The sequence below is a fragment of the Lissotriton vulgaris genome, chromosome 9 (assembly GCF_964263255.1).
Source record: "Lissotriton vulgaris chromosome 9, aLisVul1.2, whole genome shotgun sequence".
In the NCBI taxonomy this organism is placed as follows: domain Eukaryota; kingdom Metazoa; phylum Chordata; class Amphibia; order Caudata; family Salamandridae; genus Lissotriton; species Lissotriton vulgaris.
In genome coordinates this window covers 969691992-969764080 of record NC_141697.1, presented here as the reverse complement: position 1 = coordinate 969764080, position 72089 = coordinate 969691992, and positions in this window count along the sequence as shown.

Sequence of the window (72089 nt, the reverse complement as noted above, 5' to 3'; positions counted from 1 at the left end):
GGAGACCGGGTCAGGGAGTAAGAGAGGGAAGGAGGGAAAGGGAGGGAGGAGGGGAAAGGGAGGGTGAGGGTGAGGGTGAGGGAGGGAAAGGGAGTGACAGTGAGGGAGTGAGGGAGGGAAAGGGGGACCAGGTGAGGGAGTGAGAGAGGGAAAGGACAGGAGGGAAAGGGAGGGAGGAAGGGAGGGGGAGGGAGGGAAAGGGAGTGACAGTGAGGGAGGGAAAGGGGGAAAGGGAGAAAGAGTGAGGGAGTGAGAGAGGCAAAGGGAGACAGAGGGAGGGAGTGAGGGAGGGAAAGGGAGATAGAGGGAGGGAAATGGAGACAGAGCGAGTGAGGGAAAGGGAGGGAGAGAAAGGGAGTGACAGAGTGAGGGATGGAAAGGGAGACAGAGTGAGGAAGTGAGAGAGGGAAAGGGAGACAAAGTGAGGGAGTGAGAGAGGGAAGGAGGGAAAGGGAGGGAGGAAGGGAAAGGGTGGGTGAGGGTGAGGGTGGGAAAGGGAGTGACAGTGAGGGAGTGAGGGAGGGAAAGGGAGACCAGGTGAGGGAGTGAGAGAGGGAAAGGGTAGGAGGGAAAGGGAGGGAGGAAGGGAAAGGGAGGGAAAGGGAGTGACAGTGAGGGAGGGAGGGAAAGGGAGACAGAGGGAGGGAGTGAGGGGGGGAAAGGAAGACAGAGGGAGGGAGTGAAGGAGGGAAATTGAGACAGAGGAAGGGAGTGAAGGAGGGAAAGGGAGACAGAGTGATGGAGGGAAAGGAAGTGACAGAGTGAGGGAGTAAGGGAGGGAAAGGGAGATAGAGCGAGGGAGGGAAAGGGAGACAGAGCGAGGGAGGGAAAGGGAGACCGTGTGAGGGAGTGAGAGAGGAAAATGGATGCAGGGAAAGGGAGGGAGGGTAAGGGTTGGAGGGAAAGGGAGTGACAGAGTGAGGGAGGGAGGGAAGGAAAGGGAGACAGAGTGAGGGAGTGAGGTAGGGAAAGAGAGAGAGAGTGAGGGAGTGAGAGAGGGAATGGGAGACAGAATGAGGGAGTGAGAGAGGGAAAGGGAGGGAGAGAAAGGAAGGGAGGGAAAGGGAGTGACAGAGTGAGGGAGTGAGAGAGGGAAAGGGAGGGAGGAAAAGGGAGTGACAGAGTGAGGGATTGAGGTAGGGAAAGAGAGGCAGAGTGAGGAAGTGAGAGAGGGAAAGGGAGACAGAAAGAGGGAGTGAGAGAGGGAAAGGGAGGGAGAGAAAGGAAGGGAGGGAAAGGGAGTGACAGAGTGAGGGAATGAGAGAGGGAAAGGGGGTGACAGAGTGAGGGAGTGAGAGAGGGAAAGGGAAACCGAGTGAGGGAGTGAGAGAGGGAAAAGGAAACAGAGAGAGGGAGACAGAGGGAGGGGGACAGAGTAAGGGAGGGAGGGAAAGGGAGTGACAGAGTGAGAGAGTGAGGTAGGGAAAGAGAGACAGAGTGAGGGAGTGAGAGAGGGAAAGGGAGGGAGAGAAAGGAAGGGAGGGAAAGGGAGTGACAGAGTGAGGGAGTGAGAGAGGGAAAGGGAGTGACAGAGTGAGGGAGTGAGAGAGGGAAAGAGAAACCGAGTGAGGTAGTGAGAGAGGGAAAGGGAGACAGAGGGAGGGGGACAGAGTAAGGGAGAGGGAGGGAGGGAGACAGAGAGAGAAAGAGAGCGAGAGAGAGAGAGATGTGTGTATGCCGGGTCTGGTGGCTCAGTGGACGAAGGTGTCCGCTGCATCGATCAGTGATCAACCTCATGGTCAGTTTTTTTATTGCTCTAGCCCCGCCCCCTCCCCCACTGACCTGCCCCCACTGGTGCGGCCCCCGGACACAAACCACAGTGTAAATTTGGCCCCCGAGAGAAAGTTTGTGAGTACCCATGCTGTAACTGAAGCATTTAGAGGGGGTGATTCATCCAGGTGAGAGACGCCAGCTCACTCAACCGAGCGCTTGGCCGTCATCTTGCCTCTCAATCAAGCTGCAAACTTTTCCATAGAAGTTGTCAAAGATTGTGGGAAAAATCTTTGCAACTACTCGTACTCAGTGTCCAGGACCAGACTGGCCGTTGTGGGCACCAGGCAATCCCCCGGTGCTCCGCAAGGGTGGGGGCCTGTTTTGGACCCCTGGGGGCCGTTTTTTGTTACAGAGCCAAAATCGGCCCTATAACAAAATCTGCCGAAAAGCGGCCCTGGCAAAGAGCTCGATCGCACCCCCAACACCCCCCCGCACCCACACCTGTGCCGTTTTGGTTCCCAGTCCTGCCCTGTCAGTGTCTCTACTAATTCAGGCTATTGAATAGTCCCTTCGACTCAAGAGTCAGGTCATTTCTATAAGAACCAGTCTCATGAAACTGCCAGTTGACATGGTAGATAGACTTTTGTTGCAGAGAAAGATCTTAATTTTCCTGCTATTCTTTTATATTAATTGCATTATTGAAAAACCACACATACAGTTGATAGACCTTCTCATCTCAGATTGCACACAATATGATTTAACTTGGCGTGCTCTAGCCTGAACATATTATTTTTCCGAAACAAAATCTGAGATCTCCAATGAGCTAAGAAGATTCTGATTTAAAGGCCATCAGATCAGTATCTTCCTGCTGGGACCTATTGATTTTTTACACCAACCTTTTACCTAGCCATATTCCATTGATCTTCATCCAATGACAGTGTAGACACCTCCCACCTTGGAGTGCTGTACAATTGCTTATTTGCTTGCTACATTAGTACAGTCAACAATGTAGTCCATTAACTCAGTCTGACTTTGTGGAATCATTCCTCTGAGACACCATCCAAAGAGCACTGTTGAATGCCCGGTTTGACTACCTCATGGCAATTTATATATGACTCCTAAAAGAAGCATTGTTCAAATCTCAAAAGAGCCCAGAATAGGACGACTGACTCATTTTCAGTCAAGAATGTTATGTTCTCATAATGTCTCACCTGCGCATCACCACTTTGGCTATCTGTGAAAGAGAGGTTATGTTTTGAAGCCATGTGCCTAGTCCCCAAGATGTAGCACAGCGAAAGTCCTAGAAAGTTGTACAAAATCTTATCAGCATATCAATCATTCAGAAGCCAGCGGCCACCCACTGAAAATGTTAGTGACACCTGCCTTATTATCTACAATCATTAGCAAGTACATTGCTTGATGTACATGGATCTTTGCAATGGAACAGTCTCTAAATACACTTTAAACTCGGGAAAGACTTCTTGAATTTCTGGAGAGATCTGAAAACCAGTCTCCTCCATTCAGTCTATGACTGAGAGCAAGCAATTGCCCCAAACTCTTTGGTTTTCATCAAGTTATGTCCTGGGACCTTAGTTTGACCAGAAGTCTAGGACAGGTCAATTCATTTACACAAGAGCATGAACATTTAGATCAAAGCTAACATCGTGAAGTATGTTGTCTACCTTGTTTCTCCTCATGAACAACTCCCATGCATGCAATTCCCCTCTCTGGATTACCCATTGTTAGTGAACTCACTGCTGAAGGCTAGGTTTAAAATCAATGCGAGTGCAGGAGGAGGTATGACTATTATAGGGTCAGGTCTTTTTTTCACAGTCCCCGCAGTGGTCATCGGGGTAGGTGGTCAAAGAAGGATGGCTGATGGGCCCAATGTATAGTCAAAATGTCAACTTCTATTAGCATCTTTGAAAACCAGTAGCATTTTGCCACATAATTACAAAAAAAAGGAACATTTCTGAAAAAGACTCTTTTGGAATACATTGATGAATCCAATGGTTTCACCGGTTAAACAGTGCTTAATTTGTGCCAGTGTTTGCAGGTGATCAACACCTGTGCTCATTCTTGGGAATGCAGTACCAAGATATTTACAAGTCAGTCAGTATTCTTTTTTATTTTTTTCCTGAAGGTTGATGGCCAGGCACCGGCTGGACCATCAGGCCATTCTCGCAGTGTCACATGTGATCATTACATTTTCCACTCCTGCAAGAGAAAGAGAGACATGCAGATTCGAACTAAATGGGTTCCTTCCCTCGGTTGACACATTAAGCTGTGTGTGCTCAAAATAGGACTACAACTCTATAGAAATTTGCAGAGAATTGTTTGTTTCCCAGGGAGTCAAAGAATGGATCACCAAACTCCAATAATGGTTATACAGACCTACTAATCCTGTTTCAGAGAGGGAGTTGAAGAGGGAAAAATAATCAACTTTGTCAAACACAGAGGAGAGATCAAATAATAGAAGCCCAGCTTCAACATCCTCATCCTATGAGGCTTGCATTTCATCCAAAGTGGCTAACGGAAACAACTCCTTTCTACATTTAGTACAAAAGACAGCATGAGACTTGTCTAGGGAGTTTTCTCTACCCATTTTCAAAGAACTTGAAACAGAATAAACCTATTTGTGAAGTATCAAGCATTGGCTAGAACTAAAAACAGCACAGTAACAAAGACGTTGGGGAAATTGATGCAAAGATTACAAATACCAAACTAGACTCCTGGGTCAACGTGTGTCTCATGTTGAGTGCAATCACATTTGTTAGAAATGTTTGGCAAATATGTTAACCCAATTCTTTTGTAAAAGGCGTTCTCTTGTTTGTGAAAATAAAAAAAAAATGTACTTTGAAAGTTCACTTATGATGTTTAAAGTGTCAATTTATTTAGAGGGTTTAATAATCAACCTTGTAAAAAATATTGTGGGATTTAGTTCCTTATTTATCATACGTTGTCTCCTAAGACCTTTCACATCTTTTCAGTCAAATTTCCAGAATGTTTTCGTCTGATAGTTTTTTAAAAAATTGCATTATTTTTCTTTGTCCCTGTTTACTCATAAATATTCCGTAATTACCTAAAAATTTTGAATTTGTCAAGGGAAAATAAAAAACATCTGCAAACAACAGTTTCAGATATTTTGTGTATCACAATGTCTACCATCACCACACAAACTAACAACTACATTGACATGACCATTGCATAGACCATTTGAATTACATTGACCTGCGATAACTTCGAAAGGGCAGATTTATTCTAACTCTAGAACTCATCATATTTTGAAAGACTGTGCTTCGTCCTCAAGCTGTGGCACAGCCAAAGTGCTAGATAGGTGTTGACGATCCGGCCGGTATACTAATCCTCCAGAAGCCTGCGGTCAGCAACTGAAAATGTTCTTGCCACCAATACATTTATTCACATGGATATTTGTGATGGAACAATCTTCAAACACACATAAAAATCGGGGAAAGCTCCCTAAATTTACTTTAAGGTCTTCTACTATCAAGACTACATTCAACTTTCCCTGACATTTGACCATCTCTCAAAGACACATTGACACAATTGCAAGTCAAGGATGCAGTCAGAGTCGAAACCCTGGGCTTGTTGATGTAGTGATCAGTCCATATAATAGTGTCCAAACATTGGATATATATAAGCTATCTAGAAGAGGTATGTCAACCTGAGAAAATGTTTCTTAAACCAGTCCACTTGTTAGAAAAGAGCTGCATAACAATTCTCATAAAAAAGTTTTTGGTAAGAAAAATCCTGCAAAATCTGATTTTTGCTGAAGGATTTAGAGATTAGGGCCCATTCTGATGTCAGACGGAAAGGCTCCGACAGACAGTCGGAGCCCTTTCGCCTGCATTGGAACATGGCGTTCAGATTCCTTTCCGACCGAACCATTCCGATGGGCTAAGTCAGATAGGAATCCGACTCGGATTTCCAGATGACCTACGACGGGCTCGGAGAACCCGTCCGCCATCCGGAAACTCTTCAGTACTCTCCCGGCCTCTTCTTTCTGACCGAGGGAGTACGATGACAGTTTTCCACTGCCTTTTCGTGCCGCACAGTATGTCGGTTGGCTACGGTTCCTGACCAATGTTGGACAGACTCAGGTACGCCGGAAATCGGAATCGGACCCTTAGTGGGAAAATCACATGCAAAAGTGTGAAACTGTGAGAGGCTGACAGAGTTTGCAACTTCACAAATTTGTAAAGTGCTGAAAGTTGATCAAATATGCTGGCATAGTTTTTATTTAAACACACTCCTAATATCCAACAAACTTCAGTACATAGCTTTAACTTAAAATATGTGAAGATGTATTTATAGTTTGTACAGGCATGTGTATTTGCATCATGTGAAAGGATGGTAGCTTTCAATATCTTTTTGGGGAGACAAAATACTTCAGGTGATCAAAGGCAAATGCATCATAAGACCATCAATTATCAGAATGCTACCTGGCACTCAGATCACCAGAGAAACTATGAAATGTGATTGATCCTTTTGTTTTCATAATGAATTAGCCTTTTTTGCTGGCAGTGTGTGATCAATTCGTAGCCACTTGCCTTATATTTTGAAAGTCAATTCAACCAAAATAATTGACTTTGTTTCGGCATTTGCACCTGTTTGTGCAGTCTTTAAGCACTTTGAAACCACAGAAGTGGCCGCAGACACTTATTGAGACCCTTCTGTGATCCCGATCTCGGGCACACACATTTTCTTAGGAGTGTGGCCTTATGCAAATGAGGGCACTGTCTGTCTTTCTTTAAGCATTGTACTTTCCCCAGAGCCAGGGCTGGACTGGCCATGCTGTGCCTCAGGCGTTTCCCCAGGAGGCTGGAAGAGAGTGGGCTGGTTTTGCAGCGGTGCTGCAATATCTCCCCTGAGAAACAAAAGCAGCAGTGCTTCACACTGACCTTCAATCCTCCAAATAAACCCCCCACCCCCCAGCTAGCCTGACAGAATTATCAGGGCTTTTTTGGGTTCTCAGTCCAGCTCTGTCATTTGTAGCATGATATAGCTAGTCTCAAATGCTTTCAGTTACAGTGATGACATACTCGTTTTTTAGGGCCACCCAACAGAAACATGATAAAGCACTTACACAAGTGTGTTTAATACTTGCGGATGCAGGTCTCACTTTAGCTGCTGCAATGTGTGAGTTTCATAAAATCAAACTCAAGTTCTTTGGTCATATCATTTCTTTTTTTTTTTTATTTCTGTATTTTTTTATTGAAAATAAAGTATTTACATGGAGCGTTACATACACATGGGGAGAAGGAAGAGGGAGGAGAAGAGAAGAAAGGAAAAAGACACCCCCATGGTTAACTATATGCTGAATATGCTGCCACTCATAAATACGGAGGACTTCCATAAAAAACTAGACAAGATGCTCAACACCTTCCTTTGGAAAGGGAAGAAACCGAGAATAAGTCTACAGAAACTAAGATTAACAAAAGACTTGGGGGGCCTCAACATCACACATTTTAAAACGTTCCAGAGAGCATGCATAGCTAAACAGGGGCTATACTGGATTACACCCAAACAAGAGTACACACCAGCCTGGCTCACACTAGAAAGGGGGCTACTCAGGGGAATGGAACCAATAGCGTTACTCACCGCAACAAGGCACCCAGAAATCAAAAATAACCCCATCCTAAGGAACACAAGGACGGCGCTTCTGAACATAGACAAGCTAATGGAAACAAGCATAAAGAGAACACAGCTAGAATCCATATGGCACAACCCCAGAATCAAATACAGAGGAAGAACACTAGACATGCACTCATGGTACAAACACGGCATATCCACAGTCAGTCACCTACAACATGAGGGCACACAGACAACTTTCGACACAATCTGAGATGAACATAAGTTAGGAAGCATAGAACTATATAACTTCCTGAAGATCAAGGTAGCTATAGGGAAGGCAAACCTAAACAGAAACACACTATCCATCCTGCAATACGACATCAACTTAAATAAACTAGGTCACCAAGTAGCACTCCTATACAAAGCAATGTCCCCCAAGTGCACCAGACTCAACAACAAGGTCATATCATTTCTAAAGGGAGAATGACTCTGGATCCAAATAAAGTACAAGCCTTGTCATCCACTTCTTCCCCACAAGATGTAACTATACTGCGATCCCTCCTTGGTATGGGCAGTTACTGTTCAAGGTTTATACATGACTTTGCAATTGTAAGTGCCCAATTGAGAGACTTAACAAAATAAAATGTTTGATTTTGATAGTCAAATGAAAGTGAGCAAAGCTTCAAGAAAATCAAGCATGCAATTGAAAACGCTACTGAAATAGCATATTTGTATCCGAAATTGTAGACACAGGTTGTTGATGCAACCCTAGTGGGGTTGGATGCCATCCTTGCCCAGAACACTGGACATCCCAATGCCACAAGACACATTGCGGCTTTTGCTAGCTGAAGTTTGCTATCAACAGAACATGCCCATTCACAGCCGGAAAAAGAAAGCTTCACTGTGGTGTGGGCTTGGGAGCATTTTCATGTGTTCCTATATGGAAAACATTTCACACTTGTCACTGACCACCAAGCATTGGTCACCATTATGGGCAATCCTAAAGCCAAGATGCACCTTCACCTTGAGAGGTGGGGGTTTTGATTGCAGGAGTATGATTATTGAACATGCATCATCCAGGAAAAGATCCAAACCCTGCTGACTACTTCTCACATGTACCAATACAATGTCCTGGTACTACTTCTAAAGTGGCTGATGCTTGTGTTAACTTCATCGTGAAATCCAGTACCGCTGATGCCCCATCAGTGGAACAAATAATTCCTGTCACGAGACACAACATAGATTTGCTAATACTCAAAAACATTATTGCACATCAATCATGGCAAAAAGAAACTAAACCTCTTCATGATTACCTTGAATATCAGAAATTCTAAAATGTGTTGTAAGAACATCCAGGTAACCCGCAAAGCATAATCTTACGAGGGTTGGGAATTGACAAGCCTGTGAGTCTTAGACCAAAATTTATTGAACTGGCCTAGGAGGAACATTGTGTAGTTGTTGCTTCTAAACGAGCTCTACAAGACTGTGTGTGGCTCCCTCGTATTCATGAAAGAGTCACAAAAGAGTTAAGGGCATGTCATTTATTCAACTGCTTCTCATCAAAAACAATCCCACATCCGTTAAACGTGTCTGGTCTTCCAAAGCATGCATGGGAGAAGATTGCAATGGATTTTTTGGGAACACTTAACAATGGACATTATCTACTAGTAATTGTTGATGAATATTCCCATTTTCCCCTTGTGGAAAATATGTCATCAATTACTCATGACAGAGTCATTGAGAGATTAGAAAGTCTTTTTGCAACATGGGTGTTCCTCTGATTTTAAAATCTGACAATGACCGTCTTTCAATAATCGAGAATTTAAAGATTTTCTCACTTATCTAAATGCCAAGCATCAGAAAAGCACACCTCTCTGACCACAGGTGAATGGTGTAATCGAGAGATTTATGAGCACCCTCAAGAACACCATTCAGTGCACTGCGTTGGAAAAGCTTGAATTCAAATCAGTTCCTCACTCTACGCTTTGTGCATGTATGTCAATTCCCCATTCTACCAGAGGTGAAACTTATGTGTGCTCTCTCTTTAAATGCTTGTTCCATTTGTATTCCTTGTTGTGGTGGTGTTCCATGTCTGAGCTTCATGTGCCAGTTATCTGCGAGCCTTGATGAGGACACCAGCTATTCTCTGTGGTTCTCAATAAACTACAATTACGTTTCTATTACATCTTTGTGGACTGATTAACTTCCCCTACAACAGATGGCGGCGATTGGTTAGCGGAGCATAGAGGAAGCAGAGTGAGTTATTGAACTCGGCTGGTGAAAAGAACCTCGTGTGAAAAGGAAATTAAATGAAGTGAGCAGGCGGTATTTACGTGATACTGGAAAGAATAGGTGACATACATTTGTGGAAGTGCTGGAGCAAAAGGTGATGGTGTTCGTATGTCAAGAGAAGTTGCAGATCTATTCTTAGAAGTTCCCGGAGGAAAAAGAATATGTCTGTGGACTCGGAAAGATGTTATGAAGGTTGTATCGAGCATTGACAGTGAAGTTAAAGAAAATCTGTGAGTAACCCGCTTAAAATTGGTACGGGAGGCAGATTGAGGGCGGATTGGACGTGCAACATTTGAACATTCATAAAATGCTTACCGAGTATTTCCGTGGAGAGCAAGGATGACCGCAGGCGCGTGCGATGCTTGTGTGACACGCAGAGGAACAGTGGTGAAGATGTATTTGCTGGAAGTGACACGGCGCGTTGTTAGCGTGCGTGTTGATGACGTTTTTACAAAGTACGTGGCGGCCATTTTCTGTTTATGGCGCGTTGCTAAACAACGCTGTGGGACATTGGTAATCGGAAGTTGCGGAAGACGCACAAGTTGAAAGATCGGAAGTGCTGAGGCATCAGGAGGTACAGAGACATTGACGGTGTGTGGATACATCAAAGGAGGAGCGGAGTCATTAACTGAGCGTGGAATATCTCAGGAGGAGCGAAGACATTGATTTTTTTGGGGGGGATTCACGAAGAAAGACTGAGTATTTTACTCTGTTTTAATTATATTTCTGTTGTGTTTGTTTTTCTTTCTTTGTTGTAATTTAGAGTAATACAAGCAAAAGACAGTTTTATTTTTAGGCTGTGGGTATTCTCAACTGGCGTCATGGAGAGTCAAAACGTGATAATGCCTCCTTTATTTTTGCAGCAAAGTGGGGATCAACCCATAGAATGAGATGAATGGATCGATATCTACGAGAACTATATTGAGGCATTGGATGGAAAGGACTTCAGTGCAGCAAGGAAGAGGGCGCTACTGTTGAGTACTTTATGGAAAGAAGGGCAACATGCGTTTAAATTCAATGTGAATACAACAGAAAGCACTGCCACCTTATTGTTTGAGAGCGTCTTAGAAACCACACTGCCAAAATGGAACACTGAACGATCTATTGACATTGACAAACTTCACACCACAGATTCATTCGACAAATACAAAATGAAGACCTAAGTAGACAGATGCTGCTGTGCTCAGAGTACTGTATTCAAAAGAGGAGAGCAAGTTATTGTCATTCAAAAACAGAAATGCAAGTCTGATGCTCCTTTTGATGCTGGCCCACTGATGGTTGTGACTAGTAAAGGACTCATGGTGACTGCTCCTCATTCTGGAAAGTCTATTATGCGAGATTCTTTGCATTTTATAGCACCTGCCTCAACATTCGCCAGCTCCAGTAGTCAGAAGTGAGACTTATCTACCTGAGAATCTGGAGAGCCCATTGGCTCTACCAGTGTCTATGTCACCAGTGCCAGTCGTAGACAATTCTCCTGTATCTCCACAACCTCACATGACAAGATCTGGCCGATTGATTTGAGCACCAAAACAACTTTATTGAGGAGTAGTGGTGCACATATGTATTATTTGTACTTCTTATTTAACAAAGGGGGAGATGTAGTGTCTTGTGAATTAGAGATGATGGGACTCTTTTGGTTCCTGACGGACTCCATTGAAGCGTGACGTTAGTGCATGGATGATATAATTCATGATGTAGAATGTTCAGTTATGTAAATGTAGTTCATTTATATAGCGCTGTATCACCGACCGGTTTCTAAGCGCTTGCTTAGGGAACCCGTCCTGGTATTCCCCTGTTAGATAACCCATTACTGGGCATCCCCAAGGTGAAAGCCAGGCATCCCACTGCGAGGGGCCGTCGTGGAGATTAACCCCTTCGAAGCTAATGACGAGCTGGGCTTGTCATGGCGCTTACCTGCCGTGCGCGGATGACAAGGCCAGCTCGTCATCAGCCCCACCCTCGGGGGAAGCGCTGGTGCTCCCCCCGAGGGTCTGCGATCTTGGTTGTTTTGCTGGGGGCAGCAGCGGAAGAGCTTCCGCTGCCCCCCCCCGTGGGAATCCCTGATGACGTCAGCGCGCACAGCGCGCGCTGACATCATCAGGGATTCCCAGCGCTCGGGAAGCCATTTGTTTCCTGAGCGCTGCAGAACAAGGTGGGTTTCTGGTGTCCGGCGGGGGTTTGGGGCAGCGAAGAGGCATCCGGGGAGAGGAAAGAGATTTTCCTTTCCCCTGATGTCTCTTTGTAGGGCATTTCTGCCTCACGATCGCGCACAGTGTCGCGATTGTGCGGCGGAAATGCCCCCACTAGCACAAGGGATTGTTTATTTAGCTTTTCGGAAGCGACCCCTTGGGCAAGGGTCGCTTCCAGGTGGGCAGCCATATAATTTTCGATTTTCTGCCCCCCCTGGGGGCAAATCGGCCCGTTTTTTTGGCTGTTTTCCCCCAGGGGGGGCAGAAATTTCCCACTAGTACCAGGGTTGTTTTGTGAAGCCAAGATGGCGGCCATGGCTTTTGTTTACGTTTTTCTGTCCCCCCCTGGGGGCAAATCGGCCCGTTTTTTTTGCCGTTTTGCCCCCAGGGGGGACAGAAAATGCCCACTAGCACCAGGGATTTTGTTTTTAGCTTTTAGGAAGCGACCCCTTGTGCAAGGGTCACTTCCAGGTGGCCTCATATTTAACTTTTTGTTTTTCTGCCCCCCCTGGGGGCAAATCGGAGTAGAGTGGCGCTTGGCTGGATGTGCGTGCAGTGGTACTTGGCTGTCTGTGCACGGAGTGGTGTTTGGCTGGTGGTGTGTGTGGAGTGGTGTTTGGCTGGTGGTGTGTGTGGTAAATAAATTTACCTAATCATTTTTCCGTATAATTATCATTACAAGACAGCTCATTCAAATGAGAGGCAGAGTCCGTGGTATCTGAGTCATACGGGCTTTAATGGACAATGAACAATGAATAATGAATAATGAACCTCGAGGTTGGATATCATGTTCCGTCACCACTAAGGTTCGGGAAGGGACAGTCAACGTTTTATTAACGTTACACATTATATATAGTAAAGTAACATAATTGAATCCAATACAGTAGGCGTAACAGGTGAAAAGAGCGAGATAAGAACACATGTGCGTAAGAGGAGGCGTGAAAAAGAGGCGTACACATGGGCGTGCACTGTACATGTCAGAGAAACGTCACAAGAATCGTCACATGTGGGTGGATGCATAGAGAAAAGTTGCAGAATCAGCAGAAACCCTAACCCGGATGCGCGCGCAGCTAGCATGACGTGAAACTGGGGGCTTTGACTTTAGCACTAGTAGAGGAGACTGGTGTCTGGAGTGTCAGGGCAACCTGTACCTATAGCATATCTGGTATCTTATGTTTGGGGGATGTAGTGTCTGAAGTAAAAGGTCTCTCGGGCAGGGGCCATCCCATACTGAAAGCTAATGCGTGCGTACGTGTCTGGGTGCAACGTACGGAGCCATGGGCCTACCATGGTAACGGAGCCAGTAAATCACTTGCAAGGAAGACAGAAAAGGCCGGGCCCTTTGCTCTGCAGCCGGGAATATGTTTACCTATTCACTAGACTGGAATGTGTTTTCGAGGAGGCTGAGCAGATAACTGTAGGTAAAACATGAATTTGGCAGACAGTCCAGGCCGAGCCGGGCACCGCTGCGCTGGCAGGAAGTAAGGCAGGGGTCAGGGATGCGTACAGCTTTCGGAGACAGGAGAGATGAGGCAGAGAGGCCTCGTTTAAGGGCCTAGCTCGACTGGGCCAGGAAACATGGAGAAAACGTGTGCGAATTTCAGAAGTGCACCATAAAAGACGGTGGCACCGTATACCTAGGAACATATTTAACGAGACTTCTTGGTATGGTTGGATAGCTTACATGTTAAGGATGGACGAAAATGTATTTGCGTCTGTCTAGCATACACAGAACAGAAGTTACACGACATACATGGAACATGGGTGCATGGATAGGGTGCGAGTGGGGGACACATTGGCTACCTGAAAATTTCTATTACCTCATTCCATCCTTGGACCCTACTACACCCTTTAGGATATATCTATATTCATAAGACCATCTATCCGTTCGTAAAGCATCATTTGTTCATCTTTCTTGATTCGGGAGCGGGAACGTGTACTTGGATGGGGAATACAAGCTGTGGCGCACAAGCCGCAAATCGCTGGCCCACATTGCAGACATAGACAACAACTGAATACTATGAGCAGTGCGATTCCTAGGAATGACAATAACTTCCATCCCCAGGCAGATACTACACTCCAGAACCAACCGGACCAAGTCCAGGAGCCTGGATTCTGGTGTATCAGGTGAGCTATTTCATGAAGCCGAGTTATGGCCTTATACACGGATGGCGCGTTATTTGGAATAAATAAGCAACAACTGGATCCGATGACTCTACAAGCCCCGCCCCTATCGGCCAGGATGACGTCAAGGACAAGGCGGTTCTGAAGAACAACAAGTCTCATGGCAGACTGCTCTTCTGTTAAGTTACCTAGGGCAGAAGTAGTTTCGTTCACTACTGCTTCGAGGATTCTGGTCAATTTGCGTATCAGTTTACTATTGGAGACAGTGCCTAAATAAGGAAAGAATCCTTTATTGAAATCTGTGTATTGTTCCCATGTGGTTTCAGTCTGATCAACTATTGGGAGATCTCTCTTCTGTCTAACGTGAGTGAGGCGGGAATTCCTGTGATAATCAGATGGGGCTAGAAAAACAGGTGGCAGTAGGAATGCAATAAAACAAGTACCATCCCAGTCTGGAGGTAAACGTATATAGGCAGTCTGACCACAAATGAAATAGGAATGTCGGGAAGCTTTGAAAGTAGACTTGCCTTTATCACTGAATTCGACAACAGTATCACAATCACTGTGTCCTAGATGTACTGAACCATTCTTTCTGACGCATAATTCACCTTTTACTGGTAAAACTGTAATAGACGGCAAGTCCGAATTAGTCTCAGACTGCACGTTCAGGATCATGAGGTTAAGTGTAAAATTACCCAATCCATACACTTCATTTTCTAGATCGGTCCCTGTCCTCTGGGGAAGACCTTCCTGGTCTTGGAAACATATTCTATTCATGACTGTATTCAGGTTCCCCCATATCCAATCGCCTTGGGAAACCTGGGACTTACTATCTAGGGAAGACATTAAAGTAAACCATGCACCACAGGAACCATTATGTGTGAACGGGTAGGGAAAGAGGGGCAGAGCTCCCTTGTAGTTCTGATAGGGAGGGAGTCGGCCACATATCCAGCAATTAGTGGCATTGCTGGTCTGGTGAGAATGGTGTAACATACGGATGAATGTATTGTTGCGCATCGCTAAACGATAGGAAAGCTCATGTGGGGGCAGTTCACTAAACGTGTGCTCTGCAGTGTCATTAGTAAAAGAATGTGCAATAGGAAAGAACATATGTAACATCCAACTCGTGCAGATAATCGTAAGACACAGAAAAAACATAATGAGTAATGTTATAATACAACGGCTTCGGAGATTTTTACAATATTTCTGTTTCTTGATCTCCTGTCTATCTCTCTCACTAGTGGGGTCTATCTTATACATGTCAGGAACCTGTCTAACCGCTTCACCCAGGAGGGGACTTAAACAATTAAACTGTCTGACTTACTAGACCTCAACTTCATACGATACTCCTGTTGCGGAGTTTTCTCTAGCAGGGGGAGTTTAGACTCAGTCTCTGGAAGTGGGCAGTCCTTAAGGGGAGAGGCTGGCAATAGTTCGTGAATTTTTTTAACATGGCTCGAATGGAGCCATCCTTTCCTCCCCTCCACCTTAACTGCAGTCCTTGTAGATAACAAAACCAATTTCGGCTGCTTCCATCTGGGTTCCAGCGGACTCTTCCGGTCGAAGTTCCTTACGAGGATCAGGTCTCCTGGGCGGACTTCGTGTGGCTTTACTTGGGTGTTGTCCGGAAAGGCAGCCGCGACCTGTGAACGACAAGATTGTAGTGCAGACATCAATGCAGCCAAGTAATCTGTCAGCATAGAACTATCGACATCTGTGATTCTACGGGGCATAGGCGTCCCCCACATATTAGGAGGCCTTCCAAAGACCATCTCATACGGGGATAGCCCTGTCCTAGAATGAGCTACCATTCGCATGTAAAAGAGTGCAACTGGCAAGGCAACTATCCAATCTACACCTTTCTCGGCACATATTTTGGCTAGGCGAGTTTTCAGGGTCTGATTATGTCTCTCTACGAGACCTGCGGCTTCAGGATGTCGGACACAATGGAACTTCCACTGGTAGCCTAACAGGAGTGACACCTGCTTCATGAGCTCGGACGAGAATGGCTGTCCATTATCAGAGTACACGACACGGGGCAAACCGTACCGCGGGAAAAACTCACGTACCAGCTGTTTGGCAGTGGTTGCAGCAGTGTAATCGGGGACTGGATATGCTTCTGTCCATCGGGAAAGAGCACATACGACTACGAGGACATACTTAAATCCTCAACATCTGTTCATCTGGATATAATCCATCTGGAGGACTTCAAAAGGATGGTCAGGAGGATGAAATCCACCCTGTTCCACAGGGACACCTTTTCCTGGATTGAACTGACAACAGATCATGCAAGTACGCACTTTCTGTTTTGCGGCTGCTCGTAAATGTTTGTTGTACCAGAGATTCTGTAAACTGTCTAACATGGCTTTCTCTCCTAAGTGTGCTGGACTATGTGCTGTATTAATAATGACTTGAACCATAGAGTCGGGGAGGAACCATGTGGCTCGTCCCTTCGTCATCCATCCCTGATCTGTTCGGATCCCTCCTTGTTCAGTCCATTTCTTAATTTTGTCTGGTGTGGCATGTGTCTGTATGTCGAGTACATCTAGAATGGGATCTTTCACTGTCAGGCAATGTGTCGGTGTAGTCGGATCAATCTTTGTCATGTCAGTCGGAATATTTGTCTGAGCAGTGTATTTGGCTGTACGATCTGCCAGGTCGTTACCCTGGGAAATAGTGTCGGTGACTTTAGTCAGACCCCCCAGGATATAGCGGCATGGAATAGCAAATTTAGCGGCACAAATATGGAAATTTAGCGGCAATTTAGCGGCATTTTATGTGGCCATTTTTCCTACAACAAACACAGATATCTTAGTTTTTTTAGTTATTTAACAACATGAAGCTATGTATATTTGGTTTCTTTACAATGTAGACACTTTGGGGCAGATTTACAAGCCCCTTGCGCTGCTTTTACGCCGCCGTTGCGTCACTTTTGTGACGCAGCGGCGGCGCAAAAGATGCACCATGGTGCGGGGTATTTACTACGTGACGCATCTCCCAGATGCGTCACGTTGCAAAGCCCTGCGCCAGAAGAGGCGTACCATTGCAGGTCAGTTTGTGTCTTGCAATAGCCTTAGAGCTGGGTGCCACAGTACCTGCTGCACTAATGATGGCTATACCTATCGCCCCTTTTATTAGTAAGCACGTTAAATAGTACAGTGTATTTTGAACACAACCTGATATCCCACCGGATGCCCGTTTGACAGACCTAACCACTAGAGAAAGAGCAGTCAAAACCGCCAAGTGGTCACTTGTTACACAGTAGCGAACTGCATGTTGGTCCCCTCATCCATCCTTTCACTCATCTCCATTATCCATCCACCCTTTCACCCTATCCATCTGTACACTTATCCATCCACTCTTCATCCCATCCATCCATTCACTCATCCATTCAGCCATTTACCCTTTCACCAATCCAGCCATCCTTTCACTTACTAATCCTTCCACCCATCCACTATTTTAGTCATCCATCCTCCCTTTCTCTCTCCATCGACCCTTTCACTTAGCCATCCTTCCTTCCATCCATCCTTTCACCCACCCATCATCCATCCATCCATCCATCTGTCCTTCCCCTCATCATCCATCCTTCCCCTCATCACCCATCCATCCTTTTCCCTCATCATCCATCCATCCTTTGCCCTCATCATCCATCCATCCATCTACCCACCCACTCTTCATCCATCCATCCTTCCCCTCATCATCCATCCATCCTTTCACCCACCCCCTCATCATCCATCCATTCCCTCATCATCCATCCATCCTTCCCCTCATCATCCATCCTTCCCCTCATCCTCATAGGTGCAGAGGCTGCCCTGGGGGGTGCTGCTGCTGGAAGGCGGCCTGCCCTCACTCCCGAGGCTCGTGCGCCTGGCGGAGGGCGCCCCAGGCAAGCTGTCCGAGGAGCTGTGGTGGCCGGGGGGGCCCTCGGCCCAGGGGTGCTTGAAGTGCTCGGGGTAGCCAGCTAGCAGGGGGTCCCTCCAGGTCTGCCCAGGGGCCCTCCCCTCCTCGGGGCCCCTGGGGTACCTGCTGAAGCTCTCCCCGAACAGCTTGCGCATCTCGGTGACGCTGGGCCAGAGAGCCGAGGCCTCGGGGGTCTGCTCCCTGGGGTCCGCCTTGCGCAGGCCCTCCAGGGCCAAATCATCCAAGGGACCCTCGGGGCTTCGGGCCTTCTCGCTTGGTCCTGGGGAGCAGGAAGCGGGGGCTCGGGGGACACCCCCAGAGGTCCTCTGCGCTCGGGGGTCCCAGCATGAACAACCCCTCCGTCCCGGAGCTGCCCTTCTGCCCCCCTGGGGCGGCACTGAAGCGCTCCGACAGCTGCCTGATGGAGGGCAAATGGGAGCGGGCGGGCCGCCTGGGCTCTGGGCTGGGAGTGCTGCTGGCACCGGCAGTGGAGATTTTGGACAGCTTTCTGGACACACTCAAAGAGCGGAGAGGAGCCCGGGGAGTTTTTTCACCCGAGGCTCGGGCGACACCCTCCGGCTCCCCAGCCCCCTCCGCCGGGGCGCTCCTGATCTCCAGGCGCTTGAAGGACACGCTCCTGTAGATGCGGTACTTCCCTCTGGCCGCCCCCTCTGCCATGGTTCAAAACAAGCCCCCCTTCTGCTGTACAACCTCCACTTTCAAGTACAGCGCAAAAGAAACGCCAAATCCAACGGAGGAAACTTTGAAAACAAAATACCCGGTTTCATCCAAAAGTAAAAACAAAAGTTTTTTGTTCGTTCCACAATGTTTAAAAAAAGTGTCTTTACAATCCTTGCAAAAATAGGCCGATCCTCTGTGACAACAACCCATCCCCCCCTCCCCTCCTGTTGATGTGCAAGGTGAGGGCTCCCATTGTCATTCGTGTGGGCCAGGAAGAGGTGCGAACGAGCTCAGTCCCGGGCAGCTCTGAATGACAAAGAGCCTAGACCTTCACACTGCCAGCTGCAGCCGAGCTGCTTTAACCCTCTGACCCCAGTGTCTGTAGATCATCTACAGGTGTGGGGCAACCGGTGCATGTCTTTGAATAAAGCAGACCCCCCAGGATATAGCGAAAAATGCCGCGATTTCTACAAAAATGCCAATTTCGCGGGCATTTTTGTAAAAATCGCGGCATTTTTTAAAAAGTGCCGATTTCGCGGCAAATCGCGAAATCGCGAAATCGCGAAATCGCGATATCCTGGAGGGTCTGTTTAGTATGTGCTTTGCACTTCATGATGGCTATGGCTGAGGGCAAGTGTATTGCTTCTAACAGAGCGTGAATAAGGGGACCATGCTGGATCTTGGTACCGTGAGAAGTTAAGAAACCTCTCTCTTCCCAAAGAACTCCAAAGTCGTGAACGACTCCGAATGCATACTGTGAATCTGTGTATATGTTAACTTTCTTGTTCTTGGCTATTATACAGGCTTGGGTCAGAGCAATGAGCTCTGCAGCTTGAGCAGATAGTGTGTCAATACGGTGTGTTTCTATGACTTCACTTTCAGTGGTCACTGCATAGGCGGCCACTAATTCTCCTGTACTTGTTCTCATACATGAACCATCCACATAAAGTGTCAGGTCTGGGCCGGTCAATGCAATGTCTGTCAAGTCTTGTCGGGGCTTCGTCACTGTATTAATGACTTCAACACAGTCATGTGGTGCTGGATCTGGGGTACCCGAGGGTAACAATGTGGCAGGATTGAGTATGTTGCAGCGTCTGATTTCTATGTGTGGCTGGAACAGTGTCAATTCATAACCTGTCAGTCGTGCTATGGTCAAGTGTTGAGTCTGTGTACGGTTCAGAAGTACTTCCACGGAATGTGGAACCTGTACTGTCAAAGGATGTCCTAATACTATTGAATCACTTTGTCTGATAGCTAGAGCTGTTGCTGCAACTGATTTCAAGCACGCAGGCAGAGTCTGGGCTACTGGATCCAATGTACTAGAAAAATAAGCACAAGGCTTGTGATGTCCTGCTTGATCTTGTGTGAGAACGGACAACGCTGTGCCATCGCGTTCAGTGACAAAAAGTGTAAAAGGTTTGCTGTAACATGGTGTCGCTAAAAGTGGTGCTTGACATAAGGCTTTCTTCAAGTCATTAAAAGCTTGTGTATGTTCCTGAGTCCAAGGGAGGACAGTCGAAGTCGCTGCCTCCTGTGTTGTCAACTGTATGAGTGGCTTGGCTAGAAATGCATACTGGGGAATCCATTGTCTGCAGTACGAAGTGAGGCCAATAAAGGCCCGTACTTCCTTTTGTGTCTTGGGTTGTGGCAGATGTGCAATTAACTGGATACGATCTGGTGTCAACTGTCTACCCCTCTTGGACAGCAAGTGCCCAAGGTATACCACTTGCTGGGCACAGAATTGGAGCTTCGAAGGGGATACTTTGTGCCCCTTTTCGGCAAGGAAATACAAGACTGTCAGTGACGCGCGCTCGCAGTCACGTTCGGTCCGTGCGGTGATCAGTAGATCATCGACATACTGTAGCAGAGCAGTGTCAGTAGGCATGTGAATACTGTCTAGTTGTCGTTGTAGAGCTTGGCTGTAAATGCTAGGACTTTCTGTGAACCCTTGAGGTGCACGTGCAAATTTAAAGCTTCGGCCATTTAAACAGAAACCGAATAAGTATTGGCTGTCAGGATGAATGGGGACGCTAAAGAAGGCGTTCTTGAGGTCAATTACAGTAAAGAACGCAGCTTCGGAATCAATGGCAGTCAATAGGGATGAAATGTCTGGAACCACTGGATACTGTGGCACAATGCATTTGTTCAGCTCTCGAAGATCGATCACCAAACGATAAACTGGAGGGGCACTTGGGTCAGTTCGTTTAAGAATCTGGATTATTGGAGAATTACATACATTGGAGTCGGTTTCTACAACTACTCCTTGGGCTATGAGTTCATCAATTATTTTCAATAAGGCTGCTACAGCCTCGGGGGGCAATTTGTATTGTCGGATTCGGGGCAGTACAACACCTTGCTTGAGTGTGACACGATAGGGAGTAATATGCATACAACCTACATCAGTTGGACCTTGCGCCCATAAATGTTGTGGAACATCTTTCAATCTGACATCAAAATCTCTCAACACATAATGGCCTTTGAAATCACGAAGGAACAATCTCACTCCTTCCGGGGAACAACATATAACAGCTCCTAGAGCTTTCAGTGTTTTAATACCCAGTAAGTTTTCAGGACATAATTTCGTAAGCAATAAATCTGTAGTACGAGACAATGGACCAACTGTAAGGGGAACTGGCTGTGATACTTCGTTAACAATAGGCTTTCCTTAAAAACCAAGGGAAACATTCTGTGAGCCTGAGAGGGGTGCCCCTGGGACCTCGTCATGACTGATGGCAGTTCTGCTCGCCCCTGTGTCAATCAAAAATTTTCTGTCTTTCCCTAACACCTGACTATGTACATAGGGACCATCTTGATCTACAGGAACCTCGATAAGGGGCAAGCCAACCTCCCTCTCTAGGCTCTTTCATGTGTACTGCTGATAATCAGGATACTCGGATTGTGCATACTGATACATTTGCTGTGTGACGTGTTGTGTTGCGGCAATGGGTTGAGATTGGGGTACAGCTACCGTCTGTTGCTGTGCATGTTGTGGAGGAAGTTGCGGATTCTGTTGAATATTCTGTTGAACATATTCTGGTCTAGGCTGACGTGGTCTTTCTTTCGTTTTTCCTGTAGCAATATTGTGTCTGAGAACGGCACAATCACTTATAAAGTGACCTGGCTATTTGCAATAATTGCAATTTCCTTTCACAGGACCTGTAGGATGACTAGTCTGTGTATTCTGAGTGTTACCCCTCTTCTGACCATCTGCTGAAACAGACTGGGCAACTAGTACTTTCATTTTAGTGTCTTTCATGCGTCTCTGTATATGATCGTGTTCCTCTCTGATTCTATTCTGGTGGTACTGTAACATTTGTAACATTTGGGAAGGCGTGTTAGCTTGCCATGTACTTTCGACTTTCAATACTCTGTTCTTAACCTGGGGCAAGGAATTCTCAACTAATTTGGTCACGAAAAGATGTGGGAATGACTCGCTACTTGTTTTCAGGCCACTATTAATAATAAAACATTTCTCGAATCTAGAATAAAAATCACTAGTGTCTTCATCTTGTTTCTGTTTGCAGGCTGAGATGGCATCCCAATCTTCCTTTTTAACTGTCAATAATCTAGGCAAAACCTGTACTAACAATCCTGGTAATGCTTTAGTTTTGTCCCCAAGACCTAAACCTGGGGTACGTCCCTTTTCTTCGTCTTCTAATTCGGCCCAAATAATCTTTTTATCTCCCACCTCCCATTCCTTTTCTTTCAGTTTTTCGTAAATCCCTGCTGGCAACAATACTTTTAACATTTTAAGGATGTCTGAATACGTGTAATCGCCCATAAGTAACATGTCTTTTAATTCACGGTGAAAACCTGCAGGATCTTTATCATGACAAGGTACAATTTTCTTCATTTCCAATAATTCCATTTTAGTCAAAGGAGTATACACAAACACGCGTTCAAGCGTATCATCTGGCTTTCGGATTGGATGTACTTCTCGTAAGGGATTCTGTCTATCTAGGTGATATAGTTGTCTTACTGGGGGTGGAACGGAAACAAGACGTGGAGTCAGGAAAGTTCTGTATTTATGACGTTGTTCTAGAATGATGTCAATTAAATCGGTACCTAGACCTCTCCATCTTCTCAGGAGTAAGTCTTGCAATATATTATACAATGGACCTGGATCAGATTGTTGGTTTTCATACTGTGTAATGAGATGTTGGGTCATGTATATACCAGCTAGTCGCTGTTCTTCTGGAGTAAGACTTAAAAACGTTTGCACTACTAAATCATCTTTATATATACTGTCATCCCCGGCCCATTGGACTGCTGACCGGGCTAGTTCTTGATCACGTAAGGTAGTGAGTTCATGATAACCTATTCTTTCTTTCAGGATTTTATCAGTAACTTGGAATATATGTTCAAGAGAACATTGCTCTGGTATCGGGGAAAGGTAACGTTTCTTGCTTTCTGGACGAACGGGTCTGTCGAAAGGTCTATCAAGAGAATAATGTTTAGGGAGTTTCACTCTATCCACGTACGCTATTCTATCTTCTGTCTCGGCTGGAGTCTCTGCTTCTACCTCCTCCTCCTCCGAGGAGTCATTCTTGTCTGACTCGGCTTCTTTTTCGGCTTTCTGTCTGGTATGTATCGCTACTATTTCTTTACGGACCTTTCTGGTCATAGCTTCTATACAAGTCTGTCTGTCATGTTTACCTTCCGCAATATTTTGACTCCATCTTGTTAGTACATTCATCTCTTCCTTAACAACACCTGTCTGATCTTGTTCCCTTATCAAACAATTAACCAAGAATCGTAATAGTAAACCTTGTGTCTCAACTTTCTGATATGCCATGGCTTCACGAACACATTCTGGCCTCTCCCCTGTTCTAATAAAATGATATATGTTGTCTAGATGTTCTGGCATTTCTGGTAATAACATCAGATAATCTGTAACACGTCGTAGACGTAACGAGGTTAACATCATATCTCCTGCCTTGCCAGGTATTGGATCATATCTACAATCCGTTAGATACTGTTTAAGTTTTTCATGGGGCATCGCTGCCGGAGTACGCTGTGTAGCTAATTCTCTCATTGTCACTCGATGTAACTGTGGCGGGGTGTGAAAGTGACCTCCTGAAGCACCTCCTGAAGCAGAACCATGAGCATGACATGACGTCATTGCGTGTGGGAAAGGTACATTTAACGGGGACGACTGAGTCGCATCTGTAGCAAAAGGGTTAAGAGGACCAGAAGTAGGGGGACCAGTAGCAGCAGCAGTAGAAGGGGAAGTGACAGCAGGTGCGGGAAGTAAATCTCGGCGTGGAGGGGCCGTGGCTCGATCAGCCGGAATATGCTGTGGCAGATTATTATTAGCAGGATGTACGGGTACATTGGTATATGCGGGAGCTACATCATCTAAATAGGAAGAAAGGAAAATATCTGCTGCGGTCTTATTGTGACATACTTTAGTTGGAACCAATGGAGGTGGCAAGTTACGGGGTACTTCCGGGGTCGCCTTGGGCAGGCCCTCGGCAAGAACTGGATACATGCCTGTAATGAGTGTATTCCTTTGGCGGTCTAATTGTTCTGATCTGACCTGTTCTCCTTCTTCTAGTAACTCTTTTTCTTTGGCTTTTTCGGATTCTTCTCTACTCTTCTCTGCTTTCCTGATTGCTTTTTCTGTTCTTCTATGCGATTCTTTGCGCCACAATTCTATGGCATCTTTCTGAGATTGTCTGGCTTTCTTTTTCCATAATGCTTCTTCTACTCTCATGATGCATTCGGCATCCCATGTCCCTGAGACAGGCCATCTAAACTTCTCTTACAGAGTCTTTGTGTAGTCCACCCATAAATCTAAATACAACACAGCGTCTAAGCCGTGCTTGTGGTACATAAAATATCCTGGAGTGTCCCTAGGCGGGACAGGAACTGCTTCTTCAAGTATCCCTTTCCTAGTACCTATCTGACGTAACTTTGAAAACAACGGCATTTCTGGAATGATTCGGACGTGAATACAATAACCACAATAATAAACAGTAAACAATCATTCATACCACAACATTGAAACACATTAAAACATGTCGGACTGAAATTACCTGGAACACAGAAAACACAGTAAACTCTCGGAATAGAACTGAATAACTAGATGCACTGCTAAAACAGTACAGACCGGTCTCATAAAGAGACACGTCAGACCGTATCCACCTAAGTGAACACGTCAGGACCAGAATTGTGTACCCAACTCTGTCTTTACCAGGCACAAACTAATGAACCTGTCTAGATGCGTTCCCAACAACGGTACTCACCGGGAAGCAAGAAACTGAAGGCCTCGGAAACTAGACTGGACTCTGGACTGGACTGGCCTGGACTGCTACGACATCTGACGACGACGCATCACGCTTCCACGCATGCGCTTCGGAACTTCGGAACAGGTGGGCCTCCGGACACCTCGGACCTTGCTCTCTCGACTAGGGCTCTGGTCGGGATCCTCCGCATTCCTCACCGCCTCGTCTGGACACCGGACCGCAGTCTCCGTCTCCCTCGTGGACCCGAGGGAAGATAGCGGGAAACCCCGCAACGTGCACGGTTTCCGTCGGGGTTGTAGAAGGGGCCGAAAGCCGCGTGACTTCACCGGCGAGTGGGGAAAGGGGGGTTCCTATTCGGGCGCCAAATTATGTGGTAAATAAATTTACCTAATCATTTTTCCGTATAATTATCATTACAAGACAGCTCATTCAAATGAGAGGCAGAGTCTGTGGTATCTGAGTCATACGGGCTTTAATGGACAATGAACAATGAATAATGAATAATGAACCTCGAGGTTGGATATCATGTTCCGTCACCACTAAGGTTCGGGAAGGGACAGTCAACGCTTTATTAACATTACACATTATATATAGTAAAGTAACATAATTGAATCCAATACAGTAGGCGTAACAGGTGAAAAGAGCGAGATAAGAACACATGTGCGTAAGAGGAGGCGTGAAAAAGAGGCGTACACATGGGCGTGCACTGTACATGTCAGAGAAACGTCACAAGAATCGTCACATGTGGGTGGATGCATAGAGAAAAGTTGCAGAATCAGCAGAAACCCTTAACCCGGATGCGCGCGCAGCTAGCATGACGTGAAACTGGGGGCTTTGACTTTAGCACTAGTGGAGGAGACTGGTGTCTGGAGTGTCAGGGCAACCTGTACCTATAGCATATCTGGTATCTTATGTTTGGGGGATGTAGTGTCTGAAGTAAAAGGTCTCTCGGGCAGGGGCCATCCCATACTGAAAGCTAATGCGTGCGTACGTGTCTGGGTGCAACGTACGGAGCCATGGGCCTACCATGGTAACGGAGCCAGTAAATCACTTGCAAGGAAGACAGAAAAGGCCGGGCCCTTTGCTCTGCAGCCGGGAATATGTTTACCTATTCACTAGACTGGAATGTGTTTTCGAGGAGGCTGAGCAGATAACTGTAGGTAAAACATGAATTTGGCAGACAGTCCAGGCCGAGCCGGGCACCGCTGCGCTGGCAGGAAGTAAGGCAGGGGTCAGGGATGCGTACAGCTTTCGGAGACAGGAGAGATGAGGCAGAGAGGCCTCGTTTAAGGGCCTAGCTCGACTGGGCCAGGAAACATGGAGAAAACGTGTGCGAATTTCAGAAGTGCACCATAAAAGACGGTGGCACCGTATACCTAGGAACATATTTAACGAGACTTCTTGGTATGGTTGGATAGCTTACATGTTAAGGATGGACACAAATGTATTTGCGTCTGTCTAGCATACACAGAACAGAAGTTACACGACATACATGGAACATGGGTGCATGGATAGGGTGCGAGTGGGGGACACATTGGCTACCTGAAAATTTCTATTACCTCAGGGTAAGGGTCGCTTCCAGGTGGCCATGATGGTTTTTTTGTTTTTCTGTCCACCCTGGGGGAAAATCGGCCCATTTTTGTTGCCGTTTTGCCCCCAGGGGGGGCAGAAAATGCCCACTAGCACCATGGAAATAAAATTTTGTTTTTAGGTAGCGACCCCTTGGGCAAGGAGTAGTGCTTGGCTGGCGGTGTGTGCGGAGTGGCGCTTGGCTTGCAGTGTGCGTGGAGTGGTGTTTGGCTGACGGTGCGTGTGGAGTGGCGCTTGGCTGGATGTGCGTGCAGTGGTACTTGGCTGTCTGTGCACGGAGTGGTGTTTGGCTGGTGGTGTGTGTGGAGTGGTGTTTGGCTGGCGGTGTGTGTGGAGTGGTACTTGGCTGGATGTGTGCGTGGAGCGGTGTTTGGCTGGTGGTGAGTGGCGCTTGGCTTGTGGTGTGCGCGGAGTGGTGCTTGGCTGGCAGTGTGTGTGGAGTGGTACTTGGCTGTCGGTGTGCGCTGAGTGGTGTTTGGCTGGCGGTGTGCGTGGAGGGGTACTTGGCTATCTATGCACGGAGTGGTGCTTGGCTGGCGGTGTGCGTGGAGTGGTGCTTGGCTGGCGGTGTGCGTGGAGTGGCGCTTGGCTTGCAGTGTGCGTGGAGTGGTGCTTGGCTGGCGGTGTGTGTGGAGTGGCCCTTGGCTGGTGGTGTGCGTTGAGTGGTACTTGGCTGTCTGTGCACGGAGTGGTGCTTGGCTGGCGGTGTGTGTGGAGTGGCGTTTGGATGGATGGTGTGCGTGGAGTGGTACTTTGCTGTCTGTGCATGGAGTGGTGCTTGGCTGGCGGTGTGTGTGGAGTGGTACTTGGCTGTCGGTGTGCGCTGAGTGGTGTTTGGCTGGCGGTGTGCGTGGAGGGGTACTTGGCTATCTACGCACGAAGTGGTGCTTGGCTGGCGGTGTGTGTGGAGTGGCGCTTGGCTGGTGGTGTGTGTGGGGTGGCGCTTGGCTGGTGGTGTGTGTGGAGTGGCGCTTGGCTTGCAGTGTGCGTGGAGTGGTGTTTGGCTGGTGGTGTGTGTGGAGTGGCGTTTGGCTGGTGGTGTGAGTTGAGTGGTACTTGGCTGTCTGTGCACGGAGTGGTGCTTGGCTGGCGGTGTGTGTAGAGTGGCGCTTGGCTGGATGGTGTGCGTGGAGTGGTACTTTGCTGTCTGTGCATGGAGTGGTGCTTGGATGGCGGTGTGCGTGGAGCGGTGCTTGGCTGGCGGTGAGTGGCGCTTGGCTTGCGGTGTGCGTGGAGTGGTGCTTGGCTGGCGGTGTGTGTGGAGTGGTGCTTGGCTGGCGGTGTGTGTGGAGTGGTACTTGGCTGTCGGTGTGCGCTGAGTGGTGCTTGGCTGGCGGTGTGTGTGGAGTGGCGCTTGGCTGGTGGTGTGTGTGGAGTGGCGCTTGGCTGGTGGTGTGTGTGGAGTGGCGCTTGGCTGGTGTGTGTGGAGTGGCGCTTGGCTGGTGGTATGTGTGGAGTGGCGCTTGGCTTGCGGTGTGCGTGGAGTGGCGCTTGGCTTGCAGTGTGCGTGGAGTGGTGCTTGGCTGGCGGTGTGTGTGGAGTGGTGCTTGGCTGGTTGTATGTGTTGAGTGGTACTTGGCTGTCTGTGCACGGAGTGGTGCTTGGCTGGCGGTGTGTGTGGAGTGGCGCTTGGCTGGATGGTGTGCGTGGAGTGGTACTTTGCTGTCTGTGCACGGAGTGGTGCTTGGCTGGCAGTGTGCGTGGAGTGGTACTTGGCTGTCGGTGTGTGCGCTGAGTGGTGTTTGGCTGGTGGTGTGCGTGGAGGGGTACTTGGCTATCTATGCACGGAGTGGTGCTTGGCTGGCAGTGTGTGTGGAGTGGCGCATGGCTGGATGGTGTGCGTGGAGTGGTACTTGGCTGTTTGTGCACGGAGTGGTGCTTGGCTGGCGGTGTGTGTGGAGTGGTGCTTGGCTGGCGGTGTGCGTGGAGTGGCGCTTGGCTTGCAGTGTGCGTGGAGTGGCGCTTGGCTTGCAGTGTGCGTGGAGTGGTGCTTGGCTGGCGGTGTGTGTGGAGTGGCGCTTGGCTGGTGGTGTGCATTGAGTGGTACTCGGCTGTCTGTGCACGGAGTGGTGCTTGGCTACCGGTGTGTGTGGAGTGGCGCTTGGCTGGATGGTGTGCGTGGAGTGGTACTTTGCTCTCTGTGCATGGAGTGGTGCTTGGCTGGCGGTGTGTGTGGAGTGGTACTCGGCTGTCGGTGTGCGCTGAGTGGTGCTTGGCTGGCGGTGTGTGTGGAGTGGCGCTTGGCTGGTGGTGTGCGTTGAGTGGTACTTGGCTGTCTGTGCACGGAGTGGTGCTTGGCTGGCGGTATGTGTGGAGTGGCGCTTGGCTGGATGGTGTGCGTGGAGTGGTACTTTGCTGTCTGTGCACGGAGTGGTGCTTGGCTGGCGGTGTGTGTGGAGTGGTACTTGGCTGGCGGTGTGCGCTGAGTGGTGTTTGGCTGGCGGTGTGCATGGTCTGGTGCTTGGATGGTGGTGTGGGTGGACTGGCGCTTGGCTGGCAGTGTGCGAGTACTAACTTTCTGTTGGTCACTACACACACTGCTAGTTGAGTGACACTCTACGCAGTCCATCATTTTGTGTAGTTGCTGTGGCAGATACGTAAGTGATGGGCCCTTAAATGGCGCTGTCTGCTGGTGTGAATGTTGTAATGTGATGGGTCCGCGGCTGGCGGTGGGTGGGCCAAAGGCCTGTGACTAAGGCAGGGGGGCTTAACTTGTAAAACTTACATACTACTTTTTTCAAAATTCATTTTTGGCCTGTTCTGCTTTGGGGCACCCACACAAGTGAGGTATCCTTTTACTCGGGAGAACAAGGGGAACGCTGGGTGGTAGGACATTTTTGCCGGCACGGAGATCCCACGCAAAAAAGTTTGGAAAAGTGATATTTTTACCTAATTTTAAGGTTTGCAAGGAGTTCTGGGTAGGAAAACATTGGGAGACCCACACATGCCATACCTCCTTTGCTGAAAAAATCTTTCACACTTTTTTTGTGTGGGAAAGCATGGCATCACTGGGCTCACACAAATTTCCTCCCACCAAGCGTTCCCCCAGGTCTCCCGAAAAAAATGGTACCTCACTTGCGTGGGTAGGCATAGTGGCTGCAACAGGAAACGGTTCAAATCGTACAGTGGTGAATTTACAATACCCAATTGCAAAACGACCTTGATTTTTGGGGGAGCACCTGAGTTTTTGGCCTTGGGCTCGGTGGTATTCTTTGGAAAGTACCAAACCCAAACAGTTCTGAAAACTAGACACCCGGGGGAGTCCAGGGAGGTATGGCATGCGTGGGTCCCCCAATGTTTTCCTACCCAGAAATCCCTGCAAACCATAAATTTAGGTAAAAAAAACAGTTTTCCATACATTTTTGCGTGGGATCTCCGTGTCGGCACAAATGTCCTACCACCCAGCGTTGCCCTTGTTCTCCCAAGTAAAATGATACCTCACTTGTGTGGGTGGGTCAAAGGCCTGTGACTAAGGCAGGGGGGCTTAACTTGTAAAACTTGTAAAACTTAAATACTACTTTTTTCAAGATTCATTTTTGGCCTGTTCTGCTTTGGGGCACCCCAAAAACTCAGGTGCCCCCCCCAAAATCAAGGTCGTTTTGCAGTTGGGTATTGTAAATTCACCACCGTATGATTTGAACCGTTTCCAGTCGCAGCCACTATGCCGACCCACGCAAGTGAGGTACCATTTTTTTCGGGAGACCTGGGGGAACGCTGGGTAGGTGGAAATTTGTTGATCCATGCAGATTCCAGAACTTTCCACCACAGAAATGTGAGGAAAATGTGTTTTTTTTGTCAAAATCTTAGCTTTGCAAGGGATTCTGGGTAACAAAACCTGAGGGTAGGCAGAGGAGTCACCCCATCCTGAATTTCCCTGGGTGTCTAGTTTTCAAAAATGTATAGGTTTGCTAGGTTTCCTTAGGTGCTGGCAGAGCTAGGGCGCAAAAACAAAAGGTAGTCTTTTTGTCCAAAAAGTGCAAAATTTCACTGGGAAATTGTGGTGCGACCATGTTGCGTTTTGCGCTGTTTCATGTCGCAGCCACTATGCCGACCCACGTAAGTGAGGTACCATTTTTTTCGGCAGACCTGGGGGAACGCTGGGTGGGTGGAAATTTGTTGATTCACGCAGATTCCAGAACTTTCCACCACAGAAATGTCAGGAAAATGTGTTTTTGTCAAAATCTTAGCTTTGCAAGGGATTCTGGGTAACAAAACCTGAGGGTAGGCAGAGGAGTCACCCCATCATGAATTTCCCTGGGTGTCTACTTTTCAAAAATGTATAGGTTTGCTAGGTTTCCTTAGGTGCTGGCAGAGCTAGGGCGCAAAAACAAAAGGTAGTCTTTTTGTCCAAAAAGTGCAAAATTTCACTGGGAAATTGAGGTGCAACCATGTTGCGTTTTGCGCTGTTTCATGTCGCAGCCACTATGCCTACCCACGCAAGTGAGGTACCATTTTTTTCAGGAGACTTGGGGGAACACTGGGTGGGTGGAAATTTGTTGATCCACGCAGATTCGAGAACTTTCCTCCACAGAAATGTGAGGAAAATGTGTTTTTTTTGTCAAATTCTTAGCTTTCCAAGGGATTCTGGGTAACAAAACCTGGTGGTAGGCAGTCAAGTCACCCCATCCTGAATTCCCCTGGGTGTCTACTTTTCAAGAATTTATAGGTTTGCTAGGTTTCCCTAGGTGCTGGCAGAGCTAGGGCTCAAAAATAAAAGGTAGCCTCTTTGTCCAAAGAGCGCAAGATTTCACTGGGAAATTGAGGTGCGACCACGTTTGCGTTTTGCGCTGTTTCGTGTCGCAGCCACTATGCCTACCCACGCAAGTGAGGTACCATTTTTTTGGGGAGACCTGGGGCAACACTGGGTGGGTGGAAATTTGTTGATCCACGCAGATTCCAGAACTTTCCTCCACAGAAATGTGAGGAAAATGTGTTTTTTTGTCAAATTCTTAGCTTTGCAAGGGATTCTGGGTAACAAAACCTGGTGGTAGGCAGTTGAGTCACTCCATCCTGAATTTCCCTGGGTGTCTAGTTTTCAAAAATGTATAGGTTTGCTAGGTTTCCCTAGGTGCTGGCAAAGCTAGGGCTCAAAAACAAAAGGTTGTCTCTTTGTCCAAAGAGCGCAAGATTTTACAGGGAAATTGAGGTGCGACCACGTTGTGTTTTGCGCTGTTTCGTGTCGCAGCCACTATGCCTACCCACGCAAGTGAAGTACCATTTTTTTCGGGAGACCTGGGGGAACACTGGGTGGGTGGAAATTTGTTGATCCACGCAGATTCCAGAACTTTCCTCCACAGAAATGTGAGGAAAATGTGTTTTTTTTGACAAATTCTTAGCTTTGCAAGGGATTCTGGGTAACAAAACCTGGTGGTAGACAGTCAAGTCACCCCATCCTGAATTTCCCTGGGTGTCTACTTTTCAGAAATGTATAGGTTTGCTAGGTTTCCCTAGGTGCCGGCAGAGCTAGGGTGCAAAAACTACAGGTAGGCACTTTGCCAAAAAAGGGTAAATTTGTAACTGCAAAATTTAGGTGTGATCACGTTGCATTTTGCGCCGTTTCCTGTCGCAGGCACAAGGCCAACCCACACAAGTGAAGTACCGTTTTTATCGGGAGACTTGGGGTAATTCAGATTTGTAAATCAACTGTTATTACCAATTGAGCTTACATGCATTTCTCCCTTTCAATGAAAGACATTGTGTAAAAAAAAATTTTGGGGGAAAAATGACCAATAATTCTCATGCTAGTATGAGTATTCCCAATTTCGAAAATTAGCAATTATATACTGTTTCTAAACTCTATAATTTGTACCCAATTCAGAAATACATAGGTGTCTTTCATACAGATTTTTCCATGTATACATTTTCCAAGACAAAGTGCTCTATACCCAGTAAATAAAAAAATACCATTGCAAGTTGCTGCTCAGTTTTTGGATCTGGGTTCGTCAGGTTCTTAGTGAAACTACAAGTCCTATATATCCCCACAACCAGGAATGGCTAACGGATGTAACGGTATATTGCTTTCCAAGAGCTGTCAAAATTAGTAAAAGTTATAGGTGAAAATGTTGAGACAAAAGGCTGTTTTTTTCAACAAATTTTCAAATATTCCAATATTTACCTGTTAGTTTCTATAAAGAAACCTTCATGGATTTAGACAAATGACCACTTTCTGAATTCAGAATTTTGTCTACTTGTCGGAAATGTACAGCTTTCCGGGATCCATTATTGCTTTCAAACTCATTTCTACCATTAACTGGAAGGAGGTTGAAAGCTCTAAAAATAGCAAAAAAATGGCTATGCCCAAGAAAAATGCCAAAACTGTGTGAAAAATGTTGGTTCTCTGACAAAAGACTGTCATTCCCTAAAAGCTGAGAAAATGGAGATTTCAGCCCCACAAACCCTTTTTTGATAACTTTTTCAGGGAAAACCCCAGAGGCTTTCATTTGCAGCCCATTTTTCCCATTTTTCTGAAAAAAACAAAAAAAAACACTATATTTTGGTTAATTTCCGGGACCCCTCCAAGGGAATCCACAAACCCTGGGCGCCTTTAGAATCCACATGATGTTGGAAGAAAAGGACGCAAATTTGGCGTGGATACCTTATGTGGTCAAAAAGTTACAAGGGCCTAAGCGCGCACTACCCCAAATCGCCAAAAAAGGGCTTAGCACAGGAGGGGAAAAGGCCTAGCAGCGAAGGGGTTAAGCAAGCTAATGCCCAGAGTTGCAGAGTGGGACTCAATGATTGGAATAGGCACCAAGGCAAGAATTGTCAGGTCCGGGGAAATTTGAGCCCAAGACCCGCCGAGGCAGGGAATTGAACCCTGGTCTGGGCCAGACCTCTGCATCAGGGTCTGCCGCTCCAATCACTTGAGCCACACTTCTCCACAGTTAACGGTTACACGCTGAGAAATAAAGATGTGTAATACCAAGCTCTGTGTGTGGCGTGTTCCTTTGCATGTGGGCTGGTAAGTACGCTACACCTTCAAATCTAGGAAGCTGGCTATCAGGTTCTGGTTGCACAGCAGTCCTCTGGGTACTATGTGAAGCACCCTCTTCTTAGTCAGAGAGAATTTAAAACTAGAACAATAAGTGGGCCAACAGCTCTCAGCATTATACTTGTACAGCAGACAGAATATGTTTATTCTCTGTCTGCACTTTCAGAAACAGTTTGCGTTCTCCTTTCATGTGTTCTTCTCAGGCTGACTTCTAAACTGAGCCTTCATGTAGTGTGATGCCCCTTACAGCAGGGTCGTCTTCATATTAGAGCACCAATAACAGGAGGACAAATAAGTGTGATGATTTTGTGCTGCTTGGTTTCATCAGCTACACCAGCAGTGATCAGGAAGGAGGACATAAGGCTGGCCTTCTCTAAAAGACCCTTCACGCTTCAACTACAGAGAGTACAATTCCACCTTTCACTGTCACGAAGACGTAATGGCAGTGCTCAAGAAGATCAATTAGCAGCTCCCTGCAACAAAATAACCTAACTGAATTTACAAGGACAGTACTATCTCCTCTCCTCCCACTACAATATCAAGGTCCCCTTCCTCCAGTCTGAGGAAAGTCAGCAGTACACGTCCATTGTCTGGGAAGGTAACCTTGCCTCGATCCACGGCTCATGAACTGGCCAGGGGCTTTCGAAATGAAATGTGCAGGCCTCCTTCACTCTGGTTCACTTCAGCACGTACAATGTGAATATTACGCAGACTACACACATATATATTAGCACCCGTGTGCTAGGATGTCAGCACAAGGATCTAGGTTAGCTTGTAAGAGCTCAACTTTACATCAGTCGACCAGTAGGCCAACCCTTCTATGGCACAGATGGAAAGATCTGGTCACAATTATAGAATCAATAAAACATGGTACGTTGTCTCTACTGAACATGCTACAACCCATGACAGGAACAGGAGTACACTGCCACCAATGAAATCGCACTTGGCGTGCCCCCTCCTAGTCCTGGATAGGTCCAACACTGCACTCACGTGAAGGGAGAGGCTTAAGGCTTCATACACATGTTAGATTAGTGAGAGGTTGGGGCCAAAATTCCAAAAGACAGATACAGTTATTCACTCAGGACAAGGAAGCAATAAACACCAATGAGGGGATATCCCCATACTAAAAGTGTGTGATCTAATTTCTGAATCAGCCTTGTTATTTGGTTATAAATACATATCAATTCCTCTAGCTGGGTCGTTTCCTTTGGGACAGTGACCTTTTTGTTGGCGCTTGGGGAGGGTGGAGGGAAATGTTTTGCTCAATTAACCCCTTCACTGCTTCTGACAGACAACGGCCGTCGTGCGCAATACCTCCGTAGGGCTGCGCACGTCCGTTGGCCATCGCAGCCCCGCCTACTGCGCTAAACTGCCACACCGCGGCGGAATTGCCTCCACAGTTAAGCGGTTAAAACATTTTTTGTACCAGCTAGAAAGGACCCTATTAGAGCATTTGATAATAACGCAATGTACAATAATAGATAACAATGCATTGAATTTGTCTGATGCATTTCGCACATGAATCTTATAAATAAGTAAAACTTGCTAACTTTTCTTAAAATTTAGGGGCTTATTTACAGCAGAATGGATGAGCATGATGTTAAGCAAACATTGCTAGCCCCACGATTCTCCATTCTGAAAACGCATTGATGTGCTTTATTCACAAGAATGCAGTGCCCCCCTGTATTTACCCTAGTGCCTGCGCTGAGTTCAGCTTCCTAGCACCAATGCAAGAACCCTTGCACCATAGTGCAAGGGTGTCTGCATTGTTTATGTGCAGGAAGTTACCCTTCCTGCACATAAACAATCTTTAAATGCAGTTTTGTAACTTCTGTGTGTGCTGCTTAATGCAGCACACATAGTAATTGCAAAACAGGATTTCTTCGATTTCAAAAGTTTTTATTGGTTGTTTCAAAGCATAACATACAGATGTAGGACAATGTAGCATAAGTAAAATACCACAACAATAATAAATGATAATAGCCATAGTAAAGTCGATTTGCTTGCATAGAAGGGATAAAAGCAATAGGTGAAGTGAGGGGTAAATCAACAGGAAAACAAAGTCAGAGTGATGGACAATCATTGCAGACAAGTGAAGTGAATAGGCATCATCCAGCCGTTACAGTGGTTGACAGTGAGCACATGTTGCAGCAGGAAAAAATGTATAATAAGTATGCAGTTCCATACAAGTACAGTGGCCAGAAATTAGGCATGTGCGTGGGGGCAGCTGTATCTGAGGGTGTGACATCAAGAGGCAGCACGATGGGTAAAAGGTTCAAGGCCGTTTATGTGCACTGAAGTAGTTGTCGAGAGTGGCCCACATTTGTCTGTGGGGAGGGCGCCAGGGAGTGTTTTGAAGGGAGATATTATCAGCACCTCTTAAGTTGGTAATACAGTTCAACCAACATTTAAAAGAGGTTTTCCTAGTGTCTTTCCAATTGCTAAGAACGGTTTTCACGGCAGCCGTGAGTAGTAAGTCTAAGAGGGCCTTGTCATTATCTGTGAGGGAAGGGTCTCTAAGGAAACCAAATGCCAAGGTGGAGAGCTCTCTGGTGGGAGAGATATGGAAGAGTTTGTAAAGGAAGGCAAATATTTGATCCCAGAAAGGTACAACACATTCACAGTGTAGTAAGAGGTGTTCTAGATCTCCGTGTTTGTCGTTGCAGTTCCAGCATGTAGCGTTGTCCCTAATATTATGTAAGAAGAGGCGCGCCGGAGTCCAAAAGGCTTTGTGGAGATGCCAACATTTAGTCTGGGAGAGTGCAGGGCTTATTTTGTGTCTCGTGGTTGATTCCCAGGTTTTGGACCAATCTAAGTCTGAAAGAGGCAGCGAGGAACAAGAAACCCAAAATTGTGTAATATGTTTGTTAAGGGACGTGTATTGCGGGCGTAGTGTCTTGTAGAGCCTGGAGACCTGGTGACCCAGTTTGTTCAGATTAGCCAGGTATTTCAGAAGGGATGGGGGTGTAGAGGCTAGCTTAGCCTTAGAAATTGCTGCTTTGAGGCTTAGAAAGTTATAAAACTCCATTGGTTCTAGATCATATTTGTTTTGTAACTCCTTAAAAGTGAGGGGATGGTGTTCACCTAGGAGCTGGTGGGGGAAGAAGATGCCTTTTTTGATCCATAAATCATTAAATAGCGGTTTCCCTTTGCAGAGCAGCGTACTATTGTACCATAGCGATTCCCATTGCGAATGTCTTATTCTATGACCTAGGGTCTTATCAATTTTAAGTAGTACTGCTTTTGTATTCTGAAAGATGGGTTTCGAGCAAGTGGCCGTATTAGGGTTAGCCGTTAGCACGGCTGCAGGAGTGAGGTTTTTGAAGAGAGCTTTCTCTATGGCTAGCCACACCGGAAAGTAGTCAGGAGGTGGAGACAACCAGTATGAGCCTTGCTTAGCAAGGAAGGCCGTCTGATAAGATTTGAAGTCTGCTAGATTGATCCCACCCAGGGATCTATTGAGGCGGAGCTTGTTCAGACTGATTCTTGCCTTTCCATAGGAATTTGTTCAGTAGGGCATCTAGTTTGTGGTGAAAGTCCTGAGAGAGGATGAAAGGGAGCATAGTAATAAGATAATTTACTTGGGGGAGATCATAATTTTTATGGTCTCGATCCTTCCCCATCAGGTAATAAAGCGGGGGGATCATCCGTCGAGCTGTGATTTAATTTCTTCTAATGTGAGGGACTCATTGCGCTGGTGTTTCTAGGAGGGTGCTTGCAAATTCGATGCCTAGGTACTGGTGTGCCATGATAGACCCGAATTATCTAGCATGTCCTTGGTGCCGTGGATGTTTAGGGGTTTGACCGCCGATTTATCCCTATTCAATTTATAGTGTGTCGAATATTCCTCTATAGTGGACATGAGTGCAGTGATTGATGTTTCAAGGTTTTCTGTGACTACCAGAATATCCCTGTGGGCACACCCTATTTCCTCAGTGTGAAATGAGGATTCCAAACTTCAGTTCCTTTGAAGATTATTTTATTATTTTTTCATGTATATTCTTCTGATACTGTTGAATTGATCACATTTTATCATTCAGCGTTTCGATCAGTATTTATACAAGCGACAGAGTTATTTTTTACTCCAATGTATTTCGGGCGTGACTCACAACGCCCTTCATCAGGGAATAAACACTACTAACAGAAAATATAAACAAAAATGTAATGAGCAAATGTGCTGTGGGTGTCTATTTGTAACAATACCATGTGCTATACATTGAACAAATGTGGCGCGTTTTTTACAGGAACCAAAACCTTAAACAATCATATCCGGTGAGTTTACAACTGGGACCACCATCTATACCTTATAAACCCGTGGCTGGATGCCGAAGTACAACCATGCCTGTATCACTTACGTGTCGCGTTTACACAAGATCAAACTTCGTGTTCAAAAAATACTGTCAAAGGAAAAAACATACGTGCTGTTAGACTCAATTGTCGGTACTACTCTCTTCTAACTAGCCTTAATCCATATATTCCATAAAACACTCCTTTCCATTCTGACCTGATTCTTGGTCTACTTCCGATCCAATGTCTACATCTCTTCACCATGCTTCCCGCCGAACTTCTAGTGCCCTATGATCCGATTATCCTCCATTTAAAACACATCAACTCGCCGGATGTGCTTGTCATCCCGGTCATGTGATATATCAAGCTAGAAGAAATACTCCGTGATGACAAGCTCATCCGGCGAGTTGATGTGTTTTAAATGTGTTTTTCCTTAAAAATCGCTATTTGAGAATCGCTAAAGGCTATCTTGATACATCTAGGCCTGGATGGTTAGTGCCCAATGTTGATAGGGAATCCTAGGCTAGACTTGGCTTGTCTTGATAAGGTTTGGAGGCACTGTAGCCGCTGACTCTCGGCTGAGATATGTTTCTTGAATTTCCTTGTCGAATAGCCGTAGATGTGTTTGCTTACAAATTCTTCCGTTATGAAAGCCGAATGGTGACCTGGATAGTGAGCCCCGGGGTGATGCGCTGACCCCGCTTCCCGCGTGTGCACCCTTACTGGCTTCCAGGAAAGCGCAGTTGCGTGTCAGCCGAGGAGCAAAAGGCTTGGTTTGGCTTGATATGACATGATATGGCTTGCCTCAGGATTAGGAAAAAGAGGGCTGTTGCTTGGGTTATCCCGGTGGGTAGGATGCAGGAGCTGGTGTTATTGGATGTTGGAACCAACGTTTAAGTGCCCCTCTCCAGTGCAGTAGAGGGTTAATTTAGGCTGGGGAGGTTAGGGGCAGGAGCACTGTTGGAGAGGTTCACCAGTGAGATCACCAGCGCTGTTGCTGTTGCGGTGTTGCTTGGGCTGACCCTAGTATTATTAGCTGGAGCACTGTTGGAGGGGTTCATCAGTGAGGATGTTGCTGACGCTGGGGTTCCACAACAGGTAGATCGCGTTATGCGCAGCTACTTGCCGCCATTTTGAATGTGCGTAGAGGAGCACCAACAAAAAACGAGCCTTGGTCACGCTGGAGGCCCACTTACAGTCGGGCTGGAGTCAGGAACGCTGGACGGGCAACAGGGCCGACATTAGAGGCGCAGCACTGCTTTGTGAGCAGAATGTGTGTTCCTGGAAGAGCGGCAGGGGTAGCAGACACGAGCCGCAGTCAGCATCAGGCAGCCATTTTGAGAGTGTTCGGCGCGGGGAATTTGCAGATTCTGACGGTCATACTGGAGTTAGGCAGGGCATAAGAGGCTTAGGAGGAACACCTCTAAGCAGGAGAGGACCAGCGTGGAAGTCCGCAGGTTGTATCACAGGCGGAGGGATGAGCAAAGCGGAGCGGGATGGCATTGCGCTATATGCTAAAATTGACCGCGAGGATCCGCCATATTGGTGTCACGCAGTGCGGGACGGAGGCACAGATTCCAGGATTGTCAATGATGGGCACCCACCTTCTGAGGTATCGGGGTACACCGCTTCCCAAATTGAGAGGGCCACGATGGTTCCGGTAAGCAGCGGCAAACAACGCCGGTCCAGGGAAGGTTCGCTTCGCCTCGGCTCACCACTCGTGTCGTGCCGCCATCTTAGGCTTCATGTCCCGGGATCCCGAGTGTCTGTACGATTAAAGCTCCCACCAATCGCTTACTCAGGGTTCATGGTGTCATTATGGGCCACCTGGCGAGGTGGAGCGAAGCCCAATGGTTTGGATACCGATAAGGGGCTCGATCTCCCGATAGCAGTCTTAGACTCTTCCCTGTCTGCCGAGCGACGCGTTCAGGCAGCCATCACTGCTGCCGTCCAAGCCATGCCCCCCTCGCAAAACAGTATTTTTTTACAGATTTTTTATGTGCAGGAAGGGGGATCTTCCTAAACATAGACAATCAGAGCAATTTGCTGTTTATATGTGTGCTGCATAAGGCAGCACACATGGAAACAGCAAAAACGAGGAGAAATAAAGCATTTCTCCTCGTTTCACCTGTTTAAGACCGGGTTTTCCCTGGTGTTAATTTTGGCGCTGCCTCCTATTTACGTTGCCCTTGTAAATAGGGGGCAGTATCAAAATCAATGGTTGTTTCGGTGGAACGGCCACCACAACACCCATCGCCCTCCCCTTTCACGCTAAATACAGCGTGAAAGGGTGCCTTATTAACAAGGCAGCGTTAAGCGGTTTAACACTGCCTTGTAAATAAGGCGAGGCCTCTATCACCATCACAACGTCACTGAAAGTGACGTTGTGGTGGCGATAGGGGCTTGTAAATTAGCATGTTAGTGTTCTAAACAGAAAAACGTTATTTTTTGAAATGACGTACTTGCTGGCCAAAGCTCTAAAACTCGATTGTTCAAGAATAACTTTTTGTGTAATATAAAAGATATCTTTTTTAGGTATATCATTTAATGCAAATTGCTTGATTCATTTGAACGCAAGCTGAGCGGTATAATCAAGCGAGAGAGGCCTTTCTTTCGCAGCATTCAATGATTCTATCTCCACCGTCCCCTTGCTATACAAAGAACGGTCTCCACTGGTTCCACACTTAAGCTGGAGACGTCATTAGAGAAATTTTCATCAGCAAAGTTGCACTGTGGTGGAGGAAATTCAACAGGTGAACTTTCTTTCGTATTCAGAACTTGCTCAAAAATCAGGGGGCATATTACCAACAACTAGCGATAATTATCGCTATGTTGGTTTAGCGGCAATATTTTTATTGCCGAGCTGCGGCGATTTTTATCGCTTAGGAACCTTGCTATTTTCAAGGTTTATCTCCTAAGCAATAAAAATCGGCCGAAATGCATGAATATCGCTGGAAAGTCAGCGATATTCATGCAATACCGAGCTAATGCTCTTAGCCATGTTATCCACCTACCATTGGATAACATGGCTAAGAACTGCTCAGGGACAGGTGTTAGCTTTTGGAGATATTCGCGCTTAGCGCGAATATCTCCAAAAGTTGGTAATAGGAGATACCGATGTTAGCGACTATTTCCAGTCGCTAACATCTTGGCACGCCAACTTTGCATGTCATTAGTGATAAATATCACTGGCATGCAAAGCGGGGCCCAAGATGGTCGCTATCTCCTACTAGCTGTCGCTAACTGGTGTTAGCGACAGCTAGGTAATAGGGAGATCATTTTATCTCCGCTTTCTTGGCTTTTAAAGCCAAAAAAGCAGAGATAAACCCCCTTGATAATATGCCCCCAGATGTTTTTTCCTCATCTCGACTCTAAATCAAGGGCTCTGAGTCGCTGTGCCATGTTATGTACGTGTACAACAAGGGGTGGTGAGGGACAGAGTCTCTGGCTGTTCGAGCAGTAGCGGCACCCCCCCCCCCAGCGCCTTGAGACCCTACGGGTATGTAGCGCGCTCTATAAGTGTCACTGATTGATTGATTGATCACCCAGTCAAGAGACCAGGGCTAGATCCAACACCGTTTTTTAGCTCACTGCACCATCCCAGTTTCAGAACCTGGCTGTATGCAAATTAGTCTGTTCCTGTCCCAGTGCATGATGGGAACAGGGCAAACCAAACTACAAAAGCCAATTCTTACACTGGGAAGGAAACAAGCTACCGGGGACCGGTTTCTGGCATTTCAGCCGTCTTCGGCCCGGCTTGCTTGAATCCTTATGTACGTGGCCACTGGATGGGTATGTTCCAGGTATGGGAGAGTGCGGCTTGGCACGCGGCACCCTGTAGTACAACATTCCAGACTGTGTGCCCCCACACAGGCTTGCATGTACACCGTACCAGGGTGCAGTTATAAAGCACCTGTCAGCTGGAGTTCACGTCAGGAGAGATTATTTTTACATTCCCAAGCTGTTAGCAGATCAGAGGAGCTGGTGATCTGTTCCTCTCAACCGGGCATGGCACACACAAAAAGTGTAAAATCGAATTCCATTCCCCAACGCCCCGCACTGGCCTTTTCCAAATGTCAATAAGCGAGCAGCCGGAGCTTGGAACGCAAAGTACGGGGTAGCCGTCCAAAAAGTAAGCAGCCTTATCTGGTGCTGACATTCCTGCTTCGGCTGTGAGAGTGGGGCGGGACGCGCATTCTCCAGAGCTGCCCTCTGCTGTCTGCTGAAGGATGCTTCGTCTGCCATTCTTGGCACCGAGGCCTCTGGCAGGAGACGCGAAAGGCTCTAAACTGAATTCCTTTCTGTGCTTCCTCCTATTTTGGAGAGGTACTTCATAGGAGTTCAGTGGCAGGTGCCTTTTTAAACAGCTTGAACTATGATGGTGCCATGCTGCTGTGCTCTGATCATTGCCTGCGACAGATCAGTTATCAGTGCCTGCAAGTGGCGCGTGACTTTTTAATCAGGCAGGTCAAGGTGTGTGTGGCCGGATGCATAACTTCTTTTCCAAAACGGCTGGAGTGAGGAGGCATTGCCTTTAACAGTGAATGCACGGCCCATCGTGCACCACCTAAATTAAACCCAAGGATGTCCTTGTGCTCGAATCCCCTTTGCCTCTTTCACTGTGGTGAAACAATTGTAATCACGCAGAACTACCTAAGAATTACGCAAGATTGACACAGTATTTTGCTAGAATAGTAATTCTGCGTTTAGCGCTATTTCTTAGTGCAAAAATGCACCTCGCGTCCAAAACGGACGCGAGGATGCATTTTGCGCTAAGAAATGGTGCTAAATGGAACAGAACAAAAATAGAGAGCATGAGCAGCCCCTCTCGTTCACCAAATGTGCTGCTCGGGTAGTAATTTTCCCCAATTTAAGTCCAGCATGCACGTATTTTCTTAGCACAAAATACACCCTTGCAATTAAAATGTACTCAAGAAAGCATTTTTGCTCTAAGAAATAGCATTAAAGGAAGCAACACAAATAGCGAGGTTCTGCTTCCACTCTCGTGGTAGGATTTTTTACCCTCAAATTACATGAGCAGGTGTAATAGCGTAATTATCGGTAATGCTACATCAAAGAGTAATGTGGTATTGCCAAAATTACACCGATTAATCTGGCATGATAAAAATTCTGCCCAGGGCTAGCAATAATGCAATGAAAGCAAGCATTGACAAAACCAATAGGTTGGCTATAATGTGCTAACATAGAAACAGTATTTATGCATGCTTGTATTTGCATTTGTAAGCTGATTAAAGCATGACTTATTTGCCAGGGTAATGCTTAGTTTTTAAATGAAAAGAGGAGAGTGAGAACAATGAATAAGATACAGATTGAGAAAACCAAAGGAAACTATGTAGAGGGACAAAACAAAGGGAAGCAATCAAAAATGGAAAGACAATTGGAAAAACAAAGAGAGGGAAAAACAATGGGAAGGCAGACAAAAAATAGGGAAATGCAAATTCCAAAGCATTGGATATAAACAAAAAACTGCTGCAGTGCAAAAACAAACTTTTATGTATACAAACCATATAGTTAACCCCCTAAGTGCTCCGTTGGGCGACGCACCCCCGCCCACTCATTAACCCACGGCAGAATTCGCGCGGCGGTTAAGCGGTTAATAAATAATTTAGCACAAGACTATTCAGCATGTGTTTGATACGTAAAATAGTCCCTCGTGCATTGTAATTAGGGCTTCCCAGTTTTCAGTTTTTACTGATTTTTACAGTAAATGCAGGCAGAGATCGATTTATTTTCCTGTCTGTATTTATTTTTAAATACAGAAAACTGCGGAAAATAGGCCTCTCTTTGGATATTTTTTTCAATCCTCAATCATGAGTGCCAGGTCAGTAGGTGGAGAGATTGAGAGGCAGAGGTGATTAAAAAAGACAATAGATTTCCAAATTAAGCTTAATTAAATGCATATCTACAGTTATTGATGATATCTTACAATGCAAGTGCTCTCAGATAATGCTATTGCACTGTATGCTAGAAACCTTTTCTATATTCAAATGTGAGTATTCATTTATAAGTTAAATAAATGTAGAAAAATACCCATCACAGATCTATTTCTACAGAAAGCACAAAATAAAAATGTATAAATACAGAAAAAAATAGAAAAAATAAATATAGATAAATACAGACGGAAATGTGGAATGCGAGTACACCATAGGAGGCCTCAGTCACGGGAATGCCCCCGCTGCTTCTGGCGGTTCTTCGCCGTTCATGAAACTCGAGGGGTGTTAAGAAGGAGGGGGGCCTGAGCCACTGGAAGGTATTGGCAGCACACAAGTGCATTAAAAACTTTTCCCACCCATTGGGGAGAACATTTGAACACGGTGACAAGGGCACCCATGGAGATTTTGCACCATCGAGTTGGGCAATACCAACTACAAAGACCATAATGCTTTGCCGCAGGCCCACATGGGCTGGACTCAAGTAATTGCAAGGAATAAAAGCACGTGCATATAATTAAAGGCGTTTATTTCTTGTTAATGAAAGTCAGTGAACAAGCCGTGAAGGGGAAACGTGTCTGGCATCACAGGAGAGAAGTGTGACAGACTGAGGGTCTGCTACTGGTGGCACGAGTGCAGTAAATGTTTGGGTGGAAATTACTGGGCCTCGGTGCTACAATTGTCAGGTGTTGTGAGGTTACATGACCTCTGTAAAATCCAGTGCCATTTACTAGGAGAACACGTGGTAGAAGTGCGGCTGTCCATATTGAAGCAATACTTACTGGGAACAATGCCACCAAAGAGAAAGGGACGAATGGGAAGAAAATGTTGTATCTTGGGAACAATACTGGCCAAGTGACTCACTGCAATACATTATTTGAGCCCAAGAACCTGACAGTCGCTGACTGATTTTGGGACATGTTGAAATAAGCTGCTGCTGCGGAAAACCTGATGAGCAAAGTGAGTGAGGAGAGATGATAAACTTGTGGAAGATTTAATGGAATGTGGCAAACTGATTCGCCATTTATCCAATCCACTAGGAACCAGACCTCCTTGGACATATACGATGGTCAACCTATCACAGATGTGAGGATTAGGGCAGGTAGGGTCACAATGTCTTGGCCTGAGCTATGGGTGGTGGAATCAGAGAAAGACATTGGTGCGGGGGCTATTTAACTGTGTTTGAGAAGAGTTTGATATACCTAAATACATGATACCAACTAGATTGGTAGGCCCCTTAACCGCATCGCTGCGGCGGCTTTTCCCGCTGTGTGCGGCATTTTTTAAATTACCGTGTTACATGACGAGCTCAGCTCGTCATCAGCACACGGCAGGTAAGCCTGATGACGAGCTGAGCTCGTCATCAGCATCAAAGTGGTTAACAGTATTTGTAATGGTCGCTTGGTGGTCACCGAGCGAATATGCTGACCACAGGTCATATGATGGACATTACGGGTATGGTTGTGCAAAGGTAAAGTCAATGAATGAAGTGGATAGATAGAATATTGAGGATGGATGCATGAGAAGTGCAAGTGGGGGTGCAAGATTTGCCTACTGGACTAAGGGAGGGATTCTTGTTTCTGTGTTATTATTGTTTTGTATTTTGTTCAATTTGAAATTGCGCCTCATATATTTGGATAAACAAAAGCAACTGTATTGGCATTTGATGATTTTGTGCTTGTAAAAAATCTAATCAAAATATAACAACATCAAAAAGAAAATCCTTGCAAATAAATATGCAATGAAATTCAGTTCAAAACATATCAGCAAAACAATTATCACCACAAATTTAAGATCTAAAAAGTAAAAGTGGGAACACTTTTCCATTGCCCATTTTGCTATTTGATTTAAGGAACAAGCTGTTAACACTAGCCAATGAGCTGCATTGACAGTTTCACCTGCATTGATAGTTTAGCCATTGATAGTTTAATCTTCTGCGACGTGCTCTGCGCCTAGCCCCCTTCATGGCTGCAGGCGATTCTAGGATCTAATTTCTACAGCGCCCTCCCTCCCTCTTCTTCCCACCTCCCCCACGCCAGTTAATTCTGCCAATGTAATTAAAATGTAAATTAACAACTAAAGCGCCATAGAACATTCCAAAAACACGAGCCTACAAGGACCCTCTTCGGAAATTACTGGATTCTATCTTTGACAGTGATTCATGGGAAACAGGGAAATCGAGACACAATTGGCCTGTGTGTTCCAAATTGCCCGGAAGACGGAGTTACTGGGCCCATCAGAATGAGAAGTTTGCGTCTTTTTTTGTTGTTTTTTTATACTCAGTGAAAGAAAATCTGGGAGGAGAACATGCAGGAAATGGCGCGGAATCACTGATCCCCGCGTGTTATTTCCCAAAAACGTCGAATTCCCATGATTTCACTGTCCACAGAATTAGCTTGCCCCCAGTAAAGGTAATTCCTGAGTAGTGAAACAATACAATTTCAACCAGCCACTTGCAACGAAAGCCTTAGAAAGAATGGCCTCATTGAAACATTATTTGTACTTGTGGGGGAGGAGTAGAAGTCTTGATTTTGGGTCTGCAGAGTTCGCTCAGTATCTCAGTTCCTGGTTATAGGCCTACTGATAACCCACAGATTTAATGATTATCCTTTGTTAACTCCCTGGCTTAGCCTCCCCCTCCTGCAAACTGGCCACATATTTTCGCAAGTGGTTGAAAATTAACTTTTAAACTGTTTTTATTGTGATCTTGAAACTGCTTGGCAACAACAAGTTAAACTATGTCCATATTTTAACTTGAAAACCGACATGCTGAAACATTCTCAAACAACGGACAAAAACTTAGGGTCACCTTTGTGAGGAAGTAACCCGTCTGCCAAGATCGAAATCAGACTCTTCGTATTCAGAAGAATTACAGGAAGCTTAAGATCACTTCTATGCACACAAACCCTTCTGATGTGCACATGATGTGTGCATCTTTTGTTGATATACTGAATTCAAAGGGGCTTATGTACAAGCCCATTGCTTCCCCAGGGAGTGACTTTTATCATGGTAATAAATGATGTAAGGGCTGTGCAAGGTGCTTGTAAATAAGCCCTAAAGGTTCATTTTTTTTTTATTTGCATAAGAAAAATACAGACGTCTGGCAAGTTCAACCTGCCCCCCCACCACAATGAAAAACTACGAAGTAAAACGTTTGGCACAGAAAAGATGAATTGGCATACATGAGTAGTACTATAGTATCGAAATCAAAATTTTAAGTAGCGAGTAGAAAGTATACTAAAAGAGGGCAAAATATAACATGGAAAGCAGAGGGAAAACAGCAGAGAAATGAAGGCATACCAAGTTATCTCGTCTGATCCAACCAGGATGTGAGCATTTCCCACACCTCGAAGCCCTTCTTCCTGCTTTTACTGCCTTTCTTGGCGTGGACGGCTTTCTCTAAATGATAAGTTGCGACTAGCCTCGCCATCCACTGAGAGAAAGATGGGGGATCGGTGTCCAACCAGGCGGAAGCAACACTGATCCTCCATACTGCCATTCTAATGAATATTAAACCCCCATTTTTAATCCTGAGGGTTTCTGCCCGGGTTCCCAACATAATGATTGTGGGGTGTAGTACAATAGACTGAGTGGTGACTTCCCCTAGAAATTCCTGTACCTTAAGGAGGATTGAGGCAAGTTTAGGGCAGGTTGCAAATATATGGATTGAATCAGCGCCATATTCCGAACACCGGGGGCAGAGTGTACCTTTGCCAGTTCCCCACTTGGCAATTTTACTAGGAGCAATATACAGGGAGAAGATGGTTTTAAAGTGTTGTGCCTGAAGCTTAGCTGACAGCAAGATACTTTGAGAAAATGCTAATGAATTGAAAAAAATACTATGTGGGGATTCCAGTTTGATGTGCCATTTGTCCGCTATTGTCTGCAAGTCGTCCGGGGTTTGTCTATTTAGTATGTTATATAAGAGGCCTATTCGAGGGGCCGTGGTGTTACGCAGTGTATTAAGGAGTTCTACTTCTGTAAACCCTGCGGTACCCCCAACCTTTCTAGAGAGAAAGTCATGTATGGAAAGATACCTAAAGGAGTCTTGGCTTTTCAAACTGTATTTGGATTGTAAGCTTGCAATTGATTTGACTCTCTCGCTAGTAATAAGATCCCCTAGTTTTGTGATGCCTGCCTTATGCCAGTCTGAAAGATTGGATTTTCCAACGATAGCGGGAAGATTACAATTGGTAGTAATAGGAGATTAATAGTTGAATCTTCCCAGCCCAAAAATTCTGCAAATATTGCAGAAGACCTTGTATGAGTTAATTAAGGTCTTAAACCTCACACGTTTGTAGTATCCGAAAGAGGTCTCTCCGAGAAGGCAGCCCCAGTGCTGTTCACCTAACAGTAGTTGAAAAGGCGAGGCAAGCCCAGACACAGAGGAGAGGGGGAATTCCCTCACCAGCTCAGAGCTATACTGCATGACTGAGGCCCAGTAATATAGCATTATGTTGGGGAAGAGCCACCCTCCTCGCTCTCTGGGAAGCAATAATTGCCTTAGCGCCCGCCTTGGTTGAGAGTAGGCCCAGATGAATTGCGTGAATATTTGCTGAAACTTCAACAGATTGGTTTTGCTAAATTCCAGGGGTATAGTGTGAAAAAAGTACAGGAGTTTAGGAAAGTATGTCATTTTAATAACGTTACATCCTCCAACAAGGGTCAGATGTAGGTTATCAATTTGTTTGAGGGCCTTCTTGGTGTTTGCAGCGAGAGTGACTAAGTTGCCTGTTACAATTTCATCAATCTTGGCAGATATGAAAACCCCCAGATATTTAGCCTTAGGCACTACCCTGACATCAGTCCAGGTGATTTCTTTATTTATGATTATTTGTGTTTAGTTTTTGTTCAAGGCATAGCCTGAGATTATACCACATTTTTGAGCCTCCATCTCCAATGCCAGTATGGTATGCACTGGGTCAGGGGAGGTAATGGCCAGATTGTCCGAATAAGCCATAATTTTAGTAATAATGCCCTAGAAGGTAACTGCTAAGATAGCGGGATTCCTTTCAATCTGCTTAATAAATGGGTCTAAGTAGAGGGCAAAAAGCAGGGGGGAGCAAGGGCAGCCCTGCCTGGTGCCCAGCCAAATGTTGAATTGTTCAGTAAATTGCCCATTAATAGATACACAGGCCGTCGGTTTAAGATATAAAGCCGGTACCGCCATTGTGAGTCTTGGCCCAAAACCCATCCTGTCCACGACCGCCCACAAGAATCACCACGAGACCCGGTCAAATGCTTTCTCAGCATCTAGCAGTGTTAGTGACATTGGGTCTCCTGCAGTCTGTGCTGCGTCAAACTAGGTGATGGCCCGCCTGACATGTTCTGTAGTGCCTTTTTTTGGAATGAAGCTGTGCTGCCATTCTGATACTAAGGATTCAACCACAGAAGATATTCTCGATGCCAGTATTTTTCAGAAGACCTTGGAGTTGCAGTTGATGAGAGTAATGGGCCTTTATGAGCTCATCTCCAAAGGGGACTTACCCTTTTTGGGAAACATAGATATTCTGGCGTTAGCCCAGGAGACAGGAGGGGCAGCCTCATTAAAGATGGAGATTACCACGTCCATGAAAATTGATTTAATTTGAGGGGCAAAGATCTTATAAAATTCCACAGGGATGGCATCCATTACTGCGGTGTTCCCGTCCGACAAAATTAATAGGGATTCCAAAATTTCATCCCACGTTGGAGTAAGTTCTAGTGGCTCACTGTTATCAGAGCTAAGCTGTCTGAAATCAATCTCGCTTAGGTAGCTAGCTATCTCACTGTCGAGTGTACTAGTCATTCTGTGGCTCTCCTCCGTGTATAACTCAGTATAAAAATCCTGAAATCCTTTCTGTATAGCATTAGGATCATTAGTCTCATTTCCAGTGGCTAGCTTGATTGCATGTATTTCACTGCTAGTGTACTGCTGCCTTGTCTTGACAGCCAGGTGGTGCCCGATAGAATCGCTGCTCTCGTAGTTTTTTTCCCGTACCGTTGCCCACTTAGCGGCTGTTTTTTCAGCAAAAATTGCCCCTATTCCTGCTTTAGCAAGAACTGCCTATTTTTGAACAGTTTTAATATCTTTCCCCGTTTGGATCAATTGGACCAGTTTTGTTTCTGCCCTTCTTATTTTTTCCTGCAGGTCATTAATTAGCAGCTTCTCCTTATTATTTTTCCTAGCTGAGAATCTCAGGGTTTCACCCCTCACCCCTGCCTTTAGTGTGTCCCTAACAGTCATAATTGAGGCAGTATCGATGTTTATTTTCAGGAATTCCTGGATCCAGCCTTGCATATGTGCCTGATAACCTGCGTCCTGTAAAAGGGCTTTCTCAAAACTCCATTTAGGTACCTCCTTCCAATTCCCAAATCCCTTGATATTAACGATGAGAGGATTGTGATCTGACATAAAGCGAGGTGCTGTGTCAATGGTGCAGTTGTGAAGAAGTGCAGATGAAACAAAAAAGTAATCTAATCTAACTAAAGTGTGATGCGGGTCGAAAAGAAGGTATAGCCGGGCTGCGTGGGATTTAGACTGGCCCAAATGTCACTTAGTCCATGAACCTGTGTTAGGTTAACTAATGCCTAGAATTTTAGGGGCTTTCTGCCTTTGTACCTACATTGTTTGTCGATTTTCCAGTTACTGGGGAGATTTATATACACAGGATGTTAGGGGTGGGCCAGTTAGCTAATTCCCCTGAAACCAGTTAATGGTCCCTGGATCATCAACATTGCTACCATATAGTGAGCAGAGGGTAAAATGGGGGTTAGAGTGAAGGTGGCACTCAGTTATTACCCATCTGCCTAGTGGATCCGATTTAACACGGGGATTGATAAGAGAAAGTCTTCTGTCTACCATGATTCCTACCCCATTTTATTTTGGTGCCCTGTGTAGTAGCCCCCAAGACTTTAAACCCTAGTGTGTCTAGTAAGTGTTTCTGTGAGCCCTCTATGTGGGTCTCTTGGAGGCAGATGATATTGCCCCCTTGAGACCGTAAGCCTTGGGCCACGTTTTGCCAAAGGTTCTAACGAATAAATAATAAAAAAAAAGTGTTACTTAATTTCAAACATTTAACTGAATTTTCTTGATAAGAAAATCAAAGGAACAAGAGGCATGCTGCAAAACAAATTAGATGCAATTAACCTTAACCAAGATAAATGAGACTGGGGTAAGGATAAAGGACCAAACAAGAGCTTTAATTCTTCAAGAATTGTAACAATGTTAGGTAAAAGCCAATTAAAAAACACAAAATATATGGTAAGTATATTTTCCAATCCATTTTCTAATTTATTTGTGCATTCCAGGCACATTTATTAAAAAAAAAAATTAAAATTAAAACTTGTTATTATTCCTTTTGGTACATACTCTTTCTCTGTATTTTAGTCCTATGTTTGTTTCTTTTCACTCTCTCGTTTCCCGTAACAAGTATATTTTCTTCACTTCCTGCCTCTTAACTCTGTATCTATCTTTGTGACACTTAGACTGATCATGAGTGGGTTTCAAACCCCTCTGCAAACTCTAATTGCGCTGGGGTTGAAATTCCAAGTTGTGTGGTATTTACCGTACCCGGTAATTACCGAGTGTGATAAAGACCTAGCCCTTCATTACATTTTGGATGGTCAAACTTGTAGGATATTAAAAGAGAAAAAGTGTACATTATTTAATAAAACATCTAAAAGCACCAAAAGCCACATGCAATTCTCTCAAAGCATGGATTATACAATAATTATTGCATCAGATATATTCTGAACATGTCGGTATTGGATGTTTATAGAAAGCAATAATTTTTTCCAACAACTTGGGCCCCTCATAATCAGGCCTCTAGGTGTACACAAAACACATATAGTAGCAGGCAGGCAAAACAGGAACTAATGTGGCCCCAAACAAAGTTATTGCAGAAATGGTAGTAGCTTCCAAACGTCTTGGGGGACCAATCTATGTCCTTTTTCAGTTTTCACCTGCACAGTGCAAAATCTCCTGTAATTAAAAAATAATCTTAAAAGGGGTTTAAAACCCACCCATTAAGTACCATTTGCAGGCTTCGCAGTCATTCTCATTGTTTTGCTTCTCACTGGTCAGCAGCAGCTTCTCATGTCATCAGGTTTCACTTCCTCTCCTTCCCCGGCTGATCTCGGCTGTTCCTTGGAGCTTGGACCAAGTACTGTTTCTGGCTGGGGGATACTGGCAGGCAACCAGTGTCTTTCCACTGGCCCTGCGCTTCTTTAGGTACTGTATAAAAATAATGTGTTCCTGGCACTCCATATGAGTGATGTATCCTGTCATCTTCCCATATAAAAACACAGTTTTTTTCAGCTTGCCATCTTCCTTCCCTCCTCCAAGTACTTCCTTCTACTTTATCCTTCCCATTGGCCATTGTTTGTGCCACCTATCACCTTCCTCCTCCCGCTGTTGCTTCCCACACGTCCCTCAGTTTTGTTTACCAACCCCACCACTCGTTCTTTTTTAATATTTTTTTTGCAATTTTAGATAATGCAAACTCGACTCAAAGGTGTCAGTGTGCTTTACATGAGCACCAGTTGCATTACAGATGGACACATTAATTTTTAGGTATGTAGAAAATAAGTGATTTGCCCAGAATCACAGGATGTTGAACCTCCCGCTGAGACACAAACCCGGTACCCCAACATCAAAGTCAGCCCCTCTAGCTATTATGCCACATCCTTTTCCTGTCCATGTTTGTTAGAAAGATTTTAGCATCAAGAATAACACAAGTCGGCTGACTTAAAATTCCTGCACACCGCCTTGCAGGAAACATGCAACAAGCAGGTATACAGTTTGTATCAGCCTTGGAAAGTAAAACAACTTTCACAAACCCAATAGATTCCGCATAGATATAGGCTTTGCCAAAGCTTTTTTTGTGTATCAAAGATTTGTAACCTTAATTCCAATCACAAACCATTGATCAGTTACTGACCACAAAAGTCGGGGTGATAATTATTTCACAATGGGAAAGCGATTCCTTTGGACACCTTCCCCTGAGATTCGGGGTAGCAGCTTCAGGGAGATTATGCAGTGGTCCAGGAGACACCGTCAACTCTCACTAAAGTATTTCAAAATTTAAAAATGTTTAAAGCAGCCCTATTTCCTATAAGGAAATTGGCTTGCTCTCTTAAAAAAAAACTTTCTTGAAAATCAATCACAGGGATGGTGGTGTGCCGATACTTACAAGCCACCACCGCAGTGATTGCAGCCAATCTCAGTGGGTCGCAAACTGTGACCTGCCTAATTAATATTCATGAGGCAGGTCTGTGTCTGAAACATTACGTTTCCTTTTTTTGTGAATCGGCTTATAAGTACATGGGTTGGCTCATAAAATAAGTGACTGTTCACAAAAAGTCAGTGCACTATTTGCAAGTGAGTTTTGTGTCCACGTGTTTTAGTACATCTCCTAAATGTGAACTACCAAAGCTGTCACCAGTTTTTACTGTGCAGTTTTTGCCTTGCTGTCTGGTGTAATTTTGACATTATCATGAGAAATACAGTGAAAGTAATGCCTAAAATTAAAAACAGAATCAAGAGTTGAGTATCTACTCACATTGACATGGTTTATGCTTGTGGTCTTTAATCATATTCATAACAGCTTTTGCAAGTGTTTGAAATCTAAAAAAACACAATTTTCCATTTATTCATATCGAAGCATATTCCGACGAGTCACTGGTTCGTTAAAATGCTATTTAAACCATTGATTTATTTAATGATCCTTGTTATCACTTTAAATATGTTGTTTCATGTTCACTGTCTTACTTTCAAAATAAGATCATGCAAATCTTTCAGAGGCAAAAAAAGACGGAAATGTGGTGTATGATGGAAAAGAAAGGTCCCCAGACTCTTTATCAAGGGTTTTCACAAACAAACAGATGTAGTTACCAGCCTTGAGGGCGTTTTCTCTGAGTACATCACACTTTCAAAACAGTTATGCCATTTTTACAGGAAGCAGCTGAAATCTTTCAGAAACGTTTCTATGGAGTAAGAATTGTTTTGCTATTTGTGAGTGTACTCTCACAGAGACCTCTGTTGCCAGCCCACTTGTCGCTTGCATAATTTCCTGTTTACTTTATGCTTATAGACAGGGCTGCTAGATTCTTGCGGCAGGTGAAGGCCAACGTATGCAGCAAGGTTGAGTAAATTATGTGACAAGAAAAGGCAAATTATGTGGCTTAATGTGTCACATTCTGTGAAAGTATTACTTCATTTTGTCATTTTTACACCTTTTAACACTGGGCATTGTCTGCACCTCCTTAGTACTAGTTTAGCACACAAATATATTAATAAGCAACAGAAAGTTAACCAGTTAACCTTTGCAAAGACCTTCCACTGCCTGACAAGCCTGTGTTGCTGCATTTCTAGTAATTTTTGAACCATTTGAACTAGAAACAACAGCTATTTATCTGGCACATACAGCAAATCTATAATTATACGATTACCGCCTTGGCCACACAATCACATAATTTTAGTGGCTGTGTTGATAGACCACATAGCTTTCGTTCACAGGACAGTTGGCTTGGGAAAAAATATGTTGCAGCAACTATGAGCCAGGTGGGTGTTGTGGGTGCTGCAATAACAACATCACTGTGCAACTTCCTGGAAAAGGAAAGTCAAGCATCATGAAGAAAAGGTAAGCAAGATTATTTATGTTCAATGACTGAGAGTCAAATTGGGCTTGTAGGAATGAAAAGTCTTAGTTTTCACATTTACACCTGTCGTCACATAGTGCATAATAAAATGTGATTGTAGTGAGAATTACATGTGGTAATTACATGTGGCGCATGTGGTACATAAGAAAGAAACTAGGCAACTTCAACCACCCTGAGCTTGGATGGACTGATTTTCAGTAGCACGATCCTTGAAGCCAGTGGCATTGAGAGGGGCTGTGAAGATTTTTCAAATGGCCCCAAGGTTATTAGTAGGGGTGGGCGGCCAGCTACGCTCCGTGCACGGAGTGTGCGTAGTGCCGCCTACTCCGCATTTTGCGGAGCGGGCGTAGCCAGGCGGCACTACGCACGCTCCGCAGACGGAGCGTAGCTGGCCGCCACCCGCCTCCCTCCCGCCCTCCCTAAATACTTTAAATTAAAGGAGACAAATAATTTAAAATGCACTTACCTTGCCCGCCGCTGCCCGCCGCGTCCCCGGGGCTCGCTATCTTCCGTCTTCTTTATTAATGTGCATGCGCGGGCGGCCGCGCATGCGCATTTTCTCGTGAGAAATGCGCATGCGCGGCCGCCCGCGCATGCGCATTAGTAAAGAAGACGGAAGACGGAAGATAGCGAGCCCCGGGGACGCGGCGGGCAAGGTAAGTGCATTTTAAATTATTTGTCTCCTTTAATTTAAAGTATTTAGGGAGGGCGGGAGGGAGGCGGGTGGCGGGGCTGGCGGCCAGTGGTGTTTGCGGAGTGGGGCTACGCGGAGTGCGGAGGTGGGCGTAGTTTCTCGCCCACTTCGCGTAGCTCCGCGAAGCCCCACTCCGCCAACTCCGCCCAGGGTTAGTTATTAGCAAAATAAAAAATAAATTTTCTATGGGAACTAGATCCTAACTATAACTACACTGTGGTAAACGCCACTGTGTAATATATATATATATATATTACCTACTGGCTATCGCCAGTAGGTATATATAGTTAGGATTTTTTCTCTATGGGACTTTTGAAAATTCTATGTCTAATAACTTTGGCGTTTGTGGACGGAATCGGCTGAAATTTTCAGGAAAATGGCACATTTTGTTTCTGAGCAGCCCCTGAAAATTTGGTGGGGTTCGTCAAGGGGGGGCCGAGAAAAAAGGGGGGTCCGAAAACGCGTTTTTCCCATGTTAATTTCCATAGGGCGTTTGGCCTCACTTTTAGCTCCAACGGCTGAATGGATTTGCACGAACCTTGGCAAAATTGTAGGGACTGTTAGCCCGATGTGCCTTTGCTGGGTCTCAATATATGTGCTCCAGTGGATTTTGAGAAATTAACGTTTTAAAAAATTTATATATCTGTGACAGCGTCCCAGATAGCGCTCCAGATCGCGTACTTTTCGCGTCACGGAGCTTTGCGAAGCAATGCTGATTGGCTCTCCGGTGTCTGTCAACATTCTAAACAGTCCGGAGCGGCCGCCATCTTGTCACTCAGTAGGATCAAGAGACAAGAAGAGGTGAAAAACGAAGGGGGAATTTAATGAAAGGGGGCAAGGTAGACCCCTCTTGACCCCCTAGGAATGATGTTGGGGTTATTAAAGGGTCCCGTGGGGAAAATTAAAAAAATTTGATTTTTCACGGTAGAAGCGCTTCTCGGTTCTCAAATTAACGGCTGAATGGATTTGCACGAAACTTGGCAAAATTATAGGGACTGTTAGTCCGATGTGCCTTTGCTGGGTCTCAATATATGTGCTCCAGTGGATTTTGAGAAATTAACGTTTAAAAAACAGGTATATCTGTGACAGCGGCCCAGATAGCGCTCCAGATCGCGTACTTTTCGCGTAACGGAGCTTTGCGTAGCGAAGCTGATTGGCTCTCCGGTGTCTGTCAACATTCTAAACAGTCCGGTGCGGCCGCCATCTTGTCTGTCGGTAGGATCGAGAGACAAGAGGAGGAGAAAAACTAAGGGGGAATTTAATGAAAGGGGGCTAGGTAGACCTCTCTTGACCCCCTAGGAATGATGTTGGGGTTATTAAAGGGTCCCGTGGGGCAAATAATAAAAATTAGATTTTTCGCGGTAGAAGCGCTTCTCGGTTCGCAAACTGGTAGCGAAACGTGAATTCGCCATTTTGTGTTTCGATTTCATTAAATTACTAGGTATAAGGGGGTACGGGAGACGTATCCTGACCCTTTTTGTTTTCTGAGGGTGGCTGAGGAGGCTCATATATGTTGATACATGTCTTCCAGCGGCTGTGCGTGAGCGTTTTTTTTTTTGTTGCGTGACGTCTGTTAACATTCGATTCGATGGAAATCAGGAAGTGTTGACCTCCAATTTGTCACTGCGAGTAAATATTTTGTTTTAAATAATTGTTATAAATTAATCCTTATTGATAAACATTGTCTGCGCCATCTTGTCTTTTTTGCAATGCCACACTTTTGTTGAGCACGGCAGCCATTTTAGATGCCTTGACCAGACCCACTCTCTGCACGCCACCGATCCTCAGCATGGCTCCTCACCCTCGCAAGCATCTCCCCCACGCACTGGTCACCCCGCTCTCTCTCTCATGCATGGGCCAGAAACCTCCTCCCATGTGCGCTGCTCTTCCCTGAGAATCACACCCTGTGCCCGCCCGACACCACCCTTTCACCCTATTCACTACCGCACCCTCTGACACTCCTCTTCCTCTGTGTCCGATTGTCCAGGCCGGTCCCAGGCTATCACCTAGCCCTGCAGATGTAGTTTATGGCCCCAGCTGTAGAGAATCACCCCTCTTCAAAGGAGTTACAGTAGATCAAGGCCCCCACCCGATGAGATCCGTCACACCACACGCGTTCCTACTATCTGATAACCATCCTGTATTGTGCTTGGGGAGGGGATTCTCACTGTGAGGGTGTGTGGGACCGAGCCTGAAATGGAAGATTCCAGGGATGCCTCTTTGTACATCAAAGTTTTTACAATTATGTGTCACATTAAAAATATAAAGCACTCCAACAAAGTAGAAGGAAAATAACACTTTAATAACTTATAAATATATAGAACACAACAAAAACAGTAAATACATTTAAACATTTTTTTTAAAAAGAAGCAACAATTGTCAGTAGCTGTGTTTTGTGCGAATAGTCCCAAGGCAGCACAACGTGCTGAGTTCTGGACGGCACCCAGGTGATGTTACCTGGGTGCCGCACTGGTTTTTGGTATCCTACAATGCAGCTCCAAAAAACGGCGTGGGGCGTCCCGGGGGGTGCGCGGGGAGGCCTCGTCAGTAGCGGTCTGTTGTGCGAATAGTCCCAAGGCAGCAGAACGCGCTGAGATGTGGATGGCACCCAGGTGATGTCCAGTAAGTTGTCGCACTGGTTTTGGCATCCTACAATGCTGCTCCGAAAAACGGCGTGGGGCGCCCCGGGGGGGGGGGGGGGAGGCGGCGTGAACGGGTCTCCCCAGGTGGAGGCTCGTCGGCTGTACTGGGGCGCCCTTTTACCGTTTCAGTTGCCATTCCGCCCACTTTTGCTACACTGTGCCTCATCCGCCATTCAGCTGTTTATCAACCGCTCTTGCGGCTACAGCGTCTCGCTCACCATGTAGTTGAGTTGCGCCCACTCTTGCGGTGCAGCGATAGGCGGCAGCCACAGGACTCTTAAAATGGCGGACGGCTCTTTGGATTTGGGCCTGGTCCACTAACATGGCCCTGGGACACCTTGGAACTCGACGTCCCCTGAGCCTTGAAGATTTTACAAAAGTCTTGGGGGCTCCCGACTCCTGCAGGCTTCCGGTGGGGAGAGGCTGCCATGATTGCTCGCGGAATGACCACGACGGAGCCACGAGATGGTGGTGCTCTCAGGCTGACGCCAGCTTTAGTCTGAAACATCTAGAAACAAGGTGAGGTTTTCATCGTTTGGGAAAAAAAAATGTTTTAATCCAATGAAAAGTGATATTTTTAGGTCATATGATCAAGCCTTCCATCATTAGGAAACCAAAAGTAAAATGAACCAATGAAAAGTTTTATAAAGAAGTCACATGACCTGTTATGCTTACGTTACGCGCAGCTATAAAAAGAGTAGAAAATCCGTTGGCACGTGAGGCGGCGTCAGTAGCGGACCGATGTGCGAATAGGCCGAAGGCAGCACAACGCGCCGAGATCCGGATGGCATCGAGGTGGTGTCCAGCAAGTTGCACTGGTGTGGCCATCCTACAATTCTGCGCCGAAAGTCGGAGTGGGGTGCCTGGGGGGGGGGGGGGGGGGTGAGGTGGCGCAAACTGGCCTCTCTCGCCTCCTCAGGTGGAGGCACCTGATGTGCAGTGCGGCGCCCCTTATCTTTTCACTCGCCGACCAGCAGAGTTGCGCCCGCACTTGCTGCTACAGTAGGCCGAAGGCAGCACAACGCGCCAAGATCCGGATGGCACCTAGGTGGTGTCCAGCAAATTGCCGCACTGGTGTGGCCATCCTACAATGCTGCGCCGAAATTCGGCGTGGGGCGCCCCGTTGGCCTGTGAGGTCACATCAGTCAGTGGGGGCTGTTTGAGAAAGCAATGTGATGCTGTGCGTCGCCCCCAAGATGGAGGTTCCTCGGCTGCAGTGGGGTGCCGCTTGGTGTTTCACTCGCTATCCAGCTGAGTTGCGTCCGCACTTGCAGCTACAGTAGGCCGAAGGAAGCACAACGCGCCAAGATCTGGATGGCACCGAGGTGGTGTCTAGCAATTTGGTGCACTGGTGTGGCCATCCTACAATGCTGCGCCGAAAGTTCCATGGTCCGGCGGAACTTTTTTCCTTTTCCTTTCTGCATCTTGTCCCACAATCCGTTTAACCTTTAGACATGACCAGGTCCCTGAATGTGTGCAGGGGGATGCTATTGATTGAATCAAAATGGCGGCTTCACACAAAGCCGACTCAAGCGTTGCTGGTGATGCTATACAGACAAAAAATGGTTTTCAGTTTATACATTCTTCAGGATTTTTCCATCCAAGTCTGCTTGAGAGTTTGTAGAACAATGGCTTTAGATCTTGCCCTCCCCTCTTTTGACTGTTGGTCTTGTTGCCTATGTCTTCTGTTGTCATTTAACTGAACCTTTTTTGACTGCCGAAAGGGGTTCTGGTCCGACCGCTGGTTGGTGGAGATATTTTGACTATATCCTGGACCTGCCCGGCCTCGCCCAAAATGGCGCCGGTATAAATGGGACTCGTACCTCCTTGTTGTGTACTGGTTGCACAACCTTGATATCACGAGATACGTATGCAGTTTTGAAGCACATGGCGGGCGGGAATGAGAATTGATTGAATATTTCGACATCCCTATTGATATTAAGTTCTGATGTGTTATTGATTACTGTACTATTGAAAGTTCGAATTAACGTCACCCATGGTACTTGCCCGCAAATGTATATCTAGATAATTTTATTGTAAGTGGCCCTGTCGTATTTTAATTACAATATGTACGCCCACCAATTCCGCAACTGTTAGACACCTTAGTTCTTGCAACCTAATGGCCCGCTCGTTGCGTTCCTCTACAGTGTAAATGTCTCCTCATCATATACGATTCCAGTTTGCTCCGTGGCCGGCCCACGTGGTTATAGGCCCGTATTTGTATACTGACATTTTCACAATAAAGGTTTTTAAAACAAAACATGGTAGTAGTATTTACATTGGTAAAGTTTTTAATTTTAGTCACTGTTTTCGAATCAGTAAAAGGCAAGTGAAATAAAGCAGTCCAATTACATGACGGATAAAAGGTATAATACGCAGGAACGCAGTAAAGATAAATGGTCAAGGGCTGTTGTGTTTTCTACTCCTGCAACATAAAGTGATCGATAAGAATCTGATATTCAGGCGTATCGGCGACTAAGACAGCAGGCCGAGCATCTTTTGCTCAACGGCTCCGTCATGGGACGAAGAAACGCCCTCTTGCTAGAAAAAGGAATATATTTTACTTGCAGGACAGTTGTAAATTTTCCGGGAAAATACATTAGCCTGGAACATTATAACATATATGTTTAAGAAAAAATAATGTTCGAAAGCAATAAAAAGCGTAATTTTTAGGTCATATGACCAAGCCTTTCATCATTAGTATAACAAAAGTGAAATGAACCAATGAAAAGTTTTATTAACAAGTCACATGACCTGTTATGCTTACGTTACGCGCCGCGCCCCGGATCCCTTCCGGGAAGCTGCGCTTCGCGCACTGGAGTACCTCCTTGTGCGCTAACGCGGCGTGTCATATAACGCATTACGCGACAACGTAGGTCCAGAATATAGTCAAAATGTCTCCACCAACCAGCGGTCGGAACACAACCCCTTTCAGCAGTCTAAAAAGTTCTGTTAAATGACAACAGAAGGGACAGGCAACAAGAACCATCAGTCAAAGAGGGGAGGGCAAGTTCTTCCCTACCGGGTCACGTTGGGGCGCTACCGGAACTGATCGAATTGGTAGTCTACAGTGTTTCTGGATGTTTCAGACTGAAGCTGGCGTTAGCATGAGAGCACCACCATCTCGTATCTCAGTCGTGGCCATTCCACGAGCAATCATGGCAGCCGCTCCCCACCAGAAGCCTGCGGGAGTCGGGGGCCCACAAGACTTTTGTAGAATCTTCAAGGCTCAGTGGACGCTTTCGAGAATGGGGCCCAAGCCCTAGCAGACAAGCGTCCGAGTTCCAAGGTGTCCCATGGCCATTTTAGTGGACCACGCCCAAATCTGAAGAGGCGGCCGCCATTTTGAGAGTCCTGTGGCAGCCGCCTATAGTTGCATCGCAAGAGCGGGAGCAACTCAACTACATGGTGAGCGAGACGCTGTAGTCGCAAGAGCGGGCAGTAAACAGCTGAATGGCGGAAGAGGCACAGTGTAGCAAAAGCGGGCGGAATGGCAACTGAAACGGTAAAGGGGCGCCCCACTACAGCGTGTCTTCAGGTCAAACGGATTGAGGGATAAGGTCCAGAATGGAAGAGTCATCAAAAGGCAAAAAGTTCCGCCGGACCCCGGGAGCCGGCCGCCTATGTCGGGGGAGATCTTAGGCCACGCCAGGGCAACACGACTTGGGGAGGGGGCAGAAGTCAAGCGCATCCTCCCAGTCCGCGCCACCACACCGTATGTTGAAAATCTGAAGCCATCGTTCTACAAACTCTCAACCAGCCTTGGATGAAAAATCTTGAAGAATGTACAAACTGAAAACCAGTTTTTGTTTACATAGCATCAGCAGCAACGCTTGCTATCAGAATGCATGAGTTTCATGCTCGATCGATTGAGCTAGCCGGATCAGGCAACAAAAAGTATAAAATAGTTATGTAAATAGTTATTTAATAAAATGTTTTACCCTGTTACTTTGCTGTTGTGTTGTATATATTTATAATATTTGCATAGAGTTTATCGTTATTTTGGGCGGGGTGGGTGGCGGAGCCGAGCTGTCTTGCAGCCATCATGGTGTGGAGCTCAGTTCATCTCACTGGTTTCGTATTTCTCATGAAGGGTTGTTCCTAATGTTTCTATTTTAGCGAGGTCAAAAAGAGATCCCATTAGTGGTCTACTGATTTTGCTCGATTATTTTTTCTTTTAACACGATTTTTCACTATCTGCAAAGACTAAACAGAGTATTGCGGCTTTGTGCTTGTTAGTAAATAGAGAATGAACCAAAGAGAATAAATTCTAAAATAGTAAAAGCTTGGATAACAATCAATCAAATGGAGAGACAAGCAGGCACGACGGATTACAACGGGGGCAAAGGCCTGCGTTAACTACCCTTCACTATCTGCAAAGAGAGAGTACTTCTAAGAGAAAAGAGGGGGGGGCAGCGTTTAAAGCACATCAGCGTGCATAAACACGAAAATGTTTTTACCTATCACGTACTTGACATTTGACAGCTTTTGATATTTGTTATTAAAAAACCATTGAAATTCAATGAAAAAACCATAGGTTTTAGCCCATATATAGTTAGGGATTAGCATTTACAAAACCTTATTTTACTCGCATAAAACCATTGAAATTCGCATATATAGTCAGATGCGCTAACTATATATCGCGCACCCGCAATCCACTGCTGATGATGTCACGTATTACATCATTCATGACATGCTCAGTGACATCACTGATGACATCTCAAATGACATCACTGATGACATCACTGATGACATCTCAAATGACATCCTGATGACATCACTGAAGACATCCCAAATGACATCACTGATGACATCTCATTTGACATCTCATTTGACATTACTGAGGACATCACTAATGACATCATTCATGTGATAATACGATTAACCTCTTCAGACTCTAATATAACCTTAGATACACTCAGTGTAAACAAAAACTCACAGACTCACTCATCCATGGAGTTACTCACGCACCTAGTCAGTCATGCAAAGAATCAATTACACCTCCATTTCCTCAACTATACAGTTGAGGAAATGGAGGTGTGCATGAGTGTATTGGTGAGTGAATGGATATCTCAGTGCTACATGTCAAAGTAAGTACATATGTAAAACACACTCCATGTGAGAGTTGACATATATAAATAACTGAACATAAGAGCCAGTGAATGTGAGAGTGGCTGTATGAATCATTGTGAACTTGTATCAAGGATTATATAAGAGAGTAAATATGTGTTAGTATATGTTTGAATAAGTAAGGTGTGTATAACTGTATAGTTGAGGAAATGGAGATGTGATTGATTCTTTGCATGACTGACTAGGTGTGTGAGTAACTCCATGGATGTGTGACAGTCTGTGAGTGCCTGTTTACACTGAGTGTATCTAAGATTATATTAGAGTCTGAAGATGTATTATCACATAAATGATATCATCAGTGATGTAATCAGTAATGTCAAATGAGATGTCAGTGATGTCATCAGCGATGTCATTTGAGATGTCATCAGTGATGTCATCAGTGATGTCATTTGAGATGTCATCAGTGATGTCATCAGTGATGTCACTGACCATGTCATGAATGATGTAATATGTGACATCATTAGCAGTGGATTGCGGGTCCGCGATATATACTTAGTGCAACTAACTATATATGGAATTTCAATGGTTTTGTGCAAATAAAATAAGGTTTTTTAAATGCTAATCCCTAACTATATATGGTCTATAACCTATGGTTTTTATGGTGAATTTTCAAGGTTTTGTAAATGCAAATTCCTAACTAAGCCTGGGCGTAGTTCGCGTAGCCGCACTCCGCGAGCTACGCGAAGATGTACTTGCACTCCGCGAACTACGCATAGCTCCGCGAGCATGCGTAGTAGCTTGCTTGACCCGTTTGCAAGCCATTTCTCATCTTCGGGAGCGCCGTGGAACTCTGGAACCTGCTCGACACCACATCTCCAGATGTCGCCTTCCTCACGGAAACATGGATGAATGCCTCCTCAGCGCCCGACATCGCTGTCGCCATCCTGGACGGATACAAGATCACCCGGAGAGACCGCGTCAACGAGACAGGAGGAGGCATCGCCATCGTCCACAAGAACACCATCCGCATCACGACCAACTCAGACGACACCCTCACAGCCGCTTAACATCTTCACTTCCAGATACACACCGACCCCAAGACCACACTCAGAGGCACCCTCATCTACAGACCCCCAGGACCTCGCACACAATTCAGCGAAGACATCGCAGTCTTCATCAGCCCGCACGCCCTCGCCTCCGCTGACTACATCCTCCTAGGGGACCTCAACTTCCACCTGGAGAACAACAACGACAACACCACCACCACCCTGCTGGCCAACCTCACCAACCTTGGACTCATGCAACTGGTGAACACCCCCACCCACTACGCCGGACACAGGCTTGACCCAGTCTTCTCCTCCAGCAAGTACATCTCCTTCAGCCACTCCACCGGACTCCACTGGACAGACCACAGCTGCGTCCACTTCAGCTTCAGAACGACCACGACTCACCACCACCCGCAACAGGTTCCCCGCAGGAACTGGAACAAGATCACCACCGACCAGCTCACCACTTCACTGAGCCAGAACCCGCCCGCCAGCTCAACGGACCCCAACCAAGCAGCCAACAACCTCACACAGTGGATCACCAATTGCGCTCGCCCAACCAGCCTCGACCACTCGCAGTCCGGCTTCCGCGCCAACCACAGCACCGAGACCGCCCTCATCGCAGCCACTGACGACATCCGAGCCCTGCTCGACAACTGGGAAACAGCGGCCCTCATCCTCCTGGACCTCTCCGCAGCATTCGATACGGTCTGCCACCGCACCCTAGTGCAGCGCCTCAGCAACATCGGAATCCAAGAGAAGGCACTGGAGTGGATCATCTCGTTCCTCACCAGAAGAACCCAGAGAGTCCGCCTCCCCCGTACAGATCCAAGGACACCGAAGTCATATGCGGCGTACCACAAGGATCATCACTCAGCCCCACCCTCTTCAACGTCTACATGAGCCCCCTCGCAGCCATCGTACGCCAACACAACCTCAACATCATCTCCAAGGCCGACGACACCCAGCTGATCCTCTCCCTCACCAACGACCCAGGAACCGCCAGAACCAACCTACACGAAGGGATGAAAGACGTAGTCGAGTGGATGAGGAACAGCCGCCTGAAACTGAACTCAGACAAGACGGAAGTCCTCATCCTTGGATCATCACCCTCCGCCTGGGACGACTCCTGGTGGCCCCCTGCCCTGGGCAGCGCACCCAAACCAACGGACCACGCACGCAACCTGGGCTTCATCCTGGACTCCTCCCTCTCGATGACCAGACAAGTCAACGCCGTCTCATCATCATGCTTCAACATCCTACGCAGGCTCCGAAAGATCTTCCCATGGCTCGCCACCGAAACCGAAACCAGGAAGACGGTCACACAGGAACTCGTCACCAGCCGACTGGACTACGGAAACACCCTCTATACCGGAACCACAGCCAAACTCCAGAAAAGACTCTAACACATCCAGAACGCCTTCGCACGACTCATCTTGGACATCCCCCGGCACAGCCACATCTCCGGACACCTGAGAGACCTTCACTGGCTCCCCGTCAGCAAGAGAATCACGTTCCAACTCCTCACCCACGCACACAAGGCCCTCCACGACCTGGGCCCCAGGTACCTCAACAACCGCCTGACCTTCTACACTCCCACCCGCCAGCTACGATCGACCAGCCACGCCCTCGCCGCCGTGCCACGCATCCGAAGATCCACCATGGGAGGAAGATCCTTCTCCTACCTGGCAGCCAAGACTTGGAACTCCCTCCCCATCCACCTCCGTCTGACCCAAGACCACCTCTGCTTCAGGAAGCAACTCAAGACATGGCTGTTCGAGCAGTAGCGGACCCCCTTCCCCCAAGTGCCTTGAGACCCTCTGGGTGAGTAGCGCGCTATACAAATATCCTGATTGATTGATTGATTGATTGCCTGCATGCTCGGGATGTGTGGCGCGCGAAGTTACCCATGAGGTTTGTCCCGCCCGCTCGCGTCCCCTTATTTCCGGTCACTACTAACGTGTTCGCGAGTTATTCTGTGCCAGATTGCAGTTTCAGCATGTTCGGCAACTCGATCTTACCGACAAGCATCCTCGCGCACGCGAAAATGCTATTGAGCACGCGAGAACTACGCTACGCAGCAGTTTGCGGAGTATTCGACAACTTCGCGTTCTCCGCGAAGCGCGGAGTTGCCGAAACTCCGCAAACTCCGCGAACGGAGCGTAGTTCTTCGCCCAGGGTTACTCCTAACTATATATGGTCTATAACCTATGGTTTTTTCTGTGAATTTCATTGGTTTTTTAAAAGCTAATATCTATAGCTGTAAAATATATTCTTTATTAAGTGACGTATCACGTAGCCCGTGAGACGCCTCATGATGCATCGCATAACCGTGACGTATCGTCTCTGCAGCGCAAACCAAACCCAAAACCTAAGCGCGCCAGAACACGCTTAAAGATATATATATATTTTTTTAACCTTAATTAGACAAAATCCACACGTGCACATATCACAAACGTTCAAAAAACACAATATGTCGGACTCCCGTTACGCTGCCGGTTAGCTGCCCGGTTAACGTACCAGGAAGCACCTTTACCGCGAAAAATCGCAATTTTTTTTTTTCACCCCCCAGGGAACTTTAATAGCCCCCTCATCAATCCTAGGGTTTCAGGAGGGGTCTGCCTTACCCCTTTCATTCATTTACACCTTTTTTTTCCCACCTCTTGTCTCTCGATCCCACAGAGAGACAAGATGGCGGCCGCTCCAGACTGTTTACAATGATAACAGCCAATCAGCTTCTCCTCAGACTCCCGTTACACTGCCGGTTAGCTTCCCGGTTAGCTGCCCGGTTAGCTGCCCGGTTCGCGTACCAAGACGCGTCTCTACGGCGAAAAAATTGGATTTTTTTTTTTTTGGCACCGCGTGGCTTTATAATATCCCCCTCATAAATCCTAGGGGGTCAGAAGGGGTCTACCTTGCCCTCTTTCCTTCATTTCCCCCATTGTTTTGGCCTCCTCTTGTCTCTCGATCCTACCGAGAGACAAGATGGCGGCCGCTCCGGACTGTTTACAAAGTTGACAGCCAATCAGCTACTCCTCAGACTCCCGTTACACTGCCGGTTAGCTTCCCGGTTAGCTGCCCGGTTAGCTGCCCGGTTCGCATACCAAGACGCGTCTCTACGCCGAAAAAATCGGAATTTTTTTTTTTTTTTTTTTGGGCCCGGCGTGGCTCTATAATATCCCCCTCATCAATCCTAGGGGGTCAGAAGGGGTCTACCTTGCCCCCTTTCCTTCATTTCCCCCTTTGTTTTGGCCTCCTCTTGTCTCTCGATCCTACCGAGAGACAAGATGGCGGCCGCTCCGGACTGTTTAGAATGTTGACAGACACCGGAGAGCCAATCAGCTTCGCTTCGCAAAGTTCCGATATGCGAAAAGTTTGCGAACCGGAGTGCTGCCCGGAGCGCTGTTACAGATATATATCTTGTTTTAAACGTTAATTTCTCAGAATCCACTGAAGCACATATATTGAGACCTAGCAAAGGCACATCGGGCTAACAGTCCCTACAATTTTGCCAAGTTTCGTGGAAATCCATTCAGCCGTTCGGGCTAAAAGTGAGGCCAACCGCCCTATGGAAATTAACATGGGAAAAACGCGTTTTGGGACCCCCCTTTTTTCTCGGCCCCCCTTGATGAACCCCCCCCCCCCAAATTTCCAGGAGCTGCTCAGAAACAAAATGTGCCATTTTCCTGAAAATTTCAGCCAATTCCGTCCACAAACGCCAAAGTTATTAGGCATAGAATTTTCAAAAGTTCCATAGAGAAAAAATCCTAACTATATATACCTACTGGCTATTGCCAGTAGGTAACATATATATATATATATATATATATATATATATATATTACCTACTATCCTAACTATATATACCTACTGGCTATTGCCAGTAGGTAACATATATTACCTACTGGCGGTCGCCAGTGGGTAGTTATAGTTAGGATAATTTTCAATGTTAAATCTCAACATTCTATTTTGAATAACTTTGGCGCCGGTTGACGAATCTGCCTGAAATTTTCAGGAAAATGGTCTCATGGCGGTCCGGTCCTTCCCTGAAAGTTTGGGGGGGATTCGTCAAGCGGGGGCCGAGATAAAAGGGGGGTCCCAAAACGCGTTTTCCCCATGTTAATTTCCATAGGGCGGTCGATTTCACTTTTAGCTCGAACGGCTGAATGGATTTCCACCAAACTTGGCAAAATTGTAGGGACTGGTAGCCCGATGTGCCTTTGCTATGTCTCAAGATATGTGCTTCAGTGGATTTTGAGAAATTAACGTTCAAAAAAATATATATATCTATAGGCGCTCTCCGGTGCGCGCACCGGTGAGCGCTCCCGGCGCGACACGCGACTTGCGCGCAGAAAGCTGATTGGTTCTCAGTTGTCTGTAAACATTCTAAACAGTCCGGAGCGGCCGCCATCTTGTCTATCGGTAAAATCTAGTCATAAGAGGTGGCAAAAACAAAGGGTGGAATTGACCATAAGGGGGCAGGGTAGACCCCCCCTGACCCCCTAGGTTTGATATGGGGGCCATTAAAGGGCCCCGCGGGGCCTCAAAAATGTTTTTTTTTTTTTCGATTTTCGCGGGGGAAGCGCCTGGTGCGCGCACCGGGGAGCGTATCGAGGAGGGTACTATGGAAAAATAATCACTTCAAAAATTGTATGTTTATGAATTGTTTTTTTTTTTATTTTTTTATTTTATGTAAGTACCTACATGTAGGTACTAATGAAGAGACTTAAATTTAATGTTCACCATCTTCTTTGTAGACATCTTGCATGTTGTTATTGTATTTTTTGTGGTATATGGAATTCATAATATAGTCTGTCTGGAAAGGAGAAACAGATCTTTTAAGCACTCCCTGAGAATTTCTAGGGGATCATGAGTAGTCTATCCTGTTCACTTATGAAAATGAGGTGTAAAATATTCATATGAGATAATATAGTGGGAGAAAGGTAGTAACTATGAGTAAACTTACTATGTAACAGAAAAATAGTTGAACAGTATACTATAAGTCTCACTTTATATTTTAAACATTTTTGGTAATACTTCATGAATTACATATAAAAAAGAATATTGTCTGAAACAATTGAAATTATTAAAGATAAATTTATTCCTCTGATTCTTTTTCATAATTTAATAAAATTTCTAACATAATAATGTCCGGAATTTCCTCATAATTATATGTACATGATTCAATTTCTTCCAAACATTCTATAAACTGTTCATCCAAAGAGTCATCCATGAAATCAACTTCTTTTTTTTCATCTTCTGGTTTTTCCACCTTTACTTTGATAGAAGTATCATTTGCCTTATTTTCTCCTTCCATTTTCTTTCTGAAAATTGCATATAAATTAACTATATTAGTAGAGCTAGTATACCAGAGAAGCCTAACTCAATCCATAACTATTACAGAGAAGTCTATCTCTATCTCTAACTATTAAAGAGGGATAGCATATCACTAACAGAATATTTTTTAAGAAATAAACTTAACGTGTACAATATACTTCCATAATTAGAAGTTACCTTAGAGAAATTAGTTGAAGTTGTCAGTGAAATTTGTTTTCAAGTGTACTTCAGGAAGCAGTAGTCAAAATGGCTGTGTTTCCCTCTCTTCTTTTATATATATTGTTGTGTTTTTCTTTTTTTTTGTTAGTGCGCTGACGGTACGCGCACCGGTGCGCGCACCGAAAGCGAAATATAAAAAAAAAATTTTTTAATTAAAAATATTATCTCAATATACATTATAGTGTTCATTTTTACAAAAACATACTTTAGCAATTCACTAAAAAACACATAGGTATGAGTCTGTATAAAAAGTTAGGAATTAGCATTAAAAAAACCTATGAAATTCACTGAAAAAACCAAAGGTTTCACACCAGTTATAGTTAGGAATTAGCATTTAAAAAACCTATGAAATTCACTGAAAAAACCATAGGTTTCACACCAGTTATAGTTAGGAATTAGCATTTAAAAAACCTATTAAATTCACTGAAAAAACCATAGGTTTCACACCAGTTATAGTTAGCTGGAAATTTTACTGATATAAAACCATTGAAATTCCCACGTTATAGTTAGTCGGACTCACTATAACTTGCGCGTGCAATGCACTGCTGATGACATCACATATTACATCACTCATGACATGGTCAGTGACATCACTCATGACATCACTGATGACACCATCCTTGTGACACAGTGACAGACCTCCTTTCAGTGTAATGTAACCCATGAAACACATATTCAAAAATAGAAACTAATATTTTCAAAAAAGTGGATATACCCATACCAGTTACAACAACCAATTCAGTAATACCACCATCTAATACACATCCACTCATGTGTATGTATATGGGTTATTAGATATTTTTATTAGTATCAGTATGAGTGTCTATATGGTTTGGTGGGGGTATTACTTAGCACATAGATGCATGAGTGACTGACTCTTTGTTTGTATGTGTTTTGAAGACAACATATGTACAGGACTGTATGGGTGGATGAGTGTCTATATGTGTTTGTTAGTGAGTGAATGACTGTCTCACTAGTGTCTTTATCAGTAACTACATATGTTTTAATCTAGTATATATGAATATTGATGTATATAAGTGAGTATATGTGAGAGTAAGAGATTGTAAGAGTTCCTGTTTAAATAAGTATGTGTTTCTATAAGTGATTGTTTAAGAGAATAAATATGTGTAATTTTAAATAGAAGTAAGGTGGAAGTGTGTGTATAACTCTATATTCAAATAAATGGATGTCCAATAGTTTATTTGCACGTGTGAATATGTGTGTGAGTAACTTTTGGATGAATGTCGGTGTGTAACAGGATGTATAGGTGTATCACTTCATATGATGAGTGAGTATATGTATGAGTGACTATATAGAACTATTGGTGAATGAGTGGATGTGTATATAGATAGTGGAATTACTGAATTGCTTGTTGTAACTGATATAGGTATCTCCATTTTTTAAAAAATTTCAGTTTCTATTTTTGAATATGTGTCTCAAGGGTTACATTATAGTGAAAGGAGGTCTGTCACTATGTCACAAGGATGGTGTCATGAGTGATGTCACTGACCATGTCATGAGTGATGTAATATGTGATGTCATCAGCAGTGCATTGCACGCGCAAGTTATAGTGAGTCCGACTAACTATAACGTGGGAATTTCAATGGTTTTATATCAGTAAAATTTCCAGCTAACTATAACTGGTGTGAAACCTATGGTTTTTTCAGTGAATATATATATATATATATATATATATATATATATATATATATATATATATATATATATATATATATATATATATATATTACCTACTGGCGATAGCCAGTAGGTATATATAGTTAGGATTTTTTCTCTATGGAACTTTTGAAAATTCTATGTCTAATAACTTTGGCGTTTGTGGACGGAATTGGCTGAAATTTTCAGGAAAATGGCACATTTTGTTTCTGAGCAGCTCCTGCAAATTTGGGGGGGGGTCGTCAAGGGGGGGCCGAGAAAAAAGGGGGGTCCCAAAACGCGTTTTTCCCATTCATTTTTCCATAGGGCGGTTGGCCTCACTTTTAGCTCGAACGGCTGAATGGATTTGCACGAAACTTGGCAAAATTGTAGGGACTGTTAGCCCGATGTGCCTTTGCTAGGTCTCAATATATGTGCTTCAGTGGATTTTGAGAAATTAACATTTAAAACAAGATATATATCTGTAACAGCGCTCCGGGCAGCGCTCCGGTTCGCGTACTTTTCGCGTAACGGAACTTTGCGATGCGAAGCTGATTGGCTCTCCGGTGTCTGTCAACATTCTAAACAGTCCAGAGCGGCCGCCATCTTGTCTCTCGGTAGGATCGAGAGACAAGAGGAGGCCAAAACAAAGGGGGAAATGAAGGAAAGGGGGCAAGGTAGACCCCTTCTGACCCCCTAGGATTGATGAGGGGGATATTATAGAGCCACGTGGGGCCCAAAAAAAAAAATCCGATTTTTTTCGCCGTAGAGACGCGTCTTGGTACGCGAACCGGGCAGCTAACCGGGCAGCTAACCGGGCAGCTAACCGGGAAGCTAACCGGCAGTGTAACGGGAGTCTGAGGAGTAGCTGATTGGCTGTCAACATTGTAAACAGTCCGGAGCGGCCGCCATCTTGTCTCTCGGTAGGATCGAGAGACAAGAGGAGGCCAAAACAATGGGGGAAATGAAGGAAAGAGGGCAAGGTAGACCCCTTCTGACCCCCTAGGATTGATGAGGGGGATATTATAAGCCACACGGGGCCAAAATTTTTTTTTAAAAAAAATCCGATTTTTTCGCCGTAGAGACGCGTCTTGGTACGCGAACCGGGCAGCTAACCGGGCAGCTAACCGGGAAGCTAACCGGCAGTGTAACGGGAGTCTGAGGAGTAGATGATTGGCTGTCAACATTGTAAACAGTCCGGAGCGGCCGCCATCTTGTCT